General features: G+C 33.4%; 4 protein-coding genes across 4 annotated transcripts in view; 2 read left to right on the top strand and 2 right to left on the bottom strand.

Annotated features, from left to right (window-relative positions):
* The first annotated feature begins 2,503 nt into the window (after positions 1-2,503).
* Positions 2,504-4,042, top strand: LOC125062138 (acyl-coenzyme A thioesterase 13-like). Its single transcript, XM_047667728.1, has 3 exons — positions 2,504-2,673; positions 3,186-3,373; positions 3,628-4,042. Exons 1-3 carry the CDS (start codon positions 2,590-2,592, stop codon positions 3,782-3,784), a joined length of 429 nt encoding a protein of 142 aa, XP_047523684.1. The 5' UTR covers positions 2,504-2,589; the 3' UTR covers positions 3,785-4,042.
* A 2,378-nt stretch (positions 4,043-6,420) lies between these two features.
* LOC125062137 lies at positions 6,421-9,960 on the top strand. Its single transcript, XM_047667727.1, has 2 exons — positions 6,421-6,812; positions 7,097-9,960. Exon 2 carries the CDS (start codon positions 7,097-7,099, stop codon positions 9,350-9,352), a length of 2,256 nt encoding a protein of 751 aa, XP_047523683.1. The 5' UTR covers positions 6,421-6,812; the 3' UTR covers positions 9,353-9,960.
* Positions 9,961-16,820: 6,860 nt separating this feature from the next.
* LOC125062136 (peroxidasin) lies at positions 16,821-52,278 on the bottom strand. The gene is made up of 7 exons (XM_047667726.1): positions 52,053-52,278; positions 24,405-24,620; positions 21,152-21,223; positions 20,750-20,982; positions 20,382-20,675; positions 20,030-20,302; positions 16,821-19,951 (listed from the first exon to the last, which is right to left on the bottom strand). The coding sequence occupies exons 1-7, from the start codon at positions 52,211-52,213 to the stop codon at positions 17,106-17,108; spliced, it is 4,095 nt and encodes a 1,364-aa protein (XP_047523682.1). The 5' UTR covers positions 52,214-52,278; the 3' UTR covers positions 16,821-17,105.
* Positions 52,279-69,303: 17,025 nt separating this feature from the next.
* LOC125062540 (transmembrane protein 208) overlaps positions 69,304-72,089 on the bottom strand; it is a 3,424-nt gene continuing 638 nt past the window's right edge. The window contains exons 3-4 of the mRNA XM_047668543.1: positions 70,775-70,911; positions 69,304-70,492 (exon numbers count right to left, since the gene is read on the bottom strand). Of these exons, the coding sequence (XP_047524499.1) occupies positions 70,273-70,492; positions 70,775-70,911 (357 nt within the window). The 3' untranslated portion in view covers positions 69,304-70,272. The remainder of the gene's footprint in view (positions 70,493-70,774; positions 70,912-72,089) is intronic.

The raw sequence follows: 72,089 nt of genomic DNA on the forward strand, positions 1-72,089 counted from the left end.
GATTGCTGGTGGTGCTGTGGAGTTTTTTAGGTATGCACACTAGTGAGTCCCACATAACCCTCCACCAAAATGTTACACCGTGGGATTGAATCTGTAATGCATTTCTCTACAAAAATATATATGCTTCTCATTTTTCTATATCCTGGTATAGATTAGAATCTACCTACTTTCAGCTGTTGCGTTCATTGCATAAGAGCACAATGAGAACATAAAGCGATATTTTGGTCAGAACCGGTTCGTCAGAGAAATTGATAATATCGGTGATCGGAAATTGAGAGTGTTTAATAGAGCAAATTATAATTGAAGCCACAGACGAATTTACGCAGTTGGAACTACTTAATGCCACAGCGTCTGTGGTATGCTTTTGACGCACCGGAAATTGTACAAAACTTAAATTGTTTATTTGTAATTAATTCCATGATTAAATCCGAGCTACCCGCATTATATATAAATCTTGTATGTGTCCTCGAAAACGGCTGGGGAGATTTTGAGAAAATTTTTGTGTGTGTTCAAATAGAGAATGGTTTAGATTTACAATTAGATGATTTTTTTCAGACTCTTGTACACTTGTTACAGCATGTTCCAGTGGCTGTATGTTGATAACTTTGCACTTATGTTAGTGATTCAGGCAGTGCATATGTAAGTGGGTTTCGCTCGTACAGTGAGGAAAGGACATCCTTTTGTAAAACGCTACGATGCGGGGCGGGGATTGAATTACGCCTTATTGTTAATATTATTTTCGACATTCCAGTACTTTACACTACATAATGGTAACTTTTAGGTATTAAGAGTCACTGGGTGGTCACGAAACGTTTTATTGGGTACAGAAAAACGTTACGGCACGTTACATGGGGAAGGGGGTCAATAATCTCAAAAAATTGCGTGACGTTATACTTGTACGCTCCCTTAAGTTCTCATGTCATTTTCACACGTGTATCTGTATCCTTAACATATTTTCTTAAGTAATTGATTGTTCTCATTTTAACATGGGTGATGTATAAGAGGTAGAGCAGTGTTGGCTTTAGCTTGCGACACTTATCCCTGGGGTCGTAGGTTCGATTCCCGGCTGTAAAAATATCGTGAAGAAACCGGGGCTTACCTTAGACCCAAAACGTTTTGTGTCAGGCACAGGAGGACGATCAACTTCTTGCCTATAAGATGAACATGAAACGAAAAATGATCATGAAACAGAAATCTGAGACCTAGAGCTAAGAAGATTGTAGCACCACTGATTTATTTTATTTTAATGTTTAAGAGCAAAAATATAAAAAAAAGTCTTTTTGTAAACTAAAACCTTTTTGTTAAACTCACATTTTCTCTTATCTAAAACCATGATGTTAAAATGTTAAATGTTTTTCTTTTTAAACTGAATAAACTAATCTGTTAATACTATTCAATTATTTACAGACGAAATGTTACATATGAATTACGTAAGGTGTACGTAAAATGTAACTGTACGAGTGCAGAGTTTAACCAGTTAGGTTAATAACCTACAATGTTAATGAATATTATGCAAATGGTTTAGGAAGTAGATCTGAATATAAAATAAAAATATTTTTGCAGTTTTAATCTTTTATAAGAATACGTTTTAATTGCGTGTTGCGAAATAGGAAAGTGTATATTTTTCATTTATTCAGGTAACAGCTTATATTAAAATACAAACGTATATAAAAATACCATAAGCTGCGTACGCAGTGAGACTGTGTATGTACGTACGTCTTATTATAAAAACTTTTAATCTGTGAAAAAAACCCGTAAGCCGTTTTGGGTCCAAACCGGCAATTTTAGTTTTCGATGCTAAATTTTGTGAACAGCAGTATATATTTTTACACCTTTCATGGTAGCCACTCTGTCAGCACTTTATAAAAATCTGTAGAATTTAATTATGAATGATTGAGCGTGGTATACCTTACCTACCGTGGTTTTATAGCGAAGAAAAAGCAGGAAAAATTTCAACAGAAAAGCGGGATCACCAAACGAAATGTTACATAAAACGAAGCCATCTGGTGGCGAAACGGAGTTCGCCGAGTTTGCTAGTTAACAAATAAATATAAATGATAACTGGTATTAATATTATTTATTGTCATTTAAATTTGCATTGCATTAGCTGTTAAGTACCTAATATTGATGGCGAATATTGACAACTTTTGTCATGAATGTAGCCATTCATCTGTTTTGCTTATATTTTGATATAAATATCGAGTATTCTTTACAAACTACTTTCTAATTTTTAAAAAGTACCGTATATTAAAACAATTTGGTGCGAAAGTTTTTTTTAATGAATGATTTATAAAAGCTTGACATAAGAATAGTAAGAATCAAAAAAAATTACGTATTAAATTAAAAAAAATACGGTAAAAAATTTTTTTTGTTTTTTTAGTTGTCACCGTTATGTCAGTATATCTCGTCAAAAGATGTGAATTGTCACCGAAAAGTGAGAACAGTCAATAGTCATGGCATGAAAACAAAATCGTATTTACTATTTTCTGTGTTTAAATTTTAAAACTGTTTTGTAACTAAAAATAATTGTTTCGTATTAATTATTTATTACATTTAATCATAATCATATTTGAATTTATCTTTATAATAATGAGTAATAAGGCAGCAAAAGTGGCAGAATTATTTACAAAAACCATGGCAACAACAAGATGTTTTGATCAAAACTTACGTAAGGTATTAAATGCTATAAACATCTCCGTGGGGCATCAAACATTTTTATCAAAAATATTAACTTAATTATTCTTTGTTATTTCCTGTTTTGTACGTCGTAAAATCTCTCAAGCGCACAAACCTTTCTTTGGTCATAGCCACCAAATATTTGTCTAAATCTATAGGTACATATAATATGCCATTCCAAGCATGGTAACTAAAAATAATATCTATTTTAAACGTGTTACATTAATTTAATCATATTTAGATAATCATATTTCATTTTTAAATCTCATAGGCAAGTAGGCAATCAGCCTCCTGTGCCTGACACGCCGTCGACTTTTTGGGTCTAAGTCATGTCGGTGGCATGCCTCCCACATTCTCAGTTCTCCTTCCTCACTTCGTTTCTATATTCATATTCAACAACTGAAAATTGTGTGTAAAAGCTTTATTAATTTTTATTTCACTCATATTTTATATTTGATTTATTTAGTATAATCAGTTTAAATTGAATGTAAAATGTTTCATCTACTCAGGTCAAAGTTGTATGTTGTACAAATGGAAAATTAGTTACTGAATTTCAAGTAGGGCCTGAACATCTCAATCAGAGAGGAACTCTTCATGGAGGTTTTATAGCACATTTAGTTGATGCCATATCAACATATGCTTTAACAGCAAATGAAACAGTTGAAACACGAGGCGTGTCTATTGATTTAAGTATAAGGTAATTTAGTTAAAAATGTTATACTGATATGTAACAATGGGATAAAAATTTCAATATTGTATAATAATTACATATATGCTTCTAACAAAGTTGCTCATATACTTTTTACACATCTATTGTCAAAAACATTTCATGGTAATGTCTAATATAGAAAAATTATGTATTTATCATTCATACATAAATACCAACAAATATTGAATAATCGGTTGGAGGCCTACTGTAATTTAATCTCTTAAATGTTATTTTTATTTCAGTTATTTAAATGCTGCAAGAGAGGGTGAACACGTGGAAGTGGAGGCTGTCACCAAAAAATTAGGGAAAAAGATAGCGTTTCTTGAAGTTGAAGTTAGGAATAAAACAAAAAATCAATTATTGGCAATAGGGCGTCATACCAAATATGTTGGTATTTAAAAAAAATATTATTTATTTTATTTTACCTAAATGTGATATATTAGAATAGTATAACATAGTATAAAGTGAAGTTATCATACATTTTAAATCTGCTTTGTCCATGTCACTCTGATGTTATATGTAACAAAACTTGGTAATATGTTATGAGTTCAATCATTAGCTTTATTTTATCTAGCTGGTTCCTGTAATCTATTCAGTGCAATAATACACAAAACTATGACTAAGATATATTTCTAAATAAATATTTTGTGTATCACACTTGGTTTTTTCCTATTCCATATCCTTCATAAAAGAATGTAAAGTATAATCATAAAACTGTCCTAAAATACTTAATACTGCTTTCATAGGTGTGAAAATCATCTATTATTTTAAATAGTATAAGTAACTATTAGTAATAATATTCAATGTTGCTAGTATTGATTGGTCTGATGGGTATTGATTGGTCTGATGGGTATTGATTGGTCTATATATAATCTAAAGAGTATTCATAATTTACCTGTGTGTGTGTTGGAGAGCCAATTTTTTATATTAGCAAAATTTAATTAGACTACATTTAATTCCTAAAGGATAATTAAGTTTAGGCATGGCGGAAAGTCTAGTACAATTTTCAGGGGAGATACTAGCCCTAATCAGCCTATAATAATATTATCTACTAGCTGCACCCGAGAATTTCGTTTCGCCTTATTATGATTTCTTTTACTTAGCCTACGTTTTTAGTCGGTACATACCAACATAATAATTTCCATATTATGGAACATTTTGCTATGCTGGGTCGCATAGAAGTGGTTCGTTTTTCCAGAAGAAGAGCCTAAGTAATAAATAAAATATTTTAATATTTTTCTCTCCATAAAAACCTTCCTCAGAGTTCAAGGAAGAAAACAAAAAAATCGAATTGGTCTAGACATCTTCGAGTTTTGGGCTTAGCAACATATTTTGCGATTCATTTTTATTTATAATGCCGAAATTAACAGATTCGGAGATAATTTAAATTTTTTACATAGTCACAAAAACTCCACAAAATGTCAATTACATTTCGCACCACATGAATGAATCGATTTCGATAGTAGACAGATTTAAAGGATAAATCTTTTGTAAATACATAAAGGTGATGAAAGGAAACAACTATGTTTTTTTAATTTTTGTATTTCACATCAAAAGGGTTATAATACATATTAATAATTCAAACAAAACTATTAAAAATTGGTAATAGGCTACGCCACCAGCTCCTAACAAAATTATTCTAAAAGTAGTTCTTATATCTCACTAATTTTAACGGCTAACTTCAAAAAGTTTAGAGCTTAAGTGTTCGTGACAGTTTCAAATGTATTAGACTCGACACTGAAGAGCTATCAATATGTCGATATTTTTAGACATTTCCCGCAAAACGTTTACGAGAAATGTCATATATTGACGACTCACAAATAGAATTCAGAAATGGTTTGCTTTTGCCTAAGATCGTTTCAAAGGTATTAGTGAAATGTGAATGAATATTGCTTTTATATGTCTGCAGGCGCAGGAAATTTCAATCTTTTTACAGCAATTGCTATTTTAATTTTGATAGGCGTTTCAAAAACCATAACTATTAGTGCGAAGCTGTGGCGAGCTAGCATTGCGCCATCTCTACCATGAGATTTTAGCTCATCTAAAATATTCTATCAAATATATTGCGCCTAACCAATAGACGCTTAGCACTTAGGCGTTGTAAATTGTGCTGATATTATTAGATTAGCTCATGGTAGAGCTGCAGTACAATTTATACATTTGAACAACTAACTTTATTAAGCTTATATTCGTTCCATACAAAATATCATTATAAATACAGTAAGTGATATGAAAACCAAAAGCCTGTTAATTTTTATATTAATACAATGTTGTCCGGTAATTTAAAATATAAATTAAATATCTCCCATAAAAGTGGTAGATAAACTCAACACGCAGTATTAAATCAAGTCCACAAATTCCTTACCAAATTGATGTGAAATATCAAATATGATACCGAATACAAATTTAGTAGTCCATAAAGCAGATTTTTGCATGAAACAGATGACAACAAGGACTGTTGAATAAAATATACACTACGTGTGCAAAAAAACATGTGTGCAATTCACACGTGGTTGAAGTGAAACCTTCAAAAATCTAGGTTTCAAGATAATGAGACGAATGTAATTTTGATTAATTAGATATAGATTAATATAATTTTTTGATAAAAACTAAAATAATTAAAGTTGATGAAACAAAAAAGCGACAGTAAAAAGAGACAAACACATAATAATAAGAAAAACGGAATCTGTACCTCTTGCCCTATGGACTACAAAATAGTGAACAATGACAATCATCGGTTAAAATACATTCCACATCCCAATTATTTTACAACTTTTAAGTTTTAAGTTATCAGTCGTTCCTTTTCCAAGTTATACCTACACAATGCTACGTATTTAAGGCCGAAAATGGACGTTACATTCATAGATGTTTACTATGTCTTATCTCTCTCCAATTTTATTTTACAATCTTAAATCTTACAGCATCAACTGGACCCACAGAAGTTCAGAGATAATTAGTTCTTGTTATACAATTTTTTACATCAGTAACCTAAACTAACATTATGAAGACGAAAGATCTGTTTCTGTTAATATCGCACACCCAGAACAATACTGAATTAAGTCTAAAAATCCCAAAATCGACTTATTTATTTAGAACAATAGGCAATTTTTTTCCGCGCATACCACTAAGACAGCCATATCTATATTTGCAAAAACAGCCAACAGATGTCGCGCTAAGTCTCTATTAGTGAATTAATAACTACCGAGTCGTACCGCGAATATGAATCTAATTCCAGTTGGGACATGTTCGTCTATGGAAGCAGCATGTAGTGACGTTACGAAACAGTGAATTATTTCGTAATAATTAAGTATTGTTAAATGCAAGTAGAAAATTACTCCGAATTATTTAGTTTTAATACAGTGTTGGTGAATTTCCTGTTTCTGCTGATTTGATAGTATTTCTAAATAATACTGTATTGGTGACGAAGGTATGTTATATTTTTTTAATTATTCCAAAATAGTACAGTGTTGTTTGATAAAGGTGAAAATTAGTTCAATGATGCACTATTGTTGGTAAATCTGAATAATGTTATAATTTCTGTAAAAAGAGCAATATTTTATTTTTTAATACTAAGAATTACTACTTATTATCTAAACTAAAAGAATACTTTTGAAAATTGTTTTTTTAATTTATTTAAAAGAAGATCTAACATGTTTTTTGAGATAATGCAGTATTAATGAATGAAATTTAATATTTTATGTTATTTGGCAGATGATGAAGGGTCGGGGTCTATTGTTGCTTGAAAAAGCAATGGAAGCAACCTCAAAAGAAGCTGGGTCAACTGCTCAACAAAGAAAAATAAAAATTTGTGCTGAAAATGAAGCAAATGCATCACCATCATCACTCGTGGTATCACCAGTCACGTCATCAGCTATCACGGTATCACCTATTGCAGCATCAGCTCTCGAGGTATCACCTATTGTAGCTTCAAAAAAGTCTTTAACACCTGATAAGAGTAATGAAAGTGATTTTATAGATGATTCGGATACGGATCCTACTTTTTCTATCCAAAAAAGACAAAAATCCCGGCCACCTGTAATACCTAGACGAGTATCTTCGTCTTCCTGCTCAAGTACCTCTTCAGACTCCAGCTCATCGTCATCAAGCTCTAGCAGCTCGAACAGTTCATCTGATAATGAATCCAATAGACCAGGCCCATCTGCAGCAGATACCCAAGTTGTTTCCATTGAACCTGCTCCAACAGACCCCAAGCCAAGAAGAAAACGAGTACGAAACCCTGCTGCCTGGAAATCAAAGATTGCTAAAACATTGCGCAATACAGGTAAATCTTATGTTTCTCTATCAAACCCCACAAAAAAGATCGCAGAACGTCGAATCCGTCCATCTTGTGGCGATAAATGTAAATTAAAATGCAAAACTAAAATAAACGAAGAGGCAAGGCAGGATATTTTCGAAAAATATTGGCTTCTGGGAGATCTAGAGAGGCAAAGAGAATACATTGTCAGGCACACGCAAGAAATAAAACCAAAATATAGGTACATTACTTCTCAAAAATTAAGAGCTTTGAATTCGGCGTATTATTTTGAAATAGATGGTGTGAAGATTAGGGTCTGCAAAGATTTTTTTAAGGCTACACTGAGCGTATGTGACAGATACATTAAGACAGCCCTTTCAAAGAAACGAGATGACGGTTTTATAGACGCTGATGCTCGTGGGAAGCATGGAAATCAGCGCAAAATAGACTCTGAAGTAAAAGATAGTGTGTTCAATTTTATAAACTCTATCCCAAGAATAGAGTCTCATTACCTAAGAGCTCAAACCACACGAGAATATATCTCATGCGAGAAATGCCTAGCAGACTTGTATCGAGATTATAAAAACCTCAGAGAGCAAAATAACTTACCCCCTGCATCAGCTTCAACTTTTAGTAGGATATTCAATGAGGAGTTCAACATTTCATTTTATGTTCCAAAGAAGGATCAATGTGACCTTTGCGAAAGTTATAAAAATGCCGATGGTGAAGACAAGGCTAGGTTAAGTGAAAATTATGAAAACCACCTGAAAGAAAAAGGACTGGCCAGATTGGAAAAGGAGGCTGATAAAAACAATAAAAATGTCGTTGTAGCAGTGTACGACCTCCAAGCAGTTATGCAGGTTCCTAAAGGACAAGTTTCCCTGTTTTTCTATAAATCACGTATTAACTGTCTTAACTTGACTGTAAGCGACTTAAATGCAAAGGATGTTGTTTGTTTTTTCTGGGATGAAACCGAAGCGAAGCGTGGTGCAAATGAGATCGGTAGTTGTGTCCTTGCAAACATTGAGTTGATTCTTGCAAAAAGTGATCCTAATAATGACGTGGATATCATATTCTATAGCGACAATTGCTGTGGGCAACAAAAAAACAAATACTTACTATCTGTCTATGCTTACGCAGTTAACAATATGCTAAGAGTTAATTCCATAACACATAAATTTTTGATCCGCGGACATTCTCAAAATGAAGGGGACAACGTCCACAGTGTAATAGAAAAACAGATTAAAAGACACTTAAAATCTGGTCCTATTTATTGCCCACAGCAATATGCTACTTTAATTCGTACTGCGAAAAAAACAGGACAGCCGTATCATGTAAAAGAACTTTTACACAACGACTTTTATGACCTTAAAGTCCTTCAGGAATCTTGGGGCAATAATTTCAATGTGGATGAGGACAATAACCAAGTCAAGTGGATTGACATTAAGCAACTTCGCGTTGAAAAGCAACATCCTTTGAATGTCTTCTATAAAACATCGTACAGTGAAACTGATTTTAAGAAAGTTTGTGTTCGAAATCGATCAAGGCGCTACAAAGATCAAAACTTTTCTCCACAATTGCTTAAAGCATATACAGAAAAACAACCTCTGGCTGAAAACAAAAAGAGAGATATAATGGAATTAATTGAAAAAAATATTATTCCCACTAATTATGTCAACTCTTATTACAAGACAGCATTAAATTTAGAGTAGCACAGCACTTACAGGAAACCTAATTTCGATATCTGAGTACCCTGTTGTTATTTTATTTTTTATAGTAATTTTAAGGCAGTCCATAGATAATTATTATGTAAGTAAACCTGTGATGTTACACTGTTGTGATTTAAATAAGACTTGTTAAACTAAAAAGACTTGTTAAAGTAAGTAGTAGGTATGCTCTTAGAGTTCTTTGTACATAGGTACAAATAAATATATATTCTATGTTCCTATTAGGCTAACTTTTTATTTAAATAACATCTAGTCCAGTTTTTGGATTATTTTATGTGGGTAGCTAAGCCATTATCGCAGCCATGTTCACGAGTGTTAGCAAAGTACCTACCACTTAAAATAAGTACTTAATAAGTAAGTAGGAAGTTAAAGTTTGTGCCTCGTTTTATTACTACCTTTTGAATCTTTATCTTTATCTTTGTTTTTTTTTCTTATTTGAATCTTTGTATATTTTTTGGTTTAAGATTGTGTTTTTTTTGCTTTGATCTATGGGTCTCATACGACCACAAACATGTAAGACTGTTTTTTTTTTCATAACATAGCTGATGACACTGTAACAGTGTATAATAAAAGTGCATGCTGATTATCATACACATCGTTATTTTATTTACCGTTTTATACATTCTATATATAGGATACATTCTTGAAATTGAAACAGATAATTCTTTGCTGAATATTTACAACCAATATATGATAGGATTACACTGCATTATTTCAGAATCAATCAGTAAGAACGGAGTAAATAGAAATATTTTTTATTTTATTGGTTCAATAGTTTTACAACAGTGAATTAAGTTGAAAAGTAAGGATTTAACACTTTATGTGAACTTTTTACAGTAATTAACTAATGCCATACTGATAAGCATTTGATTCATCACACAATATCTAAAACACCTAGGAATAACTTTTCATCTAACATGAGAGAACAGTTTTTAGTCGATACTCAAATAATTCCTGTTTTGACTTAGTGCAGTGTTGATCTGGGGGTGCGATATACTTAAAAACTTCTGGACAAATTTCAAAAGTATTATATTAAATTCATTAGAATGGTACACTATTTTGGACTAAAAAATAAACCGCAAGTTTAATGTAAATCTATGGCACTTGGATGAGTATTGTAATACATCTACTACACAAATAAAGAAGTATGTAATAATCAAATAATCTTGGCTATATGGTGGTCTCTCTGAACTTCCCTTGGTATATCGTATTCTTACAATGCCATCGCTATTAAAAAACAGTTTTTGCAAACTTGGGTAACTATAATTACAGTAGATAATTAAAAAAAACATTAATTTGTCTATGGTAAATATGGCTTTATGTTGGGTGTAAAATTAAGACCATCTATTACATTTTATTGTGATAAGAAAAATTACTTTTGATGTACGGTAAAGTATTAATAATTAACAACGACGCTTTCTTTGCGCCTTGAGAAATAATCATGGCAATCAGACAAGTGTTATAAGTTGTATTCGGTATCAATATAGATGTTATTGAAATATATTACACATTTTATAGTAAGTAACATTTATAGTAAACAGTAAGAGTTTAAGTATAAATAGTTAACTACTATTGTTTTTGGTACCAGATTGTTTTGAAGCATACTTTTTAACAATTTTAAGTTGGGTCAGTTGTTGAAAACCATTGTTTTTGTTCTAATTTAGAAGGTACATATTAAAATGCCTAGAGCACAAATAAGGCTGAAAATAGACGTCACGAGGGTGGTCCCATAAGTACTTTGCCTACAAACAATTTTTATTTCGGGAAAGTTGCGATCTATTTCTCAACATAATTTCCTTTGATACACTTGACCCAGCGATGTTCCTACTTCTTTAACCCGTCTGAAAAATACATTCTCTGGAGGTCTGCAATGTCGGCCTCCGTGGCGGCGCATCATTCGACTCAAATTTCTGCCCGGCGATTGACTTTAAAGACTTGACTCACGCGGTCTTTAGAGATGCCTACTGTCTCAGCTATATCACGCACCTTCAATTGGCGGTTTGCCAATACAAGATCGTGGATTTTCCGGCTCACCTAGGCGTGGCTCATCAAAAACCGACGTGCGACCACGTTGAAACTCGTTTTAAATTTTTCACGGTCGCCGTCGAAGGACAAGAGTCCCCATACACTGCAACCAAGCGCTCTTTGATTTCAAAGCGCGGTTTCCCATCCAAAAACAAGAATCGAATAACCGAATGATATTGCTCTTTTTCTATTTTTCTGAAATCCGCGGACAAGCTCGCTTTTACACGCGAACAAAATAAAACTAAGCGACCGATCTGGCTGAAATTTTTACAGTAGCGATGAAAAGTGCTCACCGCCCGATAACACCACAATAGCAGGAGCAATAGTGGTGCTATCGGGCGGTGAATCTAAGTACTTATCGGACCGCCCGACGCTCGCAACAACGCTTTCTTTGCGCCTTAAGAAATAATCATAGCATTTCCCACCTAGTGCGAACCGCGTATGGCTAGACAAAAGTGTTATAAGTTGTATTCGGTATCATTACAGAGGCCATAGTAAAAGTGCCTTAACAGTAGAATATGTAGAAAGTCGAACACTAAATTTGTAAGAAATTTGATGACACGAACTGTCATTTTCATACAAATTTAGTTAAGGCATCTTGACTAAGACCCGAGATTTAATTGAAATATGTTACACATTTCATATTAAATAGTCATGAGGTTTTACTATTTATACTGAAACTCTAACTGTTTATAGAACCAGATTGTTTTGAAGCATACTTTTTAACATTTTTAAGTTTGGTCAGACCTGATGAAAACCATTGTTTTTGCTCTAATTTAGAAGGTGCATATGAAAATTGCCTAGATGACAAAATTTGTGTATATTAAAAAATCCAGTAAGTGTAGTATTACGAGGGATATTAATTTATGTGTGATTATGTCGCAGCCAACTAGATTAATTAGCCGTTCAATCAACAGCCTAGCCTCTTAACTTTATTGGGCCTTTTAACATGCGGCCTTAAAGATATTCAGCCAGTTGATCAAATAGCTGGGCAGATGACTGGGATATGTCGCAGCCAACTAGCTTAATTAGCCGTGCAATTAACAGTCTAGCCTTTTACAGTTGACGTAATCACCAAATAACAATATCAAAGGAACAACAATCCTACAGTGTTTACATATAATTTGAACGGCCCCTTTAAGTAAAAAAGTAAACAATTACTGTTGAGGAATTCATAAAATAAGAAAATCAAAGGAACAACCCACCGCCCTCCCTCCGTCCTATGATGCTAACGTAAAATTTGAACGGCTCTTATGTGTAAAAAAGGAAATAATTACTGTTGAGTTATTTAAAAATAAGAAAATCAAAGAAACAACCCACCGCCCTCCCTCCGTCCTATGATGCTAACGTAAAATTTGAACGGCTCTTATGTGTAAAAAAGGAAATAATTACTGTTGAGTTATTTCAAAATAAGAAAATCAAAGGAACAACCCACCGCCCTCCCTCCGTCCTATGATGCTAACGTAAAATTTGAACGGCTCTTATGTGTAAAAAAGGAAATAATTACTGTTAAGGTATGACCAAATAAGAAAATCAAAGGAACAACCCACCGCCCTCCCTCCGTCCTATGATGCTAATGTAAAATTTGAACGGCTCTTATGTGTAAAACAGGAAATAATTACTGTTGAGGTATGACCAAATAAGAAAATCAAAGGAACAACCCACCGCCCTCCCTTCGTCCTATGATGCTAACGTAAAATTTGAACGGATCTTATGTGTAAAAAAAGAAATAATTACTGTTGAGTTATTTAAAAATAAGAAAATCAAAGGAACAACCCACCGCCCTCCCTCCGTCCTATGATGCTAACGTAAAATTTGAACGGCTCTTATGTGTAAAAAAGGAAATAATTACTGTTGAGTTATTTAAAAATAAGAAAATCAAAGGAACAACCCACCGCCCTCCCTCCGTCCTATGATGCTAACGTAAAATTTGAACGGCTCTTATGTGTAAAAAAGGAAATAATTACTGTTGAGGTATGACCAAATAAGAAAATCAAAGGAACAACCCACCGCCCTCCCTCCGTCCTATGATGCTTACGTAAAATTTGAACGGCTCTTATGTGTAAAAAAAGGAAATAATTACTGTTGAGGTATGACCAAATAAGAAAATCAAAGGAACAACCCACCGCCCTCCCTCCGTCCTATGATGCTAACGTAAAATTTGAACGGCTCCTATGTGTAAAAAAGGAAATAATTACTGTTGAGGTATTTAAAAATAAGAAAATCAAAGGAACAACCCACCACCCTCCCTCCGTCCTATGATGCTAACGTAAAATTTGAACGGCTCTTATGTGTAAAAAAGGAAATAATTACTGTTAAGGTATGACCAAATAAGAAAATCAAAGGAACAACCCACCGCCCTCCCTCCGTCCTATGATGCTAACGTAAAATTTGAACGGCTCTTATGTGTAAAAAAGGAAATAATTACTGTTGAGTTATTTAAAAATAAGAAAATCAAAGGAACAACCCACCGCCCTCCCTCCGTCCTATGATGCTAACGTAAAATTTGAACGGCTCTTATGTGTAAAAAAGGAAATAATTACTGTTGAGGTATGACCAAATAAGAAAATCAAAGGAACAACCCACCGCCCTCCCTCCGTCCTATGATGCTTACGTAAAATTTGAACGGCTCTTATGTGTAAAAAAAGGAAATAATTACTGTTGAGGTATGACCAAATAAGAAAATCAAAGGAACAACCCACCGCCCTCCCTCCGTCCTATGATGCTAACGTAAAATTTGAACGGCTCCTATGTGTAAAAAAGGAAATAATTACTGTTGAGGTATTTAAAAATAAGAAAATCAAAGGAACAACCCACCACCCTCCCTCCGTCCTATGATGCTAACGTAAAATTTGAACGGCTCTTATGTGTAAAAAAGGAAATAATTACTGTTAAGGTATTTAAAAATAAGAAAATCAAAGGAACAACCTACCGCCCTCCCTCCGTCCTATGATGCTAACGTAAAATTTGAACGGCTCTTATGTGTAAAAAAGGAAATAATTACTGTTAAGGTATTTAAAAATAAGAAAATCAAAGGAAGTAGTTTAAAGAGTTAAGTTTAAGAACATCTTTCAGGCAAGCTAGTCAAACGGCGCTGTTTAGTTAAGAGGCTAGGCTGTTGATTGACCGGCCAATTAATGTAGTTGGCTGCGATATATATATGTACTATTAATGACAATGGTAAATAAAGTCAATATCAGGCTGTCATAAATGAAACGTCATTTACTGTCGCTGGGATATTCTCCAGACCAATCACAGGCAAACGAAACGCGTAAACGTCCCCTCTTACGTTTTATATTTTTACTTTGTATTCTGGGTCAACGATTTTACCTCTCATGTCGTTCTTAGTTGTCTATTCTACAATTAATTACTATCCCCCCCCCCCTTCCTCTTGTCAGTTGAAGTAAGCAAAGTTCTTAGAAATAATAGTATATAAACGTATTAGATTTTTGTAGCAATACTCGAATATGCATTTCGTTTTCAAGCATAGGCAATTTGTAGGAAATATTGGGTCGTTCAAGTATTACGTAAGCACTATAGGGGGGGGGGGGGGTTTGATTTTCTTATTTGGTGACACATTATTTATTGTTTTAACACATTACACACACATTGTCTGTGCTTGAAAACGAAATGCATTTTGCGAGGATAAATTGCAGTAAATCGGCTTACGTAATACTTGAACGGCCCATATTTGTAAAAAAGTGATTAATTACTAATATCGTAATCACCAAATAAGAAAATCAAAGAAAACAAATACCCTCCTCCCCTCCCCTTTAAATACGTAAAACTTGAACGGCCCCTGCCCCCATAAAACCTTTCAGATTGCAAGTTATTGAAGTTAACTAATAATTTGTCCAAATCGTATTTTTAGCTCTTGTAAAAGCTAAATTACATGATGTCCAATTTCATAATTTATATTAATAATGAAAAATATTATACACGATACCATTTTGACTATTTACACTTAAGTCGACGCAGTTTTGACACAAAAATGACAAATACACATCAATAAACTACACAGTTATCCTAACACATGCTAACTTTAATTATGTTTTAAATAGACATACAATTATTTTACATAATATATTAAGACTTAAAGACAGTAAGAAAAATGCATCGTTGTCTTAAAACAAAAAGCACAGTTCTTACATTTACATTTGATAAAAAGCCTTAAAAATCAGTAAAATGTACGTAAAACACAATAATATTGTCTGTTTGTCACTCAGTAGGAACCTATACCCTACAACATCGGCCAAGGCCAGTCGTTGGTAGATTCTAAAAATGCGCTTGTACAGGTACTACAGTGCAATGTTCAGTGTTAGGTGTATGTAAAAAATATATGTATATACATTTTAGTTGTATTCGATTTACCAATTGTTCCTTAAAAAGACGTTACTAAACTTTCCAGTAATGATTTAAAAAATAACTAAAATGCAACTATTCAAATCATTGTTAAATATTTCAACGCAAAAAATTAAGCAAATTAAACTGTACGGTTAAGTAAGTCTAATAGTAATAGGATATTTACCGATTACCTACAAACTTTGGATAAGGACGGAACTTGATAATTTTTCTTGCTCTTATGTGTATATAAAAAGCACAACCTTCATGCAAAAAAAAACAAAACATATTTACAAAAATGAACGTTTAATTGCAAATGAACATGTGATATAAAAAAGCAACACTGACTACTCTAAAGGGCCTGATCGACGGACGAGTAAGACCGCGGTTTTAAATACCGACGAACCTGGCTCGCGGCTCGTTGGTGCTGATCGATTAGCAAGCAAAACAGTCGCAAACATGTCTTGTTCTCTTTCCGACACGCGGTTTTGCAGGGCGAGCCGCGTAAAAAATATAGCACGACGACGAGCCGCGAGTCAGGCTCGGCGGTATTTAAAACCGTGGTTTTGCAATGATACACCGGCGAGCTTTACCGACGCGCGATAAAACCGCGGTCTTACTCGTCCGTCGATCAGGCCCTTAAGATACAAAGTCGAAGTTTAAGTATGACTCATAATGTCAAGAAATTCTTGACATGTGGAAGTCATAGTTAACCCTTAATCAACGCTTAATTACACCCTTAACTAGATATACATGTAGAAGAGTAATAAATAGACACCATCAGTACATTGTAAATAGGTATTATACAATAGTCTAGCACATACATTTAGGATGGATTAATTATAATAGAAAACCCTGCAATTAATACTTAAAGACGAGTCAACCGTAAATAATACAACTTTTGTAAAGTCGAGAAATAGCTATTTTAAATAAATTCATGCACATTTGGACCACAAGGAATAAAAAATATATAGGGTTGCTACGTTTTACAACATCGAGGTGTACACTTTTTTTTTTTGTTTTTTTTTGTTTTTTTTGTTTTTTTTTTTATTTTTTTTGATTTTTAATTTTTTTTTTGTTTTTGTTTTATTTTGCATTTTAGTGCACATCGATCTAAAACAATCACTTAAATTGATTTTTAAACCACATTTATAGAGTATATAATGATCCCTGAATATACTAATGCCTAATTTTTTTGTTTTTTTTTTATTTTATTTTTATTACAACATTTAAGTTCTCCATGAGAAATGACACTTATTATTTTTACAGTTTCATTAAGAACGCTGTTCATGACAACGAAGTATATAATAGACATTTAATAACCTAATCTGACATGTACCACTGTAATTGACTTTATGGTAAATGCAAACATTTAATGTTTTTGACAAGTTTCTTCTAGAAGCTCAATCTTCTGTTGCAAATCGTCAATAATTTTTAATAATTCGCTGTGAGAATCTTCTAGGATTTCTAAACGATGATTATTTTCAATAATAGAGTTGTGGCCGGTGCCTGAATTAACATCTCTTCTTACTCGTTTTTTCTCTTCTTCATAGTCGTCGTTACAAGATTCACAATCCATCCAATGGCGTAAGTCAATAGAGGGTAAATCTTCACAAGATATCAGGCCATCTTGTATATCGGGTAGCACGAATACGTTTTCACCAATCGTGTCAATGTTGTCTCCGTTATCACATAAGATGCGAGCTAAGCTAACTTTTTTAATCTCTCTAAGTTGTTCCCGCTTAAACATTGATGGGTTTTCAAACCATAGTCGGTCACCATCTCGCAGCCTTTTAAATTGTTCAATCAGTATACATTGAAATAGCGGACCAATCTTTGCACCGTCAGTTGTATCTTCTAAAATACCTCCCACCCATACATCGATATTGTAAACAGACCCATATAGTTCTTTAAGTTTGTCCCTTACAGTCTTGTCAGATATTTCACCGGCTAAGTCATCAAAATTATTTACTTCTGTCATATTACAAAAACTTCGCCACTTTGCATAGGGTGGAATAGCATGATCACGACTTCTTTGAATGTTCATAGCAGCTAAGTCAAGTGCGACAGCGTGTACGCTATGAAACAGTTTCTCAGTAAGTTCTGAATTTAAATTTTGGGTAGGAGTTTTCAATTTCACTGGGGTCATAAACATACCCCTTATCAATGGGTCTACTCCACCTTCGTCTACCAAACGCCATGGTGCGAAAAATGCATCACGTAAAAGCAAATGACCTTGAGGTATAGTTTCAAAATGTTCATCGTAACGGTGAAGAATTGGGTTGATTAACGAATGGCCGAATCTTAAAGCTGCCGTGGCAAATACATTGGAAATTGAAGGGTTAGTTTGAGAATTGTATTCCTTGTACTTTCCCAACAAGGCGTAACCTTTTGGCCCAAGGATTAAGGGTAACCAGTGATAGTAAGTTATAAATTGTACTTCAGCGCCCACAATTTTACGTGCTTCGTGATAAACTTTATCTCCATCCCAAAAAGGGTTTACCGCTTTAAGTTTAGTTGCAAGTCGGTTGTGTTCCCGCATGAAAATTGTGTGCATTGCAGCGAGTCCGACTTGTTCATTAGCTCTGATATCTCCTGCTACAAAACAAGCTCGAGTACTTTCTTCTAAGTTCAGCCTACAGTCCATTGCATTGATACCAGTCGTTGGTAATAGAGGTTTCTTTCCTGGAAACTTTGCACCTACTCGTAATGTACCGTTGTCTGTGGTTAAGTCCCTTAAGTCTTCAGCAACTGGTTTTTCAAATCCATAAACTTGAGATGCGTCGATATAAGATGTTAATTGGTTTATCTGTTCCCTTGCTTCTAGTCTCCCAAATAAAACAGATGTCATACCAGATCCACATACGGAACTAGTTCTAACAAAGTCTATACAACGCCTATTTGTGACACGAGGGTCATTAGGAGGGACGTCAATAGGAAAACACGGTGCGGCGTAATCGCATGTTTTTTTACAGTCAATTCCATCCCAAGTTTGATCACTTACGGATGGTAAAGCGTGGTCTATATCGTGGTCTAACCATTGTCCCCATTGCATAAGCATATGTGTGTAATAATCATCTTCGGTAATATTGTGTGTACTGATAACACTTGTTGATATTAATCGGGCACTTGGCAAAGTAAAGCCATTGTATTTTAATTCTTTGTTCCATCCGACTGGATGGCTAAATCCATTTTCATATATAGGATACAAAATTCTTCTAAACGGTGTTAGCGACGCGCCCCATGTTGGATTATCAAAGTTGTTACAAGTACCATCAATGGTACGATATTTATTATGGAAACACATATCGGTGCAATCTTCAGGTGTTCTATGGGCCACACATCCTGACAGTCGAGATATTACATCTAAGTGTTTTGGGGATAAAATGCTTTCATAATTAAAAGGTTCCACTGTTGTTATGTGTAATCCGCTTTGTATGTAATCACGCACTTTATCTAATGTCCTTTCATAAATTTCAGCAGCTCTCGCAACTTCCCTTGCAGGTGCATTAGGAAAACGAGCTACACGATACAGATCGTTGACGCTTGTACCACTTCTATTTGTAAACATTTGTTCAATTGTTCGGGCAATAGCTTGATCAACATCTCTGGTAGCTTCGGTTAAAGCTATATTAACGTATTCATCGCCGGGTAAAATATGATCTTTGACTGTTATAAATGCAGAAGCTGTATCACGTCCATAATCATTATAAACTGAACATTCATAGCTACCGGTGTCGGATAATGTAAGGTTGTTTATAATTAAGCTTCCAATCAATGAAACTACGATTCTATCATCATTGATTATGCGGTTACCATTTTTCCGCCACTCCACGGTCACTAACGGCTCACTTTCGTATTCACATGGTAACTGAATAGTTGATTCCTTAAATGCTTCTACATCTTCCGGTCGTAAAATAATTTTAGGGGCTGCGACTTGATAATCATCTATTTTCAAAATGGCTGAAATTTCAGTGAGACCTTGTGAGTTTTCAGCTCGACAGTGATAGAGGCCTTCATCGTCCTCTGTAACTTCAGTAATCGTCAAATTTTGATTTCCATCAGACAGAACAATGTTATCTTTAGGGGGTAGTACCATTGTATTCCGGAACCATGTTATAACTGGTTTTGGTACGCCGCGAGCAGTACATGTGAATTCTACTCTATCGCCTATAGCCACTTGTTCGTCCTTTGGAACCACGATAAAAGAGGGAGGAGCTGCAAAAAAAAATCTTATGAGTTATTAATAGAAGGATTTTATTTATTATTTTGCGAAATCCTGGTGGATGTACTAACCCATAACTTCTAGTAATACTGATGATGATATTTTGCCATGGACATTTTCAGCTTCACATGTATATGTTCCACCGTCTGAATACTGAATTTTTTCAATTACCATTGATCCATTGTGTTTCAATGATACTCGATCAGAGAGGAGAATTCTTTCGCCATTAAATGTCCATGAGATATGTGGATTCGGATTTCCTTTAGCGACACAATCAAATGTAACCAATTGTTGATTAGGCGTTGCTAACTGTTTCCGCGGTAAAATCGTGAATACAGGATAGTCTGAAACAATATAATATAGTATAACAATATATACAGCCTAAGTTTTACAACACATCACGATAAAAAACGTCGCATTTACCTTTGGGATTTTCATCCATATGTAGTAACATTTTTGCAGGTTTGGAGTGCACTTCACCGGCTGGATTCTTAGCCATACATTCAAAGATGCCTATGTCAGTTTCATCAGCCTCGTGCACTATCAGCGTTCCATTATCCAATAATTCATATCTTGAGCATTCAAGAGGTAGTAAAGCAGAGTCACGGAACCAAACAATTTCTGGCGTTGGATCCCCCGAAGCTGAACAGGGGAACATAGCGTCTTTCCCAAAATTTACAATAACATCTTCTGGCTCTTCCTTAAATTCGGGTCGTTCTGCAAAGGAATCAGTTTTAAATACTTTGAAACTCCTTAAAACAAGAGTTATATTTATAATTGTTCAAACGTACTGCAGTTAAAATCGCTTTCTTTCATAGTAGCCAAAGATGAACCGGTGGCTCCAGATGGTCCATAGCATGTGGCAGCAATACTCATGTCGCTATGTTCAGAGAGCATTCGAACAAACCAGAGCATAGAGCAGTCACAAATCAGGGCATTGCTGTCGAGTCTGAGTTTTTGAAGTTTCGGCAGTCCTCGGAAAGAGCCGGGTGGAATCGTTTTCAGATTATTGTTATGCAAATATCTACAAACAATTAAAAATAAAAAAAATGACTAAGAAATATAGAAAGACAGTAAAAAGTAGACATTAATTTTTTTATTGCTTATGATACTAATAAAAATGTTAAGCAAAACAAACCTAAAAATTATATTACTATAAATTTACTAATAGATACTATGTCACTATCACTTACAATCGTTCCAAGCGAGGCAGATTAGAAAACGTCTCGGGTTCAACCAGATGAATTTCGTTGACGTGTAAGTACCTGAATGAAAAGAAATAAGTCTATACTAATACTATAAAGAGAAAATATATTTTTGTAATAAATAACTCCTATTGTAAAAATTTATTTTACCTATAGTACAATTAGTACATGACCAAGTAAAATTTATTTATTGAGTTATTATTTTTGGCTTACGAAGCCAAAAAGGTCCACGCTCCCGTTGTCAACTAATTTTTAAACTAAGTTTATTTATTTATATTCAAATATAAGAGTCTTTCCGTCAACTTTGATTTATTTGCCTTAGGAGAGACTCTTGGGCCGTGAGTTCATGTGGACAGGCCCTAATAAAAGATTTAAGTTGTCGTTTGGTAGATAGTACCGGTAACCCTATAGCTGGTGATTTTCTTAACGAATAAGTATCGCAATGCGGCGAGAAAATGCTGCCAGTATTAAAGGTGAAAATACTGCCACAGAACCAAAGTTTTAAAATAGTAAATATATATTTATGCTGTGGAAATAAGTATATAAAATACATTATTGAATTGTTATTAAGGGCAATCCTCATGCTCTCTATAGTTTTAGTATCTTATCTCTATCGACCATTATATTAAAACTTTATCGTCTTTGAAATATATTTAATAAGCGTTTTATAAGGAGCGGTATCGAATTTATTTAAATTTCCATTCAGGCTGCTTTTTCTATAAAGCGAATGACAATACCTTTGAACTTAGTAACTCTGCAAAATAGAGATAATCTTGATGTATTAGAGCTTGTCGTTGCAAGCGCTTTATATACTTTATTTATGTGCGCATTCAGTACATAATATTATAGACTGGATGACCTGGTGAAAAGTCAATGAATGTCGTGTTACCAACAGCTGAACTTAATTGATGATTTTATGAAAGTTATACAATGAACACAAAACAAAAATGTTTTTTTAAGAAATTAACATACTACGAAAAGATGGTCTGAACGTATACATTTGTCAACCAATATACAGGATGGCCAAAAAGTTGTGGATCAAACGCAACTAGGGGATAGATGAGGTCATCAGCTGCAAAAAATTGTTGTACGGGAGGTCCCGAAGCACAACCCCTGCAGAGTTATAATTTATTTTGCGTTTTTATAAGAAAATTGATTTTTGTTACTAATTATTATTAAAATTCGAAAAAATCTACACCCTGTATCTTTTTCATAATATCCACTAGATAGGTACTGATGAGTCCTTGCGTTCGACAGACATACTATTAATAGTTGTGTATTGAAGATAATATTAAGTTATACGATATACATTTTTTCAAATCATAACTTAGTATGTTAATTTCTTAAAAAAACATTTTTGTTTTGTGTTCATTGTATAACTTTCATAAAATCATCCACGACTTTTTGGCCGCCCCGTATATGTATATAATATGTACCTTTCTATTCTAAACATTTAAAATATAAAATACGCCATACTATGTATGTAATATAAATAAATATATAATATATAAATAAATATATAATATATAAATAAATATATAATATTCTCAAGAAATACTCGTTAACGAGTTACGTTTTTTAATGCTATTTGGGACTGAGACAAACACTGTTGTGTTTTTGGGTACAAAAACCATGAAAATCGGTACAGCCGTTCTTGAGTTATAAGTGTTCTCAAAACACCTATTAAGATTTATTTACAAATCTTTGTAATTATCAATCAAATATATATGCTTTATTACCACTAAATATTTTTGTCTGTAAATTGCTCGTACGGTGACGGAAAACATATACGTTCTGTCTGATACAGAAGGCTGATCGCATACAATGAATATGATTTAAACAGATGTAGTCACGTTCATTATGATTCACTCCATATAATCTGGGACAAGGTCTGATGGTCAGAGCTCCTTACAAGTATTTGTAAAATTAAATATTTGGAAATTAAAAGGAATGCCTGAGAGTTTCTTGCCCGTTCTTCCGTTCTACGGAGTAATATAAGCGTATAAAATACTTTCGTGAATATATTTCGACTTATTTCGTTTTTATTACAGTTTGACATTTTCTTATACTTTATTACATACTTCCCAGAAATATTTGATTATTTTATTATCCTATTAAATTTGTGAGTGTTGAAGTTTAGAGAAAATCTTTAATTGTTGTTTTGTTGTTTCCTTTTCTCACATCGAGACTTGGTTCTAAAAATGACTCTCATACATTGCTTTCGACGACATTGTAATACTAAATACAACGAATCAGTTTATTATTAGGACTTTGCACACACAATTACATGACCTGAGCTTTGAGATGCTGAGAACAACGCTTTAGTTGGAATTCGAGTTATTGGTCCATAGCTATTTGCATTCAATTTTGTCAAACGCGTCTGATAAATATGTTAATAGACGTACTCCTAAGCGATCTAGCTGGGTATAAATTATATGTACTCAATGTATATAGAGACACATACAAAAACAGTGGAAGAGCAGTGCCGGCCTAGTGGCTTCAGCGTACGACTCTCACTCTCAGGTCGTAGGTTCGATCCTCGGCTGTGCACCAATGGACTTTCTTTCTATGTGCGTATTTAACTGTCGCTCGAACGGTGAAGGAAATTATATCGTGAGGAAACCGGCTTGCCTTAGACCCAAAAAGTCGTCGAGTTGTGTCTGATAAAATGACTATGAAACAGAAACAGAAATCTCAGGGCTATAAAGGTTATAGCGCCACTGATTTACTATCTTTTTACACGCTTTATATTAGCTTCACCTGTATGTATGTATGTATGTATGTATGTATGTATGTATGTATGTATGTATGTATGTATGTATGTATGTAAGTAACCGACTCCTTCGGACTCGATTTTGACCCACTTTTAACGGACAGATTAAATTGAAACTTTGCGCACCTGTCAAAGATCGATGACAATGCAATAATCCGAAAAAAAATATGAAAAAAATTAACTAAAAAATAAATAATAGTTTAAAAAAACTAAAACACACGCTTTTAAAGCACATCAAACTAAAAAGTGAAAAATAATTCCTAATTTAGGCTAAAAATGGTAATGAACAAAAAATACTGGTATTATTGTGAAAAAGCGTGGGTTGCTCGATAGACGAAAAATATGGCACAGAGAAATTATTTTTCACTTTTTAGTTTGATGTGCTTTAAAAGCGTGTTTTTTTAGTTTTTTTAAACTATTATTTTTTTCATACGAAAACAGGAAAAGATAATTTGCATAAATACATACAGCTGTTCCAGATGAATCATTCCTTGAAAGACATCGGAGTCTATATGGCTGATTCGGTTCCGGTACAAATACAGGTACTTCACCCGTCGGAGCCCATGGAAGGACCCGGATCGTATTGCGGTGAGTCGGTTGTCACTGAGAAGCAAGGAGCGGAGCCGGTGAAGGTGGCTGAATACTCCTGGAGCGAGGTCGTAGATCCGGTTGAAGCGAACATCCCTGAAACAAAAAAAATTCATAGAATATCTTAAAGTAAATCTTGTAAAAAATATTGCTTGTAACGATAATTACAAATACTAAAAAGCACAAAATTATTTAAATAATGTTTAAACTCGTGTTTATATGTAGTGGAGTGAAAAGCTTGTAGTTTATTGTTTATCAGAATGCCAAATCATAAAATGACTGTTTCATGACTGATTTGAGCGCGACCGCCGCTGCGAAAACCGCTGTGAGAGTTCGAAAAGTGAGTTACAGAATCGCAAGGCAGTTCTTACAAGTGGAATTTTACAGAATCAATAATAATCCAAAGCGGTCATAACACCGTAGTTTGTGTATGCATATATAACATATGCTAGAATATTCCCTTGTTAGCCAATAATATAAAATATATTTTAGCGAAACCAACAATCTGCAACTATAAAAAGTCAAAATCATTTATTTATATAGGTAACACAATGCACACTTATGAACGTCAAAAATGAAATATACATTAAATTGACATTTACTGCCAGTTCTCAAATCAAGGGCGTAGAACGGAAGAGAAGAACTGGCAATAAACTCTCCGCCAATCCTTTTAATCGCATAAAATGACGCTGGATGGAACTAACAAAGTTATTCCGACCGTATATCCTATATAGTTCCTGCCCTGCGATTCTGTAACTCACTTCACGAACTCACACAGCGGTTTTCGCATCGGCGGTCTCTCTCAAATCAGTCGTGAAGCAGTCATTTTATGATTTGGCATTCTGATAAACAATAAAGTACAGAGCGACCGCCGATGCGAAAACCGCTGTGTGAGTTCGTGAAGTGAGTTACAGAATCGCAGGGCTGACATGCTACTGGAGCCTTCGGGTCAATCAGTGGTTGTATTCGAGGATCCTACTAATAGGTTGGAGGACGCACTTCAATATATATACGTAGTGTTTGGTTGAACTGGACAGACATTTGCCCACTTGATGTTAAGTGACATGCGGCCTATAGGCGCGACTTAAATAAACCAATGTTTATTTATTTTATTTATTTATTAGTAATCTTACAGCTAACATACATAATATTAAACAAAACACTTAGACAATATAGAAAGCCAAAACAGATTACATAGATAAACAATATATAAATGAAACAGAAAATATAAGTACAATATATAAAAAAATTAAAGAAAATTGAAATTTTACTTTAAGCAAACGATAAACGATTCAAAGAAAAACTAGAGTGTTACTGCTTAAACAAAATCTTCCCGCCTATTCAAATGTTTTCTCCATCCATTTTAGGAATGATTGAATGGGGCAAGATATTAATCTTCTTCGCTGTTACTAATTCATGGAAAAAACAGAATAATAAAATCATTTTTTTACCAAACGATTTGTTTCACATCAAAGATTTATTTCACATCTTTAAAGATGTAACAGACTCTACTGGTTCAATTTGAATATTCGTACTTTTGGGACGCAGTTATTTCAACATAATATTTGGATTATTACTAAATAGATCTATTTCTAAACTCGTAAGATTCGCGTAGGCTTTTATGGTTTCGTTGAACTGATATTATATGGAATATTATATTTAGAAGCCGTGCGTGGGCAGAATAAGTTGGACTAAACGTTGTGGGAATTTGACAGGTGTGAGTAAATCAGTTAAATTGAAACGTTTTAACATAAATTAAAGGGCCGGCAACGCAATTGAGCCTTCTGGCAATGTGAGTGTCCATGGGTGAAATACTTAACATCAGATACGCCTTCTGCCCGTTTTCCCTCTGTTATATAAAAAAAAAACATAATCATATTTCTCTTTCATCACAGCGCAAAAACACATTCTTCTTGTGAAAACATAAATATAATATGTCTCGAAATCCATTTCGGTACGAGTTTGGAATCGTTACTACCAACTGAGCTTAAGACAGATACGTCTGATACCCATTCGGAGAACAGCCCATCTGTCCAGCACCTTGGGCCTTGGCCTAATGTGTCATTCACCTTTATAGCATTATTATAGCTTTATAGCATAACGGGCAAACGGAACGCCCAAAAAGGGGTCGTCACCATGGACAGTCAGTTTAATGGGTCCTTGCCTTCGAGGAAGGAGTATGCTCTATTAAACAATTACCAGTCACACAGGGAACTCGATTCCACTGTTCGCAAAAGAAAGAAATATACGGTAGGCTAATAGTTGGTTTGTGGTTAGTTAACCATCTCATTTCAGAATGAATACCAAGAATGAAGAAATTATTGGAGAATGATCAGTACGGCAATTTGTACAGTGGGGCAATGCCTACAATTCATAATTATATGCCAGGTGCCAAGCGGTTTGCGCGTGCAACTCTGAGGTCGTATTTCTGAACCCCGGCTGTGCATCCCTTAGACTTCTGTCTATGTTTCGTACGGTGAACTTGCTTAGAACTAGAACTCGCAAAATGACCACGAAACAGATACAGGAATCTGAGATCCAGATCTAAAAGATAGTAGCGCCAATAGTTTTGTTTGACAATTGATAATCTTCATATAAGAACTGATGCTCTTCCAAGCATATTCAAATATTCCTTAAAAGCATACTTTAAGACGATGCTATATTCATCGCAATTTCATATTTGAGACACGACAGCTACTTTCTGTCAAAGTGGAGATTACAACTGATATTAAAGCTATGCACTTGCTGTATAATAGCTTTGCGATTATTGTTTGAATTTCGAATGAAATCTTGAATATCAAGACTCTTCACTTTATATAAGAAAACCTGTCTACAAGTCTGCTGTTTGAAATGGCTTGATAGAAATCGAGAACAAAGCGTAGCTCTGTAATATACCCAACAATAGTTAGTTGAATTTAATTTCATAGAAACCTCTCCGACATTGGGAAATCTTCCCTGGAAAATTAGATAACTAAACCTTCGTCGTGGATTTGTCTACATATTATTGAAAACTTAGACTTAGAATATTAGTGCAGTTATTGAGTTTATCCCGAAGACGAACGCGGCGGACTGGTTTATGTAATTTAAAAGTTCGACGACTTTTCTGTAGGCATTATCAAGCTCTGCGACTTTTATCTGGAACTCGATCATATATCTCTTAGCGTTCGACCGTTTTATCTTCAACATTTACAAATCAGACTACCACAAAAAGTCTTTATATTTTTCGGTTTAATATTTAGTATATAACACAAATAACGGCTTTCTTTCGGCGCCACAGATATTTTTTCTATTATATTATATTATACTACAACCTTACAAACCGTACCTCTTTATAATATTAAATAAATAAAGAGTGTTAGTATAGATAGAGGAAAGATTTTTTGACTTAAAAGTAATCATTATTTTTTAGTCAATTTATAAAAAGAACAATAAATAAAACACATAAATCAGAATTCATATCTATTGACGAAAATTGTATAATTATCTGTTCGGTAGTTTTAGAGTTTATCGTTCATACAGACGCGGCCGATATATTTTATAATTTGTATCTTAATTTTGTGTATGTAACAATAAACACACTACACAATCACACTATCACATTCACGTTCCTCTATTATCTTTGAAAGCTACATCTAACAATAATTTATTATCTGCATTAAGTTTAATCAAAATACTACCTTACTTAAAATGAAACTTACGCTTACTTAGACTAAGGATGAGATTCAGAAACGAGACTTAGCCTGAACTATGACTCACGTATTATATAATAGGTTATAATATCAGGTTTAAAGTCACAATAGTAAAAATAATGGCAGACAAATCCCACAAAACCTGACGTACGAAAATTTCTCGTAGAATTTCTCGCGGAAAATTTAGAATTAAAGCGTTGGATAAGCTTTAAATGACTGAAATGCAAATTATAGAAATTATACGCCACAGACGCCTCAACCACTACAATTTGCGCGGAACGTGCTAAAATAAAATGTGAAATAAATGGAAATAATAGCCTGTATTTACCCCGATGGGGCATGGGGCATTTGAACTACGCCTCATACTAGCCTAGTATGTGTATAGATCTAGTTTATGTGGAGCCGAAAATTAAAGCGATTGTAAGAAAAATATTAATTGGCAGCCCTAAACGATTCTACTTCAAGGGCCTGATGAAGGCGGGTTTTGATTGTAACCTGTTTAGCCACTTGAATATGAAATTAGGTGAAGGGAAGCTACATATATTTCGTCACAGACATTTGCATCTGCCAGGCATTTTTGATCTCGTTGCTTTACTATCATTACGTATAGTTAGGACAACTAAATAACTAAGTTGGCTACGTGATCGTTTCTCGCTTAGGAGGAACAACAGAGGTGGGATGCCAGTGGTCGCGGGCCTTCTGCCGGCGTCATTCCTAAAGCCACCAACAACAACACTGTGTGGCATTCCGGCATGCCACAAGGCCGCATGCTACAAACTTAAAAATGTCGCACATTGTGACAAGAACCGTGCGGCATGGCAACATCTTCCGTCATTTGACAGACATTTTTCGTGCGTCAAAACTGTTTGTAGGTTGCTTTTGTTTTTATTTGTTTTGGAAACTATTAAAGAAATGTTTGCTAATAGCTCATTCGTTGCTTAACGAACCTATTTTATTTGAACCCAAGTGGTACGAGTCTAACATCAACGGATTTACTAATGCTTAAAATCGATAGAAAATTTGAATGTTTCATATTATCCACAGCTGCTTGTGACACTTTTGTATTTATACATTTGAAATATTTTATGTAATAAATACATTGTGCAGTCTGTTCGCGTACTGTTTATAGATGTGCATTCAAATCAAACATGGCCGCATCTGTTCAATTCGGACAATGCATTGATTAGTAAAGTAATATATTAATTAACGCGAGTGTAACAATTAGCTTTTGTCGAATAATCATGACGAGATGCATATTAAGCAGTCAACTCTGAACGATTGTGATTAATTATTTGCAACCGGCATTAGCTTTTGACCGAATATTAATACCATATTAATCAATTTGTCGAATTAAATTTTTGATTGATAAATATTTACAAAATTCACAAAGATACATAACGGAAAAATAATATATTTATGTGGAGTTTGATTCCATGGATAATAGGCCGGGTACTGGTTCTGTTCAGACACGCGGGCCCCTTCCTATCTACATGGAACCAACAACAGAGCTGGTGCGGCGTGAAGCAGCTGAAAAAGCTAAAGCATGCAAATACAGGGGTCTAGGCTCCGAAAATGATTTTGTCCCATTCGGTGTCGAGACCCTTGGTCCGTGTGGTCCTAGCGCTATAAGGCTTTTTAAGGAAAAAGCTAAAAGATTAGTCAACGTCACAGGAGACCGAGGAGCTGGCAGCTACCTCGGTCAAAGAATTAGACTAGCTATTCAAATGGGGAACGCTGCCAGTATCTTCGGAACCTTGCCTAAAGGGACTCCTTTTAATAATATATTTTAGTTATTACATTTTAAGGTTAGTTACTGTCGATAAAGCATTATTTATGATATATAACTTTTCTAAGAAACCGAAAACTTTCTAGGGAAACTATCCCTTCTAGGCGCGTTCTTGAATATGTGACGATCAAATAGAGACATTTTGTTCTTTAATATCGATTTTTAGGAGTACTTGTTTTGGGTTGATGCTTTTATCCTCTACCTTGAGATCGTGCTTTCAAATCCGGGCTGTGCATAAATGTATTCATCTTTCTTACAAACTAATAATTATTATACTAATAGACCACAAACACTGGAACACTCATTCGATCATTGGATAGTAGATATTTTACTACTTGGAAATTGGATCATAAATACACTTTATTGGGTATTTGCATATGATTACCATACTTATTTGTTTGTTTTAAAAATTCAATGTGTCCTCTAATAATCATTGTTCCTCTAATGGAGGCTGTTTCTACGGGAAAATTCTTTCGTATAAAAAGCTAATACACGAGATACTTAAGTAATAACAATAAAGTCCATTACAATCATTACAAATGTTGAATATACAGTTTGTAAGTACATTTTTTTTCTTGTTACTCAATATCCTAACTTCTTTTCATTGATCGGAACCCCTTCACGGGTAAGAGCCTCCTCCAGCTTATCAATTGGTTTCTACAAACGCTTCTATATCCGCCTTTATTTAGGGCACCCTCTTTTCGTTCTTCCCCTTGGTCCACATATGTCTTTAAAGTCCATCTCTTATCTGTGCATATGCCCCATCCATTGCCACTACTGTTTTAGGGCATAATTCAATTGAATACTTTGGGTCTGTTTCACAATGTATGGATAAAGTACCAAATAGCTATGCAGCACATAAATTATTTGGAAGATAAATTGTGCTATTTGACACTTCATAGTACTTATAACTTATGGACTTTATGTGACGAATAGCGCTATCTGACAGTCGTGAAACGCAACAATAGTGTTTATCCTACCAATAAGTAATAAATAGCTAATTTGGAACTTATGTAGAACTTATCCGTACATTGTGAAACAGACCCTTAAAGATATAACCAATGAAATAGATATCATTGTGTCCCTTATTGACTTTATGTCAGAGCCCGTAACATGTTACGTCAACAAAGTCTCACAAATCTATCTGTTTGTGTATCAATCGTTCAGGCATTATATCTCAATGGCTTGAGCTCGATGCTCATCCACTCAAACTAATTAAGGTAGTCGAGGCGAGCTTACCGAAAGCTCTACTGAATCCATGATGATCATATGTTGCTAATAAGGATCAAATTGTTCCCATTGTCATTAAAGTGAACAGTCAGAGAATTTACGTTAGTTATTATTTTCGTTTCTTTGTGTTCTTCAGTCTATACCCTTCTGGTTGTTGTTAGCTTCCATCATCCATTACTCCCCAGAAACTTTAACTATGCCTTTTGCTGGAGGTCAAAATAGAGGATAAAATAAGGCGGGACTCGTGTCCTTACTATGCGTGTATATTATTTTAAACAAACCTAATTCGTCCCCGTAGAGCGAAAACTCATTAAGTCCAAAAAACCTGTTTCGAGATAATGAGGGTTAAAGTTATGAAATATATATGTTGCCATAACTGTAGCATGTCATGACATATTTTAATGTTTTTAGTTTCATTTTGAAGGCAATCAAATTAAGTTAAAATGATGCTAGCTACCCAAAGTGATGCTTAAGTTATTACTGAGAAAAATTAAAAAAAACCAATTAATTATTTGTTAGTAGAATATCCGATGTAGTTGATATTCGCCCCTAGTTAGCGATTTTTCGCTCCGATCGAGTATATTTTTATGTTAAATAACTTGAGTTGGGTAATTTACGACTAGCTGGTAAGATATACAAAATATACATATTGAAAAAAACTTAAGAGTTAAAAGGCATTTTGTTTTATAATAGTATAAATAAAACTACTTGTATATAAAAAATCTTCAATACTTCCTATACATATTCTTCTAATTAATTTGCGATATTTGTTTCAAAAAAATGTCTTATGTTCCATAATAAACATATTTAATTTTTATTTTCATATTATATTTATGAAGATAAATCAACCGTTTTACAAAACTAGAAGTAAAATTTTAATATTTTCACTCCACTAACTCATCTTCTACTTCCTCTGTGCTATCTGGCTCCAAAAGTCGATAAATTTCGTCTTTACTCGTCTGTAAAGACTGATACCACAAGTAGAGCTCTCGTGGAATTATCCCTTTGGAACATAAATTAGTAAGATCTTTCTTTTTAGCATCTGAAATAGGCTGTGGCGCGGAGTATGCTTGAGGTATCTTAGTTTTTTAACGCTTCTAATAGTTCTTCTGTAGTTTGTGTTAATATTATTTTCGTCTTCTTCCCTTCTAATGAAAGTGGTGTTGGTCTGAATTTCTAACATCGAAACTTAAGAAGACCTGGACATTTTCTCTCAAATCGGAGAATCTTAATTTAAGGAATTTAATTATATTGCCATTTTTGTCTCTACTTGTACTCTCACAATTTTTTCACATCCAATATTTCCGAGTAATGCAACACTTTGACATCATAAGGTGGTGCTGAATTCCTGTTTCTCTTAGAGCGAAAGCGTGTTTCATGATCTACTTTCGGTCTATCATGAAATACACAGGGGTACGTCTTTGTTCCCACTTTATAGCACTATGCATGGAATCCACTTCCATATATGACCATTCTCTAAATATTTTTGTTCTATCACTTTAAGAGAGGATCCGCTCGTTGTATTAAACGTACAAATATTTAATTTTCTAGTATAATATAAAATACAAACACCGCTGATTGGTGTATGCGTAGATTGCATATCAGTGGTTAAAAGGAAATAACTATTATCAACAATAGACCGCTGTTTGCCCAATTCTTTAGCGTGTTTCTAAAAAATATGTGATTTAGAATCTTCCTTTGAAATGTTCTGGACGTCCAGAACTATCATATTGAGATTTGAAGTACATCACCATGAATATTTTAATCCATTTTTAGGTATAAAAGGATTATACGGATATGATTACTCACTTTGGAAATATTTTTAAAGTTCAAAAACATTACATTGAACAAACGTTATTTCGAGTTTATGAATTTTCGCTTTTTGGTGAAATAGCTGAATTTTAAAACTTTAGTGAGTTTAGTCTACCTAAATGCCTACTTATGGATTAAAAACGTTAGTATAAAAGATATCAAATCTTTTTGTTTTCAAGCTATAAAAGTTTTTGATAAATAAAAGATAGTTAACGTGATTTCAGATCTTCGGAGGATCACCAACTGAGAAGATGCAATGACCAGAGCCAAAAGGCTTAAATGGAGATGGACAGGACACCTGCTCAAAGCCCAGAGAGCAAAATGGTCGAAAAAAGTCACTCAATGGACACCTCGCTACAACACCAAGCGAAAGAGAGGAAGACCATGTGCGCGGTGGGCTGATGACTTTAAAAACGCCACCGGTCCTCTGTGGCAAAGACTTGCCAGGGATAGGAAGCACTGGAAACAGCTGGAGCCTCCTCCAGCTGTCCAGTCCAGTGTGCCACAAAGGCAAGCTGTACAAGAGGTCAGCTGTGCAAAAAAACCTTCTTAAGGAACTTTTTTTTATATACATTCATATTTTGTAAACTTTCTCTTGTATTAGTTGAAATAAAGGCTTTGAAATTGAACGTGATTTAGTCTTTTTTTATTAGGACCAAAGAATAGATTTATTTAATTTTCACTTTTTGTAAATCGGAAACTAGGATACCTACAAAGTTGACGGTTAGACAATTAAATAAAGAAAATATAAACTTTAGAGGTGTCAAGGAACACCCGGATGGAACGAAATTCCTTTCGATTAATTTATATGTTAATTGGTATCATAACAGTATGATAGATTTTCTCGACACTAATCTTACGACGAAAAAAAAAAGCCAACATCACGAGGTGTTCCCAGGCGGTCACCCATGCAAGTACTGACCTCGCCCGACGTTGCTTAACTTCGGTGATCGGACGAGAACCGGTGTATTACAATAGCAAATAGCAAAAAAGTGTCGTGACAACTTTTCCTAAGAATTTTTTCCGTCTAGCCCCCTTTCACAACGCGCGATAAGGAACTTCGTTCCAAAAAATAGTTTTAATGGATAGATAATTTGACTTTATTAGTTTTCGCTCTACGGGGACATGTAATGTTCATTATAAATGCAAATATCATTTATAATATTAAGTCTTATACCAAATGTGTTATATGACTGTATCAACGCTGAATAAATAATAACCACATACATTTTAATGACTGAGTTTCATTGTCAGTCAATAGCCGCACTGATGATCTGGTAAAGCTAGGGTTGGCACGTCCAAAATATAGTATATGTATAAAACAAAAATATATTTAATGCCAGCATTAAAGATACATTACCACAGGGACCAAACTTTTAAAATGTTATAATTTTTTTATTATTATAATAACTATGGTTAAAAATATTACTTTTGTGTTTGAAATAATTATCAATATATATTTATTTTATAATTTTCAGATGTTATCAAAAACTACTAAATTTTTTTTTTTATAAATGCACTGTCAATGTTTGCTATATTGAAGAAACGAACTAGGCAAATGAGACATTTATTTTATTTATGCAAGTGAGCAGTGTTGGCCTAGTGGCTTCAGCGTGCGACTCTCATCCCTGAGGTCGTAGGTTCGATCCCCGGCTTTCGGCGCATTTAACATTCGCTCGAACGATGAAGGAAAACATCGTGCCTAAGACCCAAAAAATTTACGGCGTGCGTCAGGCATAGGAGGCTGATCACCTACTTGCCTATTAGATAAACAACTGATCATGAAACAGATACAGAAATCTGAGGCCCAGACCCTAAAGAGGTTGTAGCACCACGGATTTAATTATTTTCTATATAATCATCACACAAGTTCAAACGAGGACAATCATACATTTATGAAATATGGAATCGAGTAGCCCGCGATATCGCGGCACACAAATCCCAAAGGACTTTTTGTATCGAAGTCGTATTTGTCGCTTACGTCTTTGTAGAATAATGTATATTTACAGTGTTAGCCTAGTGTTTTTTTTATATATATATATATATATATAAATTTTCCAATTTTTCCAACTCTTGTGGTGACCTTATTTTATACATATATTTTGTACAATATATACATACATACATTAAGAAATTTCCTAATATAATATATATAAATATATATATATATACATATATCCATACATACAAATACATAGTCCTAGTGGTTTGCGTGCGTTCGAATCACTTTTGTATGGATTGAATTGTCTATGATGGACCGGTATGTTATAGAGCCAAAAATCGAAGAAACATCGTTACGAAATAGATTCTGTAAAAATTATTCTATAAAATAGTCTATGGTATAAAAAAAAATGTATTAAAAAGGGCAACCCTAATGTTCTGATGACAACTTTTTAACTACTATAACAAATATTAATGCGAATTTGGTATTCATATTGCGATGCTATTCAAGGAAAACCATTGTTCTATGGGAGTCAAAATTTAAATGAATACACAATCGGCTATAAATACGAGTACCAATATTTTGACATTATTATCTTCCCGAATATATCATATAATTAAAACTATATATTACTAGCAGACCGGCCAAGCGTTGCTGTGGCTACGGTTTTAGTTATATTACATAGTAGTAGTAACCTATTCAAGGGAAACGGTAGGAGAACACCAGTCATGGGGCCCACCATGCCTTTTTGGTGGTAATGTCATTAAATTGTAGCTTATTTGAAACGTTGGTACTTTCAACACAGCGCCATCTGTTAGAATTGTGACTATCAAATAATAAACAAATATTTTGCAAAATAATACTGCGGGTATAAATTGAGATGTAAGCTATCCTATCTTTTAAGTTGGATCAAACTGCACACGGTATGCAAATTTGATTGAAATCGGTTCGGTAGTTTAGGAGTCCATAGCGGACAAACAACGTGACACGTAATTTATATATATTAAGATAATAAATAGTACTATTAGTATTTTATTTCAGGAATGATATTTTAAGCCCATCATGATGTACTTAAGTGTATCAGTAGCGTGGGGGTGAGAATACAAACAAAAGACGAATCGTTGGTGTAGTTCGCTCGATTGTGATTGGTGAATGGTGTTATTACGTTTGGTAACTGTTTACTTTAGCTCACGATCGAATGAATCCTGGTACATTGTTGCACACGGACCTAAGCGAAGTGAACACTTTCTTTTCACTTGTAGAAATTTGCGAGTAATTTCGTTGTATGTCAAAAAAAATTATAAACGATTTTAAAACAAATGGTGACTTTCACCAGTATAATACGCGAAATAGAACTAATTTGAGTGTACGACCAACCAGGCTCCAAAAGATAAACCACTCCTTATATGGAAATTGTATTCGTTTTTACAACAAACTCCGAAGCGAAATTAGAGAATTATCACTAAATAAATTCAAGGCCCTCGTTAAACGAAAATTAATCAATAAAGCTTTTTATAAATTTGTGGAATACTTAGATGATCCTAATCCTTGGCATTGATTTACTCCTGTTCAAACAATTTGTATGACTCAATACTTGGCGATTAAAAAGAGTGGCGGAAAGTTTCTTGCCAGTTCTTCTTAACCGCTCTACGCCCTTGACTTGCGAACTGGTCGTAAATAAAAATTTACAATTAATTTAACTTCTTTCTGACGATTCATAAGTGTACTTGTTTACCTATATGAATAAAGATATTTTTGAGTTTGAGTTGTATTTTATGTTACTGCTTTTTGAAGGATGATATAAATGGATTTCGTTTACCTGTTTTGGGATTATTCCGGTGTCGGACTAAATTATAGGGATTAAGGATACTATGCCGAGGGAGTTAATTTCATTTTATAGATCTGTATATTTCGTGATTTTATGAGTTGTTTTTTTGGCTATTTTTGTATTTTGGGTTTGGGTAATGAACTCGTAGTAGTATTGTTTTATCAGTTAATTAGGCTCTATTAAACTACAACTTATGAATCTAGAATCTTTTCTGGGATATTTTATGTTTTTACATATGAAATAACGTTTTGTCGTACTGGCCACTTTGAGCTGAAATATCTCCAATTTTTTACTCTTTTTTACAGCTATTTCGTGCAGTTGTTTTTAGAAAACCTTTATTCATTTCATATTCCCGTTTTAATTTTTATTCTTTGCGTTACTCTATTAATGAAAATAACAACATTAAAAATCGCGTTATTTACGAGAACGAATTCCAGCGTGGCACCAGTGCTGCAGAAACGGCTCGAAGGATTAATGATGTGTATGGCGGCGGTATCGCAAAATAAAAAATAGTGCGTTTTTGGGTTCAACGTTTTGGTTCTGGAAATTTCGACCTCCAGAACAAGCTCTGTGACCAAAGTTGATAACGAAGAATTGAAGGCTATTGTGGATTCGGATCCATGGCAAACTACGTCTGAGTTAGCTGCAGTGAAAAAAAACACATGGCGATTAAAAAAAATGGTGGAGAGTTTATTGCCAGTTCTTCTCTTCCGTTTTACGCCCTTGATTTGAGAACTGGCACTAAATGTAAAGTTAGAAGCATTTCATATACTTTCTTTTTTTTTGACGATCATAAGTGTAGAATTATTAAAATTAAAATAAAATTACCTATATGATTAAATGATTTTTAAATTTGAATTTGAGTGTTAGTGATAAAACTGTAACAATCTACTTGAAACAAATTGGGAAGGTGAAAAAGCTTGACGACAATTCGGGTGACAAGTGATGCAAATCGACAAACGCGCGTCGATTTCTGCGGTACATTACTCAACCGGCACAATAATGAAGAGATTTTAAATCGAATGAAAAGTGGATCCTGTACGATAATCAGAAGCGCTCATTGAAATGGCTCAACCCAACCGAATCGGCCAAATCGTGACCCAAGCGAAAATTGACTCCGAAAGAGTGACTTGTGAGCGTTTGGTGCCGGGGTAGTTCACTATGACTTTCTTAAATCTTGCCAGACTATTACGGCAGATGTCTATTATCAGGAACTGCAAACAATAATGGACTAGCTATTCCATATTAAACAACCAAGGCTGGTCAATCGATCTAGGCCGCTGCTTCATGACAACGCTAGACCACACACTGTACAAAAGACTGCTACCAAATTAGAGGATCTTCAATTGGAATTTCTAAGACATCCACCGTACTACCCGGTTGCTCCAACAAATTACCTTTTTTTTTTAAATTTGGATAACTTCTTGCAAGGTAAAAAAATCAACTCTGATGGGGCAGCCGAAACTGCCTTCAAAGATTTTATTGGATTAGATGGCAAAAGTGCATAGATAGGAACGGTAGCGGTACATACTTTGATTAATAAAATATCTTCTATTTAAAAACTACTTTTTGTTCCTCACAATAATTGCACATACTAATTATTAATAAATGAAAGACAAATAAAGAGCTATCGAACTGGTTTGGAAAACAATTCTTTTCGAATTCCGAACGTTTTTTCATTCGACTCCGTAAGGTTAATTAATTCTTTAGAATTTTCAAAGCATTTTCCAGCTGGTCTAGAATTTTCTAATAATCTGAAATCAAAGGCGATTGGAAGCGAGTATATACTAAAAGCTAAGTTGATTATTAAAATTTCACATATTTTGAGCGAAATTGGTTTTTGTATGGAAGAGCAATTTGAATGAGCTTTCTCTGAGTATATTTCAATTGAATTTAGTTTACCGATTCTGTTTTGATTTTGTTTTGTTTCAATTACAATGCTCAATATTTTTATAGACCTCGGTCACTTATACGTGGGTTACACTGAAAATGTTTAGAACTGGCCAGTTAGAAACATTTATGTATTTATTTATACTTCATTGCCATAATTATACATATAGAAAAAAAAACAAAACGTAAATAGGTTACATAGGTTATTAGGCAACGGGCGGCCTTATCGCTAACAAGCGATTTCTTCCAGGCAACCATAAAATGGAACAATAGAAAAAAAAGAAACACCTACAAAGGGTAAAGTACAAGAGATGCATAATTAATTAACAAAAAGATACTAAAAATAACATGCAAGTATAACTAAAATTAAATAAAATCTAAAGAAAAAGTATAAGTAATAGTATGTATAAACAGACATGAAAAAGCTCAGCCTAAGGTTAATTGACTCACAATTAATATATAAAAGTAGTAGCTAATCACGAGGCAGAAAAAAGATGATGAAGAAGGAGATTTTTAAATAAATTTAAAGACTGAGCTCGTCTGATATGAATTCCATAGCAGGATACTTTGCACGGTGAAGGAGGAGTGATAGAACTCAGTTTTATGAGTGGGAGTTTCAAGAATTAGATTGTCTAAGGAACGCAAATCAAAACTACCGCCAGAGAGGAACATAAAATTTTGCTTTAAGTGACTAGGGGTTTTAGGATTAAAAAGAACATTATAGAGAAGTTGCTAATGAAAACTTTTTTGAATTTCAATTTTAGAACTCTTTGGTAACCTAATGTAGTATATTGCATTCATTTGTCATTTGTTTTTGTGAATTGGCGGCAAATCTAAAACTCTTGTTACACGTGAAAATGAACCTAACGCGAGAAAATTTTCATTCATTGATTTATTATGACTTTCGTTGTAGGTTTCGAATTGGTTCGGAAATATTATAAAGTGAATTGTTGTTCGTTTGTTTTTAAAACTCGTAAATGGCTGGATCGATTTAGTTAATTATGATATATATTCCCATATTTGAGCAAATAAATGAATAAATAGAAATTTAAAAAAAACCATTGCCGCTACAACCTTCTAAGGGTTGGGCGTCAGATATCTGTATCTTTTTTATGATCATTTGTCAATCTAATAGGCAAGTAGATGAGCCTTCTGTGCCTGACACACACCGTCGACTTTTTGTTTCTAAGCAAGCCGGTTCCCTCACGATGTTTTCGTTCTCCGTTCGAGCGAATGTTACATGCTCACGTAAACAGAAAGTCCATTAGTTCTCAGTCGGGGATCGAACCTACGACCTCAGGGATGACATTCGCACGTAGAAGTCACTAGGCAAACCCTGTTGATAATTATAATAGTAGCTTCTAAAAATTCGGAGGTCTTGGACTTTATTATTTTCCTTTTAATTTAATGACGTACTTTAATAGGTTTAGCGGCACTAAATGATGGAGCTTCGTTAAAACGCTTGCTCTTTTAATATAATTATTTTTAATTTTTTAATCACTCGATTTTTAAAGGATTTTTTTATGTTCACTTCAGAGCCAGCCATACTACCTTAATCTTACCTTCTAATGTATTATACTGAGACTAAATCATTTAGCAAAATGCGAATAGCGAATTATCATATTGACACCCTGTAAAACTTTAAATATTTTCATTTCAAAGAAAATTTATCTTTGCTAAAAGCATAATATGCTCAAACATCTTTCTAGTACATTTATAACGAATAAACAGGATTATTCTTTGTAAATTTAAGCATCTAGCCATCAAAGCGATATTGAGACTTTTAACGTACCGGATATTGCATTAAATAATTTCGTTCTAGGGGCTTCTAGTACTTTGAAGTGAGCTTGCTTTACCTAATATCGTTTCATATATTAAATGCGTCAATGCTGGAGGATTATTAAATTATCTGATATAGACGGGCCTTTGCGGAAATGTGAGTCTTCATGTCTGCAAGCGTAGGCAAGCCATTTTTCTGGCAAAGATTAATATATTTTAATTTATCGATCCCTTGGAAAATAGGACGGGCGACGTATAGGATGCATTTTTTTTTTTGAGTCTTTCCTCCAATTTCGATTTTGTTCCCTTTGGAGTGGACTCTTGGGCCGTGGGGTTAAAGTGCACAGGCGCTTATGAAAGATTTAAGTTGGTGCCTGGTAGATAGTACCGGTGACCCCAGAGCTGGTGCTTTCCTCGCTCAACGAATATGTATCGCAATACAGCTTTTTAATAATTTCTAATTATTTTTATTATAACTTTGTAGGTTAAGAAAATTGTAAATTATTCGTATGTAGCATGATTAAATGATAACCTTTTAATGGTTATTTATTTAATATAATAGACTGTTTTTATGATTTTGTCTCAGTATGTCGTGCATATTGCTGCACATAAATGTGTTTATTATAGTATTTTCTCTATATCATCTGTAATATATTGTTAGTGTGCCTTATAAATAAATAATAAACGGGACGAGAGAATGTTAAACGAAAGACGGACGTGTTCTAATTGAGTGATTGGTCGACATCATCTGTAGTCCATCACGAATGGTATTCAGAAAGTGTGACATAATACAAGGTAACATGCTTTTGATGAAATCGATCTTCAAAATAAATAACAAAACATACGCCGAAATCTAGGCCATTACGTTAAGAACCCCTCAAAGTTGTTGTAAAGTACTTTGAGGTTTAATATTCTCGAGTGGTCTCTAGACAAACGTATGACAATACATGCGAGATTATTTTCCGAAGTACCGCTGTGTAATACAGAACTTATTCAAACTGAAATAAATTTTATATTAGGTCCTTACATATGAAATTGGCGTTTTGTAGTACTGGCCACTTTGACCTCAAATATCTCCTCTTTGGTTTGGAATTGCAAATTCAATTTCTTACAGCTATTTACTATTGCATTTCATTTTCCCGAACCATAAACTGTAAACAACTGCGGCTGGTCAAGCCCTCTACTCGACACAGCTGCTTCACGACAACGCTAGACCACACACTACATAACAGACTGCTACTAAATTAGAGGTCCTAAAATTGGAATTTCTAAGACATCCGTACTACCCGGACCTTGCTCCGAAAGATTAGCATTTTTTTCGAAATTTGGATAACTTCTTTTGCAAGGTAAAAAATTCAATGATGGGGCAGTCGAAACCGCCTTCAAAGGTTTTATTGAATCCCGTCCGAATGGTTTTTTATGTAAAGTGATCAATGAGCTACCTACAAGATGGCAAAAGTGCATAGATAGCAATGGTACATGTTTGGATTAATTAAATATATTCTATTTTAAAAAAAGGGTGCGTGTACTTATGTACGCGCGTAAAAAGTTATACTTCTTTGGCATTATAAAAAATAGTTAATTACGATTAAATAATCAAAGACTGGAAAAGGAGTCATTATAGTCAATAAAGTTCAGTTTACATTTGAAAAATTTAATAGATAAATATTTATTATTATTCTCTTACATTAAGTGTAACATAAATTCTATTATTATTCGAATGTTGTTTTTAAATTATGTCCAATGCCGTAGCATCTTCCGTGGGCAACTTCATTCTGTTAATTTTGTGTCACGGTGCGCGCGCGTCGTAAAATATCACTCTCATCAATTTTTCATAACGCGCCTAAAGAAGTATGACTTCAAAAATGTACTTTTTGTTCCTCCCATACATAACGCGAATTGCATATGTAAGGAACAAACATTAAAAGAATTGAATCATGGGAGGTTTATTTCCATAGTTTGGTTCACGGTTCAGCTGCATAAATAATGTGTGAATATTTTGTGTAAGCGCACAACCCTGAGGTTCTAACCACGTCTGGAGCAATAAACGTTTCTCTGTCCGCATCTTACACTCGCTTATAAGTTGAATAGAAAACATCGTGAGGACTAGCATGCTTCAAAAATCAACAGTACAGAAAGCTGACATATAAGAAATACAGAATTTTATCAAGACCATGTAGCGCCACAGTTTTTCTTAATAGGTACTTCTACAACGAAAATGAAGTCAGTACACGAAATTTTCAGGTATGAATAGTAGGTATTCTGTTAGTATAATTAAAAACAATGAGATGACATTTAAAACCTATGTCAAATTGACAAAAAGGAAGGCGAAATCTGCGTTTATATAAATAATTCGATTACAGCGTATCAAAATTAAAGATTTATAATTGCAAAGATTTTAGAGCTACAACTGTGTTTAACGGCTTGGTAACGGGCTGGCTTTAATTTGATCAGGAGATAAATGAAGCAAACAATTTAATCTTAGGGTTTTAAAGCTTTTCATTTAGCTTTATTTCCAAGTTTGTACCACCAAGTTTCCATTGCTACTTTTTGCTACGAGCCACGCGATCTATATACCACGGTATAAAGTAATACGTATGTTACACTGGTTTATTACGTTCAATTGTATAAAGCTTATATAACGAAATGTATGACAAGTATACAATAAGTGTATACAATTAATGTATACTTGTCATACAATAAGTATATGTGTGACAATACACACATCAGTCGGCGTTTAAAATTCTACTGACGTTTAAATAACTCTTAACCTACGTGTGTTACACAAACAATAGTGCCATTTAAGAAAACTCTATTTTACCCTCTGCATTTTACTTAAAATAGAAAAATAGACTTTACAATCCGCGTTCCACAAATTGAAATGCAAATCGAATTGCAATGTGTCAAGCAAGCACGTTTCCAAGATATTCTGCGAATTTCACGAGCAGCTTTGACATATTGTGTACGTATACTTATTTATACCTATACTTATCTCACTCTTACATGTATAAGTTTATAAGTACGACGATAACAATCATAGCATTTTAGAGCGAGGGGTTTGCGAGTGGCGATGTCGCGATACTCAACACCACTAGGGACTTGCCAGGCCTGCTAAAGTCGTGGTATTGGGAGGTTCACATATAATGTCTGTGCTGGTGGGAATGTACGCCTTTAAGCCCTATACAAAATTTGAAGACGGCTGTTTTCATTTATTAATAATAATAAAGCCCGTTTATTTTCAATTTTTACACGCTTTATATTAGCTTCACCTGTATGTATGTATGTATGTAACCGACTCCTTCGGACTCGATTTTGACCCACTTTAAACGGACAGATTTTATTCAAATTTTGCGCACCTGTCAAAGATCAAAGATCGATGATAATGCAATAATCCGAAATAAAATTTAAAAAAAAATTTAACTAAAAAATAAAAAATAAATAATAGTTTAAAAAAACTAAAAACACGCTTTTAAAGCACATCAAACTAAAAAGTGAAAAATAATTCCTAATTTAGGCTGAAAATGGTAATGAACAAAAAATACTGGTATTATTGTGAAAAAGCGAGGGCGCTCTGTGCCATATTTTTCGTCTATAGAGCAACCCAGTATTTTTTATTATTTTTACAAATTTTGAATTGTTATCCTGCCTCCAGTACCATTGATGGGAACCCCTTCTCGAGTAAAAGCCTTCTCCAGCTTTTTCGAATTATCTCAATGAAATCTAAATTACATTAGCAAGGCCATATTAAATATAAATAGCCACGTTTCAGTACAAAGGCAACTTTTATACCAATGTTTGTGGCATGTGAATGCAGACCTCACAAAGCATTGTAGAGTAATTCTAGTAAACTCCGCATTTAAATAAACGCTTTAAATTTTAATGCGTGGCTGTAATTCATTAATGCGACATTTATCGTATTTAATTATTAATCTGATTTATGTATCAATAAAATAAATTTTCATATGTAATACCACGACTATAGTCGTCATGACAACTATATTAATTGTTTGCAACGAACCTTGAGGGAAATACCAGATAATTTTGAAGCTCGAGTGGTATTCGGGGGATTATTTTTCCGACCCAAATGTCGGCCAATAGAATTGCACCATGAGACAAAATGTACAGTTAACAAATAAGAATTTCATAATGAATAAAACAACTACTTAATACTTTTCTTGAAGCAACGACCAGAGAAAATTTTCACAAAAAATTGTCAGTATAATACCATGTAAGTTGTACCACGTGACGTCGAATGGTGCAATTCTATTGGCCGATATTTGGGTCGGAAAAATAATCAAAAATATTGTAATGTTATGGTAGTGAAAAATTGCGTCAGAACTTTCTTTTAAGGTTTGATACTCGGTTTTTCATGTAAAATGCGGGGCTTAACTATTTAGAGGGACAGCTATAGGAGACTATAAAAAATATTGGTTGTTTGTAAAGTAGGTTTACGATCGAGATGTTTACGTGATAACGTCTTATTGGTGATATAAGTTTTTGGGAAGTAAGGAATTAATGAAGATAACAATTTTTTTAAATTTTAAATTACATCTATCGTTTTATTCACACTTTTGATGACAAATTTCGGGTGTAAAATGACAAGTTTACTTATTCGACTATGATATACATTTTTCTTCATACATTCACGGAATGACTGGCAGCGCTCGAGATGAGACGGGAGATCGGTCCGTCTCTCTCTCGTTATACCTGCGATCGCGCTCGTGAGGTTTTCGTGTGACACAAGTTTCTGAACATGTCACCCGACTAAAACGATTTTAAAGACGTTATCACGTCAATAAACTGTTATAAGTCACTGCTTTCACAGCTAAGCTCCTAATAACACCTACTTTGTATAATTGATACCCTTTCCAATCATTCGATAATTGGGTAACATTGGAATTCTCTAACGAACTACCTATACTAATAATTGTAACTTTAATGAAACTTCATTTGAAAATAGTGACTTGCGATGAAAGTATATGAATAATCGAAAGCCTATTACAAATAATGCTATACGCAGGGAAATCTGAGTTAGGGCAACAATAACTTTCTTTTGTTAAGACATAAGTACATCGCTATTTCATTGTCTGCTTGCTTTGAATGCAACAAATAAAAACTTTCAACAAAGCTTAATTTCAACATGTACCAGAAAAAGAGAAGTATTGAGAAAAGTTCATGACACACACAGTTGACAGCTTATAAACTATAAAGCTTGTCACTGCTGACAAACAAATATAAATTGCTAACAAAAGGAAAAATCTGAAACAGTTTAATAGAACAATGAATAGTCCTCGTGTTGAAATGAACTTTTAAACTGAGGGTATGCGCGCTCGAGTTTTAAATTGTAGACAATATGTTACAAGCGTAACAAATTTTATACAATACAAGTTTAGTGAACAAATCCGTTTTAAATGTTTCACATTTTCCTCAATTTTTCCACGATTTATCAAAGAAATTCCTGAAATATTTTTGGAATGAGATATTAATGCGGTGCTTTTTGGTAATTATGGTTTTTTCACTTATGTACCCAAGTTTACGTAGTGTACGAGCTGTATACAGGGTGTGTGCAGCCAATACTTTTTTTTTTTTTTTTTTCTTTAGCATACCAATATATACTGATATCCTATATGATATATAGGTAACATATTTTTATGGTTTTATCCCGCATTACGGCTTGAGATGTTATATGAAGAAATATACAAAATTATAAACGCGAATTAGCACATGTGCTTACGAGTAAAAGCCTCATAATCAAATATTATATAATCATCGCATATTAATAATAAAGTTTATCCATAACAGAACAAACTAAAAATCCCCTTTTTTGAAGTCCATTGAAAAGGATTTCGAACACTATTTACGATACGTGAGTATGAATTGAATATCAAAAATCTCGTACAAACACCAGTTCAAAGGAAAAATCATACGAAATATTGTATTTTAAAAAACAAAAACCCGCGCAGAGACTATTGTGAACACACGACTAGGCTTACACAAAAGTAAAAAAAACAATCAAAAGCGGATAAAAGAAATATAGCTTCTTTATATATCTATTACGTAATACTTATATAGTATATATTCTAAAGATGTTAAGCTTCTAATAATACTATCACTAATAGCCTTGAATACAATGGTTAATTTAAATCCGGGACTATTATTCGTAATACCCATAGACGCTCCTCGGAAGACGGCGCCGGTGAATACTAAGTATCGTATTGCTTCTAGATTCCTGTTGGTGAAATATAATAATATGATGAGCGGAATATAATTGGCTATTATGAATATAAAGCGTAACTTTCCTCTGTTTTGAACAGTTTCAATATAATGAAACTCGAAGACGGCTGGAGCTATTCGAGTAGTATTATTATATTTAATACTTGAAACGAGGAAAATTTTCTAATGAATTATTGATTGGAAAAATAGGTAAATTTAGTTTTTATTTAGCAATTATATTATTCATACCATACCAAAATGTTCCATATATGTAGCTACAAAAAGTTCGCGGTTCTTTGATTAATGTTATTCAGCGTGTTTATGGGTGTGTGTTTTTGTTAGAAATAAATGTTTTGTCTATGTCAGTGTCAGCACAGTCCAGTTCTTCCATAAGAAACGTAAATACCATAACTTATTTTTTCGTTTAAAATTGTTTTGTCGTTACATAATTACAGATGGGTCTTACAGGCCTACTATCTATATACTGAAAGTCTTGTGGTGTGCAACCATAGTGTACACCATGAACTCCGTTTCTTTCTATGTGTGAGTGATACGTGCGACGGTGGAGGCCAAGGATTTTTGTCAAAGGCCAGCAGCACCGGTCTGTTGCATAGATACCCGTTAACAAAGACGTTGAATGCTGTCTCCTACATATCGACAGATTTATATGTTCGCAGAGTGACTTCAAAGTAGCGATATTGATGTATATGATATGTTTGATATTATATACTTTATTATATTTTTTCTCAACATTATCGTATTGGCATAGTCTCTAAGGATAATGTATGTATTTCTGTATATAAATAAATAAATTCTTAATCCTATACAATTAGCAATTTTATGGAGTGTAAAACGCAAACGCACTATAAAGGACTGAAATTTTATATTTGTCAAAATAATTGTGATTTATATGTATAAAGGAATCAATGAACCGAATTCAGAAACCCAGACCTTTGGGTAAAAGATGGGAAGGCAAAGAAAGTATAAGTACTAGATTAAGTTTGACTTTAGCATTAAGCTAAAAGCTCGCTACAAAACGAACAAAAGATGTACTTTTGCTATTCTACGTATACTCTTTTACCGACATCTGATGTCGTATTTCCACACAAAACCATTTGCTAATAGGTATTAAATTCGGCTCTTTTTACCTATTACTATTGGTCTACCTTTTAGTATTTTTTGTTACAGGTTTTTTTTTTGTTAGAGGATGCAAACGGGATGCTAATTGCTGTAAGCGGCCGTGGTACTCACAGTACCAGTAGGCTCGCAAGCGCGCTGTCGGCCTTTTAAGAATTGGTACGATCTTTTCTCGAAGGATCCTAATTTTATAAAAAAAGTTATCGATAGATAAATTGGACTAATTTTTTTTATTTCACTATATAAGAACTATTTTTTATAGTATGATATCATCTTTCAGTGCCTAACACACGTCGTATGTTTTTGGCTTTAAGATGCCGCTCTCCTCGGCGCAACTCTTCTCCTGTCATACTGTTGTTTAATTTTAGAACGAAATGATATAAAATCACTAAACTAAATTTGGAGAATGATCATAATTGTACATTAACGTAACATTATGACGAAGATATATTTATCTGCATTTTCATTTATTTATTCATCAAGTCGATTGATGTCACAGCTTAGAGCTTTGAGCAGTCTTGGCCTAGCGTCGTAGGTTCGATCCCCGACTTTGTTGACTGTTCTGTCAGAGACAATTAGTTAAATATCGTATATATAAGGCTTCATAAAACGAGACTTTTTAGTGAAATAGTTTGTTTTTTACTCCAACTACATATGATTTAATTAAATTTTCTTATGTTTTTTACTTTTTTAAAGATATAAGGCTTCATAAGACGAGACTTTTTAGTGAAATAGTTTGTTTTTTACTCCAACTACATATGATTTAATTAAATTTTCTTATGTTTATTACTTTTTTAAAGATATAAGGCTTCATAAGACGAGACTTTTTAGTGAAATAGTTTGTTTTTTACTCCAACTACATATGATTTAATTAAATTTTCTTATGTTTTTTACTTTTTTAAAGATATAAGGCTTCATAAAACGAGACGTTTTAGTGAAATAGTTTGTTTTTTACTCCAACCACATATGATTTAATTAAATTTTCTTATGTTTTTTTTACTTTTTTAAAGATATAAGGCTTCATAAAACGAGACGTTTTAGTGAAATAGTTTGTTTTTTACTCCAACTACATATGATTTAATTAAATTTTCTTATGTTTTTTTTACTTTTTTAAAGATATAAGGCTTCATAAAACGAGACGTTTTAGTGAAATAGTTTGTTTTTTACTCCAACCACATATGATTTAATTAATTTTTCTTATGTTTTTTACTTTTTTAAAGATATAAGGCTTCATAAAACGAGACGTTTTAGTGAAATAGTTTGTTTTTTACTCCAACTTTATATGATTTAATTAAATTTTCTTATGTTTTTTTACTTTTTTAAAGATATAAGGGTTCATAAAACGAGACTTTTTAGTGAAATAGTTTGTTTTTTACTCCAACTATATATGATTTAATTAAATTTTCTTATGTTATTTACTTTTTTAAAGATATAAGGCTTCATAAGACGAGACTTTTTAGTGAAATAGTTTGTTTTTTACTCCAACCACATATGATTTAATTAAATTTTCTTATGTTTTTTACTTTTTTAAAAATATAAGGCTTCATAAAACGAGACGTTTTAGTGAAATAGTTTGTTTTTTACTCCAACTTTATATGATTTAATTAAATTTTCTTATGTTTTTTTACTTTTTTAAAGATATAAGGGTTCATAAAACGAGACTTTTTAGTGAAATAGTTTGTTTTTTACTCCAACTATATATGATTTAATTAAATTTTCTTATGTATTTTTTACTTTTTTTAAGATATAAGGCTTCATAAGACGAGACTTTTTAGTGAAATAGTTTGTTTTTTACTCCAACCACATATGATTTAATTAAATTTTCTTATGTTTTTTACTTTTTTAAAGATATAAGGCTTCATAAGACGAGACTTTTTAGTGAAATAGTTTGTTTTTTACTCCAACTACATATGATTTAATTAAATTTTCTTATGTTATTTACTTTTTTAAAGATATAAGGCTTCATAAGACGAGACTTTTTAGTGAAATAGTTTGTTTTTTACTCCAACTACATATGATTTAATTAAATTTTCTTATGTTTTTACTTTTTAAAGATATAAGGCTTCATAAGACGAGACTTTTTAGTGAAATAGTTTTTTTTTACTCCAACTACATATGATTTAATTAAATTTTCTTATGTTTATTACTTTTTTAAAGATATAAAGCTTCATAAGACGAGACTTTTTAGTGAAATAGTTTGTTTTTTACTCCAACTTTATATGATTTAATTTAATTTTCTTATGTTTTTTACTTTATAAGATATAAGGCTTCATAAAACGAGACTTTTTAGTGAAATAGTTTGTTTTTTACTCCAACTACATATGATTTAATTAAATTTTCTTATGTTATTTACTTTTTTAAAGATATAAGGCTTCATAAGACGAGACTTTTTAGTGAAATAGTTTTTTTTTACTCCAACTACATATGATTTAATTAAATTTTCTTATGTTTTTACTTTTTTAAAGATATAAGGCTTCATAAGACGAGACTTTTTAGTGAAATAGTTTTTTTTTACTCCAACTACATATGATTTAATTAAATTTTCTTATGTTTATTACTTTTTTAAAGATATAAGGCTTCATAAGACGAGACTTTTTAGTGAAATAGTTTGTTTTTTACTCCAACTTTATATGATTTAATTTAATTTTCTTATGTTTTTTACTTTATAAGATATAAGGCTTCATAAAACGAGACTTTTTAGTGAAATAGTTTGTTTTTTACTCCAACTATATATGATTTAATTTTCTTATGTTTTTTACTTTATAAGATATAAGGCTTCATAAAACGAGACTTTTTAGTGAAATAGTTTGTTTTTTACTCCAACTATACATAATTTAATTTAATTTTCTTATGTTTTTTATTTATTTTTATTACTTTTGGGTTCGTTAATTATTTTCATTATATATTTTATGTTTTATTTAATAGCTGTGTTGGCCTAGTGGCTTCAGCGTGCGAGTCTAATCCCGGATAGAGTTCGATCCCCGGCTGTGCACCAATGGACTTTCTGTCTATGTACGCATTTAACATTCGCTCGAACGGTGAAGGAAAACATATTGAGGAAACCGGCTTGCCTTATACCCAAAAAGTCAACGGCGTGTGTCAGGCACAGGAGGCTGATCACCTACTTGCCTATAGACAAATGATACAGAAACAGAAATCTGAACCCCAGACCCAAAAAGGTATAGGTATATAGGTATATAGGTTGTAGCACTGATTTATTTTATTTATATTTTTCAATCTAAAAGCTCAGCGCAACGGGCCTTATCGTCTATAAGCGATGTCTTCTACACAGAGAAGTTAAAAATATGACGATAGTTAAAAAAAATTAAAAATTAAGTAAATGTTATAAAACGTATGATAATTAAACTGAAATACAGCTTAAGATAATTTTCCGTCGCTTGATATTTTGTTTAGTAAGGATTACGCCCTATTATTTAGACCACTATGGTGTCTCCTAATAGAACGTTTCCGTAATTTTAATTTCACAATTAGAAATTGTCATGTAACTCGACGTTTCGAAGTAATATCGATTCGAGTAATGTGATAAATTAACGCACTAAAAAATGATGGGATTTCAAAAAATGGAACCAACTTCCAAATGCACTAAAAAGCTTTAAATATCAATATATCTTAATCGTTTTAATTAGTCATGTCTTCGATAAATTATTACGTATTAAACGATAATTATTTTATTTTATACGGGTTACGCGGTTATTTTTTGGAAATCGAACTGAACATACACAAAATTAAATTGCGCGTTTAATATTCTTGTCCTTCGGGTTTTTTAATTACAAAGAATTATATTTTGCTAGAACCGTTAATCTATTAGCTTTCGCATTTATTAATAAAATAAAAGTTTTAAAATTAATTTTAGTAAACTTATACATTTCATAATTTTCTGGAACCAAATTAATTCAATAACATTTGAATTTTTTGTCCACTTTTAAAAAATTTTAAGAACACTTTACGACTGTTTGTTCACAAATAAATTGAACAAACATTTTAAATATAATACCTGGCCACTCAAATATTATTTTTCAATCAACACATCCAAGGCGAGCAAGGGCTAATGTTTACATTACTTAAGTAAATCTCGAAACGACATGAACGCCAAACATTAATCGTGACACCGATACAGGAGAAATACCGGTTTTCGCAATGCATTTGAATTCGCAGTTCTAAATTTAAAACGCGCCAAGAAACTTTTCAAAAGTTTACTTACAAAGTGTGGGCCTCTTGCGGTGTCTTAGGAATCGCTTGTAGACCCTGGTGCAGGCATCGTACCGCGTTTCGGTCACATTGGCAGCGTTGCGGGCATTCCGAAAGGGATAACAGGAATATGTTGAACAGGAGTAGGTACTTGAGGATAGTAGGAGGCCTCATAGTGAGGCGAGAGGAGACCGCCGCGTCCGAACCGTTGCAAGCGAATGATGCTGCGAGTGAGCTTCAGCCGCGACTTCCACGGACTGACGTAGGGTTACCACATGCATTGATTTCAGTTCGCGTAAAATCATGGCAATATTATAAAAAAAATTAAGCAATAATAAATCATGTTTTTATGAATTTCTTATGAAAATTAAACCCTATTCATGAAAAATACATAAGTCTGATTTCACTGTTGTCATTAGCGACCAATTTGACGGAAACGAACGAACCTTAGTTAAACGAGTGTAATCAGATTGATTTGGATTTTATGAATAATTGGATAATTACTTTAAAATGATTTCAAAATAAAAAAATACTTGAAATATTCTTCTCACTAGCTATCACACAAATATATAGTATTAACGAAATTCTTAAATGATATAGTAATATAAATATGTATAATTAAAAATAAATATATAAGAAATTAAATCAAATTTGAAAAAGTTCCTTGTGGCAGTGTTCCTTTAACGCTGGCAGCATTTTCTTGCGATACTTATTTATTGTAATGTAATAATATCCAGCGTATAATATATGTTAAAAAGAATTTCTAAACAAATACGTCTTTTGAAAAGAGCGTATTTTTGATAGGGTTTTCTTACATTACGAGTACCAATGGGCAGTAGTTCACTTAAAACTATAATTTTTGCCTATAAATTAATTTATAGCCAAAAATTTTCACTTATCCACATTAACATACAGATATTAATTTAATTTACAAATAGACTTTATAAATCTATTTATAAACAATAACGTAAATTTTACACGTATTAATCTTATTTTAAACGTAATAAACGCAAGGAAATGGAAAATAAATATAAATAATAAAGTTAAACCTAACAAAATCACGTCAAATAACGAAAACAATTCCCGCAAAGTTATCACATACTTATTTAATAACGTTGTCTGAACTCCCAATTAATCGGTTTATTTTACGAGATGGTAACACCGAGTAACGTAACAATAGCAACATTTAATACCACCATACATATTACATACAATTTTATTTTATTCAAAGAAATGGAGAATTTCGTAAAATTTCTGATAAATTATTTTTTATCGGATTACTTAAATTATACTTTCCAGTATTTATTTAAAAGCTTTCAGAAATAACATTCGAATACGTGTTTTTCATTTATTTAACCTAATATTGGTTGTGACTGATAGGACGTTGAATATTTAATACTTTAAAGAATTGTAGGTATCTCTAGTAATATTTTCATTGTTTTTTTTATTAGGGACAAACGGACTGGAGACTCAACTGATGTTAAGTCAAATCGCCGCCCATGGACACACACAGCTAGAGACCAGGAGTGCGTTTATAAATAAATATCTCTGCAAGCGAGTAAAAAGCTTGATACGTGATTAAAGAATCATACTTTATAGATTTTGCTGTTTATGGGATTCCAAGCGGCGTCGTTCCACGAAATTCAATCAAAAGCTCAATAGGTGGGCTGAAAAGTTCGTAGGCTAACCTAGAAATATATTTTTTGATAGAATTTGATTTGATTATTTAATATAGCCTTCAAGAGCGATACAACGATTATAGCGACCATACAATTTTTCTGTATCATTTTTATACTTCGATTTGTCTTAAGCCTTAAAATAGACTTCAGTTTCGACGATTACCTCTTCATGAGGGCAAAATGCATGTGCAGCGAGCATTGTGTTGAGGTCTGAAAACCGGAAAAACCGCTGGTGGTCGCTCAAATCTGGAGAATACGGTGGTATAAATTCGGATTTATTACGATTGAACATCTTCGAGAACTCACTTTGATAGACATGACTCACGTAGATTTAGTACTTTGTATGATGTAGTAAACTTAATAAATAAATAAATTGATAATTTTATTTTTGATTTTGATTTTTGTGTCGAGACAGACCTGAATGGCGGCACGATTTGGCGACGCAGGGACGCCAGACGTAGCCATGGTAACGTCACCGGCCACGTCGCCATGGCATCTCAGTGAGGTTATGGCCCTTATACGAAATGTCTTATTATCCGTATTTCAAACAAAAAAAAACTGCATTCACTCAAAATACTGATATGAATCTCACAAGCTAATACGACAGTTGTCAAATTTATACCCGTGTCTTATAAATGTTTTGGATAACAAAAAATCATATCAATTTCATACTAGTAGATTTTTTTTTTAAATATCATTTTAATCTATGTGTCAGCCTACGAACTTTTCAGCCCACCTAAATAATGCATCTATTCCATTTATGGTACAGGTAACCCCAGCTACGAGTATATTATTAATGGCAACTAGAAGGAGTATTCGTGTAAATTCAATTCGAGTCGCTAATAGTTAACTAAAACTACTTAGATTTCAGTTTTTAATTATAGCCATTTAAAACATTTAGAAACCATAATATTGTCCGTTCTATAAAAAATAGTGATAATACTACTTATATTTATTAAAGGGTGAAATCATAGAGTACTATATTGTATTATAGACAAGCATCTTCTGTTCTCCACGGTTCGATTTTTGAGTCGAACATAAATCAGTTGACTATGTTTTCTTCAATGGACAATACATAGAAAAAAAACTATTGGTGTGTAAAGGAATGAAGGTGCTGCTATTTCTTCCTAAACGAAGAATCTACCAGTCTAAACCCTGAAGAGTGAAGACTCCCTTTAAGGTCTAGATGTTATTATATATCAACGGTCAGAATAACTTCGTTTGCGTGTTTCATGGTATGACTCATCGCTGTGCAGGTGTCTTTTAAAAAACTCTAATGCATAATTAATATCCAATATTCCATTTCAATTCAATTTTATTCTTTTATAATTGACATATTTTATGTACAATTTTGATTTAGTAAGAAAACCTGTTAGACAATTTAATTACAATGTACACTCTTTATAACGAATTTCAAGGGACCGAGCATTTGTTTTCGTTATAGGGAGGGAAGAGTAAAAAAAACAAATCTTAATCAATTCAATAATTTCTAATGTTATTACTATCAATAGGTAAATTATTCTAAACACATAATATAATACGTAACGCTGATAATACACGATAGGTGACGGTGGTGTGTTTAGTAACTGAGACCAAAACCATTCCTACAGGCAATGCAATGGCGAGACAGCTGTTTATGACCTCAGGTGTCTTTCTTAGAAATTTTGGCACCTCAAAAGGTTAGTTTTGTTTTTATAACCAAACAATTACACTTAAGTATGTTGTTGATGTCTAAATATGAAAATATTTCTTCGTTTTAGTGAATGTTTCGTTATAAATAGTGAATCAATGTATGGGTATAACGAATAACGTTATAAAGAGTTTACTCTGTATAGACTAGTCGTGTTTTGTTTCCCGTATGTCAAATCCAATACATTTTTGACATTCGGAAGTCCTACTTAGTAATCCCAACTTTTAATTTTTCTCTTAGTGTCATTCATAAGAGCCAGTATGAATAAAGCAATATTTATTTATGTTTAAAGTGAAATGACTAGACTTGCAACGAATATTCGGTTACTATAATAAACACTACTTCCTGGCGCCGACATATATTTTGCTGCAATCTTAATCAAACACGGAAATTCAAATTTCCTTGCTTGCCACCATGTATACGGGTTGTCATGACGTGATATATTGTTATATTTAAGAAAAGATCCATTTCTGTTGAAACTGCATTTTTTCTGTTGATGTGTTACATGTGTCACACTGTGTCACATGTAACACATCAACAGAAACAATCACGTCTATACAAGTTTTTGGCGCTAAAATCCAGCCGAATACTTTTTCCTAATATTCGGCTGTTCGGTCAGACCCCTGGGTCTCGCCGAATATTCGGTATTCGGTATACTGCCGAATATACTATTCGTTGCAAGTCTAGAAATTACCTCAAATATAAATTATTAATTTAAATGACCTTATAATTTTCAGCAATCTTTAATTAATTTATCTTGTGTTTCAAAGTACTTAACATCGAGATATACACTCTACAATTACTACATCCACCCTAAAACCCCACCCGTATGAATTGAACTTATCGGCTTACATGCTCAGTTTAGAAGCCAAATGCTTATCAATAATGCAAGATAACACAATCAATGAAGCATGGATATGAAGATGGCAGCTTGACGTGTGTGTTTGACACTTTCAATTCAACTGCCCCTAGTGCACACGACTGACAGGTGTATAATCGTTTGATAAAACGATTTAGAGCGCACATGGACTTAGATTGCTGGGCTTATAATATATCTTATATTATGTCTTCAAACTTAATATTGTGTTTTACACATAGCATGGTACATTGTCATATTTGACGTATACATAAAAAAGTGTGTGCGTACAAAGTACCTACACATTCTCTCTCAATCTTTCTCACTATAGCTCTCTCCCATCTCTCGCTCCTTGGCACCGTGCGTGATGCGACGTTCTATCTCACTCTCTATCTCGATCTTTCTCACTTGCTTGCTCCCTATCCAGCTCCATGGCTATTTTCATGCTACGTTCGCCCTTTCTCACTCTCTCTCAATCAGTCTCAATCGCTCTCTCCCTTTTCTTCGATAAAAACGCTGCACATCTTCGTGACGCTAATATTATTATTATTTACCCACATGCGCCTAAAGCAGTTTCACTTCAAAAATAATATTATTGCTCGGTTTCTGTAGAGTGGCGTATTTTTTCATATAATTGTATTGTAGCGTATCCGCAATTTGAATTTGACACATCAATCATCCAGTAGGTCTGAGTAATGTATCTGTATGATTATTTTTCCGACCCAAATATCGGCCAATAGAATTGCACCATTCGACGTCACGTGGTACAACCTACATGGTATTATACTGAAAATTTTTTGTGAAAATTTTCTCTGGTCGTTGCTTCAAGAAAAGTATTAAGTAGTTGTTTTATTCATTATGAAATTCTTATTTGTTAACTGTACATTTCGTCTCATGGTGCAATTCTATTGGCCGACATTTGGGTCGGAAAAATAATCCCCCGAATACCACTCGAGCTTCAAAATTATCGGGTATTTCCCGATAGGTTCGTTGCAAACAATTAATATAGTTGTCATGACGACGACAGTCGTCATGACGACGAAGCTCTTGTGGTATTACATATGAAAATATATTTTTTTTTATATTTCCTCCAGCCTTATACGAGACTGATGTCTTCAGATAGGCTTTTAGAAAATTAGCATGGACTCTACGCCACAAAGAAAACAATCTTCCTATTACACTGAAACCTTTTCGATGATATTTCGACACCCAATTTCAAATATATATATATATATATGTGGCACAGGGGGGATGGAGCGTCGCGCCACATGCACCCCCGAGGCGTCTCGTTCCCAATCCGTGAATACAGGCGCGCTCTAAGCACAGATGCTGGGACCCGAAAGATGGTGTACTATGCCTGGTCAGATCGAAGTCAGAGGAAACCCTGATGGAGGACCGCAGTGATTCTGACGTGCAAATCGATCGTCGGAACACTAATCGAACCTGTTCTGCTGTTTCCGTTTCCCTCAGGATAGCTGGCGTCGACGCGCAGGTCTCATCCGGTAAAGCTAATGATTGACAGCAATTGGGCCGAAACAACTTCAACCAATTCTCAAACTTTAAATGGGTCAGCCCTGCGATTCTGTAACTCACTTTTCGAACTCACTCAGCGGTTTTCGCATCGGCGGTCGCTCTAAAATCAGTCGTGAAGCAGTAATTTTATGATTTGGCATTCTAATAAACAATAAACTACAAGCTTCCTCCTTTTCAGAATGCCAAATCATAAAATGACTGCTTCACGACTGATTTGAGAGCGACTGGCGATCCGAAAACCGCTGTGTGAGTTCGCAAAGTGAGTTACAGAATCACAGGGCAGATCTTAATCAGAAAAAAATGTACTCGAACTATGATGACGATGTCAAGTGGTCGCAAACTCTGAATTAAGTGGTGCAAAATCTCTATATTGCTATATGAAAATTACGGTACCTTACTAGGATATGAACGTACGCTTCGCTACATTTGCACTTAGAGACTAATGGAAAAGGCTTACGTACTTCGCCCATCCTAGACGAGTTTCAAGCGACCGTCAGGTTTCGTTACACAAAGTCATGTAAAAGGAGGAAATACGTATTCCCAGAGATATGACAGAATTCGTTTTATAACACACAAATATACAGTATTTACATTATTCTTAACCTACATAATAATAATTATAATTTAAAAAAAATAGAAAAAAAAATATGATTTTATAAAATAAATTAAAAAAAAACCTTTAATGCTGGAAGTATTTCCTCACTGTAATGCGATGCTTATTCGTAAAGGCCGATTTACAATATCTTAGTGTTTAGGAGAGTGCTTTAGTACAACTTGAAAGGCAAGTTCTTTAGCGTAGCGTTTACTAAAGCAAGTAGCGTTTACATGTTTCAACTAAAGTACTATCCTAAAGCACTCTCCTAAACACTAAGATAATGTAAATCGGCCTTTAAGTGAAGAAAGCACCAGCTTTGGGGTCACCGGTACAGTCTACCAGGCGCCAACTTAACTTTATTTTGCGCCTGTGTACTTGAATCTTCTCAAGATTACAATTATTAGTATTATTATACAAAAGTCTCTTATATTTGAGCCGTTTATTACTTTCCGCCTACTCTGCATAGATCTGCCTAGGACATTGTCGGCAGTACCAGTCGTTTCATAGAATTACAACTTAAGGTGGCTCTCGTTTGACAAAGTATAGACGATCGTAAAAACATACGTCCAATATTTCGTGTATGAACGTGCGAGTCTAAAAATACAGTGCTGTATTAACTATTAATTAGTAGTCCCACGAAAATAAGACGGTACATATAAGGAAAATAAATGTCTATTTATGAAAGAGTATCTATATTCTACTGTCGAATTGGTATGTAGGTTAAGAAGAGGTGATTGACTCACGACGGAAAGAGAGTGAAGCGAAGTGAAGAAGTGAGAGTGAGAGTGAAGGCTGCGGGACGTGGAGCATGCATAACAAGGGTTGGAAGAGGTTAATGCCCAGAATAAAATAAGAATGTTTAATTTGGTATTTCTGTTTGAGAATAACGCCTTCATTATTAATACCTAATAAGCTTAGAGCAAGTAGGTACTAGACTGTTTACGTGATACTTAAAAACAATGTGGGCTTTCATTCTACTTAGATGTAAATTGTTTATCAAAACAATTTTATTGTTTACCTTTATATATTTTATACAACAGAACTTCACAACTTGAATTTTCAAACAAACATATTTCTTACTCGGCTTCAGTTACTGGAGTTAATCGAGAAAATAAACTTTCGCAAAATCCACACAATACATAATATTCTGTCCTGATTACATTTCTAACAAATCTCGTTACATTTCTTTGGTTGACCTTTTTTCAAATTATTATTAAATATTTTATATAGCATTTCGAAGAACGCATGAAAACCCTGCTTGATCCTTGACGGATAGAATTACGCGGTAGGTGAGTTAAAAATGTAGTAAAAAAATATTAAACTAACAAAAGCTACTTTGTAACAATATCAATTAAACATGTGTGATAAAGCGGGACCCTGTCCCGGTCCTAAGGATAGTTCCGGTCCATGACCCCATCACCGCATGACGTTTTTTTCTGAATACTTGTTTTAATCGTAATATATGAGATTACTATTAAATCATATACTATATGTATAATAGTTGTAGTAGTTATAGAAGGTAATTTCTTTATAAAAAAAGGATTTTGCTTTATTCATCAAAGCGTTTTTTTTATAAATATATATATTTATAGTATGTAGGGGACATAGCTGTAGCATCTATCGCCTACCTGCTATTACGAACATTAATAAATCAGTCTGTCTTCCGAGCCCGCCTTTTATTGACGTATCATTTGGCGACGAGGTTTAACGATTAAAAAAGTATAAAATGTCGATTGGGAAAATTGAATCATTTAATTTGGGTTCCAAGCAATGGCCAGCGTATATTCGGCGTGTAAAACAATTTATAAAATTAAATAACATTAGCGAAGAATTAAAAGTTAGTATGTTGGTGACCGTGGTCGGAGAAGAAACATATATGCTCATGTGTGATCTTTGTGCACCAGGATTTCCTGAGGATTCGACATTTGATGAGTTAGTCAAATTAGTAACAGAACATTTAGAACCTCAGAGGTCCGAAATCGCGGAACGGCACGTGTTTCGTTTGCGACGGCAAAAAAATGGGGAGTCTTTAACCGACTACTTGCAGGCCCTTAAACACTTGGCCTCTTCATGTAATTTCGGCAAGTGTTCATCTTGCTCAACGTTGGAAGAAAATCTTCGGGATCAATTTGTATCGGGTCTGGCGAATGATGCTATGCGATCTCGAATTTTTGCCGAGAAAAAGATACAGTATAAAGAGCCTTTCGTACTAAGTAGACATATGATCAGGGAGATCTGTGGTTAAAAGGCGTCTCCCGCCGGGCTCGGGCGTCAACTACTCCGAGTTAGAGCCCGCTGGCCAGTGGAACCCGCGTTACCTCGTGCTACTTATCTTTGTGACATATTTGACAATTTTATGGCAGAACTTTTCCAGCTGCGATCTTGATCTTGAGCTTCAGATCGCTGGCTCTTTCGAAAGTCGGAAAGTCAACAAGTAATTGAACCAGCGTTTGGTTCGGTTCATCAACATCAAAGCGTCGAGTTTTGATGGCTACTGACTATCCAAGATCTTCGGCGTCATATGGGATTTACATTTATAGATACAATTTCATATTTTCTTATCTCAATGATTACTGTCTAATTAAAAAATATTATATCATGGAACTATTATTCTCTAACGTGAAACATCCTAGCCACCAATTGAGCCAATGTACACAGACTAAACAAATATTCGGGTTAACGAATAATTGACAACTCGAAGGCGCTAATTCGTTTAATGATTTGTTATGTGATTTATCAACACTATAAGAATAAGATCCGGGTTCAAAGCCTGTTGCATCGTTGGTTGTTATAACTAAATATATTAAAAAAGTCAAAGTCAAAAGTCAAAATCATTTATTCATATAGGTAACACAATGTACACTTATGAACGTCAACAACAAAATATACATTAAATGTTAATTTTACATTAACTGCCCGTTCTCAAATCAAGAGCGTAGAACGGAAGAGAAGAACTGGCAACAAACTCTCCGCCACTCTTTTTAGTCGCCAAGTTTTTTGTTTTACACAACGTTTGTAAGGAGCTACAACCATTACACCATGTTCCACTTGACATATTAAGTAATAAATAATAATAAATTAAAACCAAAGATTTGTCCTCTATCAGCAAGCGGCATGGTGTTTGAGGAGCACGTTACATTCTCGTGGGAACAACACGCAAATACATAGTCGAAATAACTAACATCACCGCATACACGAATTCAAGTAGCACCCGTTCACAAGTATGACGCATGGCCAGGCATTTTATACCCGTACAAGAACAATACTTTTAAATAACGATTAGTTGTACACTCGCTCTGAGTCAGCAACACTTGGCTAGCACTCAGCAGCAACAAGGAGATCAACGGTATCCGAAAATTGTGCAACAATTACTGTGTATAGGATTTCGCGGAAACTCCGACAGGTCGAGGAATTTGCGAGAGGCTCTTCCGAATTTGTGTTGATGGAAAATACAAGTTGTTTAATAAAATACTAGCTGCCCCCGCGAACTGTGTTTCTCCTTAATGTGATTTTACTTAGCCTACATTTTTAGTAAATACCAACATGGAACATTTTGCTATGCTACCCCAGAGACTGTTCGGTTTTACCGGAATGAAAACCTTTTAGGTTTTTCTGTGATTTTTCTCTATATGAACCTCAGAGTTCAAGTTATAATATCTTAACTAACAAATAAAAAATAGGGGTTGAACGTAAAGGGTAGATTAATTAAGGGTTTGTATGTTGTATAATAAAAAAATTAAAACAAAAAATTTTGTCTAAGAAATAAAATTTTGGTGTGGACACCCCTTATCACTTAGGGGGTTTAAAAGATGATAGTAGCCGATTCTCAGACATACTGAATATGCATAAAAAGAATAAAAGCCGTTTCGGAGGAGTATGGGAACGAACATTGTGACACGAGAATTTTATATGTATATTAGACTAGCTGATCCGGCAAACGTCGTTTTGCCATGTTTATCATTTATAATAAAAAATAGGGGTTGATCGTAGAGGGGTGAAAATTAGGGGTTGTATGTATTTTTTAGTGCTGTATCATAAAAAAATATATAAAAAAAAATTTGGTCTAAAAAATAAAACTTAGGGGTGGACTACCCCTAACATTTAGGGGGATGAAAAATAGATGTTGGCCGATTCTCATAGATACCGGATAAGCACAAAAAATTTCATCAAAATCGGTCAAGCCGTTTCGGAGGAGTATGGCAACGAAAACTGTGACACGAGAATTTCATATATTAGATAATATGTTATTCGCAACTCAAAGCCAGGCAGGCCTCCATTATACTTTTTACGATATTATTGGTCCATACAAGAAACTTACTATATATCTAGATATGTCATCTATGGCATATTCCAGTTTATACATTCGGAGGCAAACGCGAGATTTAAACCTTCATTAATTAATTCGATCTAGACTAGCTCATTGTTAAATTTGCTAACTTCTGCTAAGCCAAGCATTATGTTATAACAAATCCTTTTAATTAGGTAGACGTTGTTAGTTGTAGTGGTAGACGTATTGAAGGATGTTCGCTTAAAGGTGGCGGATTTAAATGAGAGTTTATTACATAGTCTTAGTAAAATCTCAAAAGCGTTTTCTAACCTACAATACCAGCCGTATCACCTTGTTTCACAACTAAGCGTTTTTAAGGCCGCCGAAGTATTTCCGAACAAATTCGACTAAAGCGAGCCATAGACGGACCGCATATTGCAGTCGGTCTTGACTGCAACATGCGGTCCGCTTATGGCCCGCATTAGGGTCTTTCAAGAAAAGAGCGTACCAATTCGCGCAACGACTTGGGAGCCCTCTGGCAATGTGTGGGCGTCGTATTATGTACGAGCACTTAATATAAGATGAGCCTCCTGCCCGTTTGCCCTTTGTTTCAATATTAATCTAAACTAATATTACAAAATAGAAAAGTTATTTCACTATTAGAATGCTTAAGTATATCCAAAATATTAAAAAAATCATCTAGCCGCGCTGGTCGGTAGAAGCTGTGAAATTTTGCTTTTGATACTTTTAGCATAGTCTTTCAATTGTTTCATATGTGGTTACGATGTTTTCCTTCACCGTACGAGCTAGTGTTAAATAGACATAGATATAACATTTTTTACTAACGAAACACACAAAAAAATAAATAAACGTGTGGCACTCGGGGCACTTTTTTTCAACTTATGCAATTATAATTATATTTATGCAGTATTTTTTTTTTCTTTTATATTAATTCAAGATTTTTCTTTGATATTTTTTTTTTTTTTTTTAATTAATTCAATCTACCACTCTACCAGCCTCAGACTAACTCGCCTATATAGTCTCTCTCACTTTAACGCGCACCGGCTGCACCGATCTCGTCAGAGAGATGTGAATACGCAGTATGCGTTCTGTCCCGCTCTAACGTGTAAGGTTTTTCTCGTCAGGGTATTTCTGGATTCGGTCTCCACGCTCGAGGATCGCGAAAGAAGCTATGCAATAGCTTAAAAATAAAAAATATAACAAAAAAAATTTTAAGCAATAAGGTACATTTTAAGTGTTTAATGTTGTGTTGTGGTTGTAACTGGCCCTGGCTCAGCAATATGCTGTGGAGCAGATGTGTTCCATAGCGCTGGTCATTCTGCCTGAGACCACAACGGTTAGTTTAAATGAACCCACTACTCTGTATGAAAAAGCCCGCCACATTATATATCTATATCTTATGTTTAAGCCATTATAGCCAAAATAGTGAACCATAACTACAATTAAAATTGATAATTTATTTTAATTTATATTATCTCAATGAAAATAGATACTTTTGTCGCTTCTGGTGTTTAAAGTAGATAAAATATGTTTTTCACGCTACACCATTTGGACAAATATTATTTTAATCCTGCGCAGACGAAGTCGTGGGCAACAGCTTTTGTACAATAAAATTGATATTTAACCTTTTTAGTTGCCGGGTTGTATGCAATTAAAAAGTAACGAGATAACTTTTGTTAAACGTTCCAATTTTCGTTTGCGTTCGACAACCGTTGACGTTTGAACATTTGGCCCGCGGCGCCATGGCATTTCAAATCGGTTTTTTTACGGACACACGTAAATTCCATTATCTTCCATGTTTTTCGCCTTCAGCACAATATGCGCGTTTTAATTACTCACGTAGGTACACCAATAACGAAAGAAGTAAATAATAAAGTATGTGTTTGTTAATACAAAACGGCAAATTATAATAAAATATGTTTATTATGGAACATAAGATACAGGTATCACTTATTCCACGTCATTAAATTTGAATCTGTAGGCATCCCTACTCATCGGAAAAGAAGACAGAGGGTGTAGGCCGAGAGAAAAAGCCGGTGTAAAAAACTCTCGGTACTCTTTTAAAACAGCAAATCATCAAACAACACTTATTTTAAAACAAATATCGCAAATTAATTATAAGCTTATATAAATTAGTATAAATATAGTTAAGTAGATAAAGATTTAGTGACCGTGAGCCGGAAAATAAAATATAAGGTCTATATCTAAGGTAAATATATTTTTTTTTATAAAACTAAAAAGTAAATGGATTACAAACTAAGAAAGGTTAGTTCAAGTTAAACTGTCACAGGGACTAAACTTATTAAATTTGTTTTAATTTTCTATTTATCATTTTTTAATTATTGTTATTATGTATGTTAAGAATAATATAATTCTTATTTGCTACACGAAGTTTCATTCACAGATATTCTATACTTTGAATTTTTCACATTCAGTATTAAAAAAGATTACTTTCGAACTAAAATGACCTAAGACAGTTTTCAAGACAGCAAAAAAGGTAATATAGCTTTGGCAACTTCAACTCCCAAGTTGTTTCTCTTTCTGCAAAGACTCAAAGCTTTAATATTACTAGTATATAGTTGATAACTTACTTACTGTGTATATACAGGTATACAATTAGTTAAATAATTTTTTATTAATATTTATTTATTTCGTAATCCTACAGCTAACATATATGTTTTATAACAAAAAAAAAATCACTGAACATAAAGCCAAACACATACATAATATATACAAAAAGGTAATATTAATAATTTGTTTACAAGAATATGGTACAAAAATGTTTTGGTGGTACAATCGTAAGTTCGCATATTCTGCCACACATAATGGCGTGCAAATTTGTCTTCAAAGGAATTTTGCATACAAGTTACATACATTATGAATCATATCGCTATAGTCAATTCTTATATTATTTGTAGTAATAATATATCACACTATTAAAATATATTATTATGTTTAAAGAAAACACTTTTTTAACGGATTGAAGCTATGTATTATTATAAACTTTTAATTATTTTACATAATTATAATACAAGACAAAGACAATACTATATTATTACGTTATCAAATTAATATAAATTATGTCTCACGCAAATAATCATGAATAGAATAATAATATTTTTCATACATTAAGTCGATTTTGAAACTCTAGTAGGAAGATCTTTTAATGTGTTTGGTAAATTATTATATACCTTGATTGCCATATAAGGTGTTTTACTTATACAATTCCAGTTCCAATTTTTGGCACATCCAATCCCCATGTCTACTTCGATGTCTTTTCCCTGTTTTTTTCGATGTTTTGTCAAAAGCAAGGACAAAAGGAAAAGCCAATAAAAAATATTAAATACATTTAACTAAGTAATACCTAATACCGGAGTGTTTTGTAATGGTGTGAGGGTATGTACATGACATGTACGTATAGGTATACAATTTGCATCATGAGCACACCCTACATACATGTATGTGGGGTGTACTGATGATGCAGATTATATAGCAGTATCGTTATCCTTAATATATACTTCTTTTATGCTTATTCCGCAATAGCTTAAGCAAATATAGCTTATATTCTTCTAAAATTATTTTATATGTTGTGTGAGCTAATATTTCTATAAACAACTTTCAGATTCAGTTTTGAATTCATATTTTTGTGAGTTTTTTACGACAATTTGATTAAACACACGCCGGTCACAAAAAGGTTTCAGTTTCCCCCGAATTTTTTATCCGTATTTTGAACAAATTTAAATGAATATTTAAACATGTTATGTTGGCCTAGTGGCTTTAGCGTGCGACTCTCATCCCTGCGGTCGTAGGTTCGATGCCCGGCTGTGCACCAATGGACTTTCTTTCTATGTACGCATTTTACAGTCGCTCTAACGGTGTAGGAAACCGGCTTGCCTTAGACCCAAAACTTCGATAGCGTCTATCAGACATAGGGGGCTGATCACCTACTTGCCTATTAGATTCAGAAATGATCATGAAAAAAATACATAAATCTGACGCCCAGACCTAAAAAGGTTTTAGCCTTACTGAGTTATTTTATTTTTATATTAAAACATGGGATAGGAAGACATCGGAAATACACTTGCTTTTTATATAAAAATTTCTAAGCTTCGTGCTCGGTTTCAGGGCATTAATTAATAATAATTAAAAAGCTCTTGTTCATTGAAAAAGGAATTGTCGTTTCACGTACACCTTGATTGCCTTTAGGTCTAGACGGGTACCTGTCGCATTAACTTGAAATCTACAACTTTTGTAAGAACACATACAGTAGGTACACTGTATACACCACACATAACATACCAAAGCAATATCTCTACCGAAGCGGCTCAGGTATAGAACATTCGACCCATCAAGTGTGTGTGATTTACCTATGGCTATATGGACCTACCAGAAGCCGAGCACAATTGATTATTAATTATAATTTTCACTTCGACCGTTAAATTGGTATCAATTATGATACAATTATGATACACTATAACATTAGAGTCATAAATGTACATCAATTAACGCCGTGAGGAATTTCAATCTTGTCACCGCAAACTATGGCCCACCCAATGTATTAATTTTGGAGGGCTCGCAAGGCAACGCCAGAAATGAACAAAGAAACGTGGGCCATGTAAAATATGTTCTGCAGAATAATTATAATTTATACTCTATCAATTAAATTAATTTTAAAAAAAGAAAGATATCTGGCGACTTTCGAGCGATCTCCTTCAGGCAACCACTGTGAGAAAAAAACATTAAATTAGATAAGGTGAACTACGGTAAATTTTTACTTTCAAGCTGCCTTATTCTAATTTAAAAAATACTTCCATTACAAACATTCACTAAAATAAAAATGGTAGCGATTAGTAGACATTCAATTTACAAAAAAACTAATAGTATTTAAATACAAACGCGTAGGTAAAGTTGAAGTTAAATCAATATGAATAATTTGTAATGAGTACGATTCTCAGCCCCTGTGACCTGTCCATAATTACTTATTAAAAATTACTAATGTGTACCATGGTTACATATTCCGTGTATATCGATAACTTAAACTGCACTGTATTGCTTATTCATAACAAAACGTTTCAGTTGTTAGGTCACTAAATGCAGTACCATTTAGAAACGAAATGTAATTATACAGTAGGTAATTTACTTATGCAAAAACATGTTACCTACACTCACACATTAAATGATTTGGACATTCACAATTCGGTGAATGTAATAAATGTGATTTCAAGATTTATACCTATATTATAATTCACAATGCTTACTTCGTTAATTTAGATGTAAGATAAGTTTTTAAGCTGCAACGGTTTAGTTGAGGCAGAGTTGGAAGCCAATTAGAGGTACCAGTTCATGAAATTTTCAGAACAGATGCCGGAGTTTGCTAAGTTTATTTGTTTGAGATGTATTTTCTTCGGCTTATATTATGCCGCTTCCTTGTGTAATTTCTGAAGATACCGTCATAATCTTTGTTGTTTTGACATGTGTATTACCAGGATTTCCATATAATATAATAATATATATAATAATATAATACTTAAATTGAGATTATGATTTTTAAACTCTATTAGACCTGTCCGTAACCCAGTGGACCCTTCGGGTGGTGGGTGTGCTCGATCCCTGCTAGATTTAAAAAAAAAGCCTTTATTACTGTAGAGTTACGAGTATATTTTTTTCATTCTTTATACATTAGTTACTACTATGTAATACTAACCAGCTGTCTCGACAAAGGCCTCCCCCAGATGTCGCCATGTTGGTCCGTTCATTATTGTCAATTTTAGATTGTCTGTTTTATACTATTCTACCCCGGCTGAACTTCTTATGTCGTTGCCCAATATTATTAAAGTGTAACTTCTTTAGGCGCATGAGGGTCAAATTATTACGGAACGTCACGAATGTGCAGCGTTTTTATTGAAAGGGAGAGAGCGATTGAGACTGATTGAGAGAGAGTGCGAAGGATGAATTACCTTATAGAAATTTGATTTTTAAAATTAAAATTTCGTAAAGAGAATTTATGAAAAATTAGTATTTATATTGAAATCTTAAATGACGAATTGTAAATTAAAAATCCACGTGTTTTTATCGAAGAAATAAATTAAAAAATTGTATGACACTTTTGTACATTTATCTTACCCCGTAATTTTTTTTTTTTGTAAAGACGGAAAGTTTAGATATTTCCTAAATAACTAAAAATAGCCGTATTTTAATGTTATTTCTGGCGGTTTTAACAAAAAGACGATTTGTTGTCTTACCCCATTTTTCATCATGCCCCCACATACCCTATATGTACATATATAATATATATGCCTTCAGAATTTTAGAGTGAGACACTTAGTTGGTGGGATGGTCCTCTAAATGATGTAAGATCCAACCATATTTAGCTATATTATGTCAAGGTGTCTAGTAAGTTTTAATAAAAGGCGTGAAAATGGGATCTCGATCTTTCAGGAGAATAAAAAAGTATGCATAAAATCTTTTCACTCTCAACAGTGAAAAAAATACCTGCCTTAGTAGATAACCTAACCTAATCCTAATTGAATGTTAAGAATTTGAGAGATTGATATAGCTTATATTAAAAAAGGGATCTGTATTGGAAATTTCAAAGATCTAGAGCTGGTGGAAAAAAAAAGATATGACCATCAGAATTTATTAAATATAATTGATATACATTATGATTTCACAAACATCCATTATATTGATGATTACATTACACAAAATACATCCAGAGCTTTAAAAACATTTATCTGTAATACCAATCATTTTAGCCGTAAACTTTATAAATTTAAAGCTTAAATAAAAACAAACTAAATAATATTTTACCACTTTTCTTAATAAACCATAATCTACAAATTAAATATAATAATAATATTAATTACACCATATAGTTCAACTACATCTATTACATTTATGTTATGTTTAAGAACACCTAGTAAAAACCGCTAAGAATAAGAAATATAACAACACCAAGAATAGAAATATAAAAAGGGTTTGAAGATATAAAAATGAAACCATTGAACTTTCATAAATCTGTAAAGTTACTTGAGCTTGTCCCAAAATTGCCAAATTTTTTGATAGAATGAATTTAATCCAATGTTTTTAGCACCTTAATAGGAAAGTCTAATTTATTAAATTTATAAAACATACATGGCCTATTTTACCATGTTAGTTGGACTTTAAAGGTAAGTAATGTGTATTTTATCCTTCACTTTCATTTAAATGTCAAAAACAACCAAAAGAATCATTGAAGAAGTGAGAATATTCTAAGAAATTTTAGAGTCCATGTTTATTCAAAGCATTGCCTTAGTTTTAGAACATAATTACTTGATATTTTTAATATACTGTTCGAATGGATCAGTAAATTAATTATAAAAATTTTAAGAGTAAATTGGTTTTTTAATTTTTTGCAAAATTTTATGTTCACCTTAATTGACATATAATTTCGAACAATAGATTGTAACGAACCAATGCATTTTGGTATTGACCAAGTAAATTACAATAATGATTTCAAACTGTGTTCCAGAGTAATTAACATAGATAGATGTAGATAATCAAAATATTTCAATCTACGACATAATTTATTTTGAGAATAGAAGTTCTTATATTTACTGATGGCGCCTCATCCTGCGCTCTATTTTCTTCCTTTTCTTTTCATCTTGCTCTGTGTCTTCAGGTGCCTCTTGGAACAACCATGGAGCTAACAAATTCTTCCATATAAGCCAAAATGCACGAGCAGGTATGAGAAACAATAGGAGCCAGAAGTAATTGGACATCACTGCTGTGATATGTGCTATTGCTGTTAGAATTACTATGTCTTTGATATGCCTAAAAGAAGACAAAGATTTTTTTTATTGTCGCTTATAGTAACGCTCCAAAAAAAACTGTTGCACTTGTTAAGAGGCCCCGAAACACAAGCAAATTGGATTGTTTACTCCACCCCAGTACTATGCCTAATCACATATTGACTGGACACAAAGGCATGACTTTTATAGAGCACATGTATCTGGACTTCGTGCATACAAGTACACTCTATATTTACAACATAATTTCAGTAAATAAAGAGAAACAGAACTCTCAACTTAAAAGAAGAAAGAAAATAAAACTTACTCGCCCATTCCACCTTCCATGTTTAGATCCAGGCCTGGGTCGATAAGAAGTCCAAGTTCAGAATATGTTGGCCGACTTATGTATCTCATCAATTGGTAGCACGCAAGGTAAATAGCCAACACAAACACATTCATGAACTGTAATGAAGATAAAGGAAATATAAATTTTTTTATAATACTGAAGTCCTTCCTTTTTTTTATATAGTATAGCTATAATAACAATAGTGAAAATTGTTTTAAGTCTAATCCAAGTTTTATGTTGGCAGGCACAAATGCAATAATAATAATGTTTTGTTCTGGGAGTTTTACACAAGACAATAAGGTTATATATAATAATATAGCCTTTTATTCAGATTGACTTAGGTGGACACATAAACATAATTCATTATATTAAACTAGGTATTAGAAGGTTGTAAAAACTGTTCTAATATTTGCTTGATTTCTGCAGATCTGTTTGTCCGTTGGCAAAGCCTTCTCTAACCTTTTCTATTCATGTCTTTCTTGTGCCACTCTGTTCCGCATCACTCCTGCCACTTGTCTGATGTCGTCTTCTCATCTTCTTTGTGCTCTTCCTTTACTCCTTCCCTAGGGTACCATTGTCACAATTTTACTACATTTGACTTTTTCTCTTATTATGTGACCAGCCTATCGACGTTTAAGTCTTCTCATTTTGGAGTCTATGACTTTTGTCTTGTCTCTTATGACCCAGTTTTTCAATCTGTCTGATTTTTTAATGTTAAGCATACTCCTTTCCATTTCGCGTTGGCAGGCTGCGAGTTTGTGTTAAAGCCCATGTTTGGCTAGCATACATAAGGACAGGTAGAATGCAGGTGTTAAATAATTTGGTTTTTATATTTGTATGTAGCTTTTCATCTTTCATGACCTCACTCAAGCACCAGTACATTTTCCGGCAATTTGTTATTCTTCTCCAAACTTCTTTGCTAATAGGATGTTTTTGTGTCATTAAACGTCTAAGGTAAATGTATTCATTTGTATATTAGATCTGGGTGTTTCCTAGGTTAATGGTGTTCTCCATTCCATTTGTCATAACTATTTTATCTAAATAAATGTTATATCCAGATTAAGTTTTAGGACTACCTGCTTGCTTTGTAACACCAGTTTGTTTATAATTTTTTCTAAGTCTTCTGATGTTGTAGAGAACAAAGCTGTCATCCGCGAACCAATGCACTTTAGGTTCACGAATTACGTTATATGCTTTAACTTAATCAAATTGTGACATGAATATTATTAGAATGTTACATTTTTTAAAACAAATTATACAAAAAAAATTCTTTGAATTTTAAATACCAATTTAT

This window comes from Pieris napi, chromosome Z, assembly GCF_905475465.1.
Source record: "Pieris napi chromosome Z, ilPieNapi1.2, whole genome shotgun sequence".
NCBI lineage: Eukaryota > Metazoa > Arthropoda > Insecta > Lepidoptera > Pieridae > Pieris > Pieris napi.

Excerpts from the sequence above, each read along its gene's own strand:
- LOC125062138 (XM_047667728.1), top strand. The coding sequence starts at position 2,590 with ATGAGTAATAAGGCAGCAAAAGTGGCAGAATTATTTACAAAAACCATG. Across the intron at positions 2,674-3,185 it reads TTGATCAAAACTTACGTAAG|GTCAAAGTTGTATGTTGTAC; the intron begins GTATTAAATGCT and ends TCATCTACTCAG. Across the intron at positions 3,374-3,627 it reads TCTATTGATTTAAGTATAAG|TTATTTAAATGCTGCAAGAG; the intron begins GTAATTTAGTTA and ends TTTTTATTTCAG.
- LOC125062137 (XM_047667727.1), top strand. The coding sequence starts at position 7,097 with ATGATGAAGGGTCGGGGTCTATTGTTGCTTGAAAAAGCAATGGAAGCA.
- LOC125062136 (XM_047667726.1), bottom strand. The coding sequence starts at position 52,213 with ATGAGGCCTCCTACTATCCTCAAGTACCTACTCCTGTTCAACATATTC. Across the intron at positions 20,983-21,151 it reads CTGCCTCGCTTGGAACGATT|ATATTTGCATAACAATAATC; the intron begins GTAAGTGATAGT and ends AATTGTTTGTAG. Across the intron at positions 19,952-20,029 it reads AGTATTACTAGAAGTTATGG|CTCCTCCCTCTTTTATCGTG; the intron begins GTTAGTACATCC and ends TTTTTTTTGCAG.